General features: G+C 42.5%; 4 protein-coding genes across 4 annotated transcripts; 2 read left to right on the top strand and 2 right to left on the bottom strand.

Moving 5' to 3' along the window:
- The first annotated feature begins 18,684 nt into the window (after positions 1–18,684).
- On the top strand, positions 18,685–21,612 carry LOC137095046 (chemerin-like receptor 1). Its single transcript, XM_067461226.1, has one exon. It carries the CDS (start codon positions 18,713–18,715, stop codon positions 19,775–19,777), a length of 1,065 nt encoding a protein of 354 aa, XP_067317327.1. The 5' UTR covers positions 18,685–18,712; the 3' UTR covers positions 19,778–21,612.
- Positions 21,613–30,453: 8,841 nt separating this feature from the next.
- LOC137095530 (chemerin-like receptor 1) lies at positions 30,454–38,394 on the top strand. The gene is made up of 2 exons (XM_067462301.1): positions 30,454–30,534; positions 37,214–38,394. Exon 2 carries the CDS (start codon positions 37,254–37,256, stop codon positions 38,286–38,288), a length of 1,035 nt encoding a protein of 344 aa, XP_067318402.1. The 5' UTR covers positions 30,454–30,534; positions 37,214–37,253; the 3' UTR covers positions 38,289–38,394.
- A 4,036-nt stretch (positions 38,395–42,430) lies between these two features.
- LOC132781716 (chemerin-like receptor 1) lies at positions 42,431–44,417 on the bottom strand. The gene is made up of 2 exons (XM_060786125.2): positions 44,357–44,417; positions 42,431–43,564 (listed from the first exon to the last, which is right to left on the bottom strand). The coding sequence occupies exon 2, from the start codon at positions 43,517–43,519 to the stop codon at positions 42,431–42,433; it is 1,089 nt and encodes a 362-aa protein (XP_060642108.2). The 5' UTR covers positions 43,520–43,564; positions 44,357–44,417.
- Positions 44,418–61,392: 16,975 nt separating this feature from the next.
- On the bottom strand, positions 61,393–65,672 carry LOC132780649 (hyaluronan synthase 1-like). The gene is made up of 4 exons (XM_060784380.2): positions 65,034–65,672; positions 63,943–64,168; positions 62,451–62,574; positions 61,393–62,149 (listed from the first exon to the last, which is right to left on the bottom strand). Exons 1-4 carry the CDS (start codon positions 65,670–65,672, stop codon positions 61,393–61,395), a joined length of 1,746 nt encoding a protein of 581 aa, XP_060640363.2.
- Positions 65,673–72,089: the final 6,417 nt, after the last annotated feature.

Genomic DNA, 72,089 nt, shown 5'->3' with positions numbered 1-72,089 from the left:
AAACTGACATTCTGCTTCTCTAGAGACCAGGGCATAAGGGAGCAATGGGTTCCAATGGCAGGGAAAGAGATTCAACTGAAAAGATTAGGAAGAACTTCCTGAGAGTAAGAGCTGTTGGAGAGTGGCATAGGCTGCCTCAGTGTGTGGTGGAGTCTCCTTCACTGGAGGCTTTTCCGCAGAGACTGTCTATTGGGAGTGCTTTGATTGTGTCTTCTTGCATTGCAGGGGTTTGGACTAGATGGCCCTTGGGGGTCTCTTCCATCTCTAGGATTCCATATCAGGAGTAGGCGATATGGAGTCTAATGGATACCCTTTTTCTCTCCTGTCCACCATCTCATCCTGACCAAGGCCAACCCTTTTGGGACCCAAATGTTTCCCGTCTTTCCTTTACTTCGAAAGAGAAGAGGAAGGGGAGGAAAGGGAAGAGAGGGGACTTGGGGAGAACCTCCTTCCTTCCCCCTGGCCCACCCACCCCGCTCCAGCCCACCATGTGGCCTCCAAGTTAGAAAGTTTGCCCATGCCTGGTCTAGCCACTGGATTTATCTTAATGCATCCTAAATGTTTTCCCATCTCCAAAATATATTATTACGGAAATACAGATGTTCCGAAATCTGAAATCCTAAACACTTCTGCTCCCAAGCATTTGGATAAGTGATGCTCAACTTGTGGTACTACAAGGGTTGAATGAAAAGTAATGCCCCCACCTTCGTTACTTGGGTTTGGATGGGAATATTTGAAAAAATCAAATGCAGAAATAATCCTTAGAATGTGCACTTTAACTACCACTATTCATTCTAATCACCAGACAATTGGATACATTTCTGCCAATGATGAACAAGTTTTCTGAAGCTGTCACAGAGAAGTTGACACTCTGTTTCCGCAACCAGTGTCCCACAGTTCTCTCAACGTCTTCAACAGAAGCATAATGATGTCCCCGCAGATCTTCTTTCACTATTGGGAACAGATGGAAGTCAGATGGTACTAAATCTGGAGGATGTCGTACGGTGGTGAGATCCAGTCTCTGAAGTTTCAAGTTTGTGCACTTTCATTTCAGGCATCAGCATCCTGGGTACCCATCATGCACAGATCTTCCGATAGCCAAGCAAAGCAATAATGTGACCGACATGTTCTTGTGAATGCTGATTATCCTTGGAATTTCTCTCTGAGTGATACGACGATCGTCCTGAATCAATCTGTCAACTTTTTGCTTGTGAAACTCGGTGGTTGCTGTCACAGGACATCCAATTCTTTGTTTGTCATGCAAGTCAGATGTTCCCACCCATCTTTTAAACTTACTCGCCCAACAATGCACAATACTCACATCAATGCAATCACTATAAACAGCTTGCATTCTCTGATGAATCTCCTTTGGGGTGACACCTTCTGCTGTCAAGAATTCAATGACTGCACATTGTTTAAATCGCATTGAGTGACCGTTTGCGCAGGGTTCCATACTTTGCACTTTAACAACACAACTGTTCAATGCTGGCTTCCTGCCAAAATGGAACTGTAGAGGAGAGTCTACTGAACAAGCCAGTACCTGCTGCATACCAGTACTACCATCTCTTGAGGAGTTACGAAGGTGGAGGCATTACTTTTCATTCAACCCTCGTAATAATACCAATAATAACACTGATCATATTCCTATATGCAAGTTGTTCAGCCCAATAATAATGGTGGACTTCTCCAATCATATTTTAAAAGTTTAAAAATAGATGCTATCCTCCTCTCAGTTGTTAATCTTCTCCTCTTCATATCCGGCCCCTTCCTTTCTTCTGGTCACCAAGTATTTTCAATGTGCCGGGTTAGAACAATATTGGTTTGGGGTGACGCTTCTATTACCCATCTGCTGCCTCTTGATATTTGAGTGAAAAATGTATCTGTTACTCCGAACCCTGGGAATGTTAGCTCTGTGGCCAGTGGTTTGCTGTTTATCTTACAACTCAGGGATGATGCTGAATATTTGGGAACTTTCCTGGGTCAGCAAAATGCTAAAAGGTTGATTTGTCTGGAGGTTTTTTTGAATATTTATTTTCTTAATGATTTATTTTCCCTACTTTAAAAAAACAACAACACTGTAGCTTTTGAGCCATTCTGGTTAGAGAGCTTCAAGGGGCGGCACTTCCCCCTTGCTTCTTGGTTTTGTTGTTGTGACTGTGGCTTGAGGTCACAAACACTCAGGAGTTTGTGGCTTCTTTAATTGCTTTGTTTGCTTGGGAGGCTTAGTGAAAGAACCAAGGTTTCCTGGCAGGCTGCCCTTACTCTAACTGCTAGGCATCACAGTCTTCAAAAGGGTTGTGTATAAGATTCAAGGGAACCCTGGATGCCATCCAGACAAGTGCATTGATGCCTAATTTCATCTGTTTATTTTCCACATGTGTAAAGCTAGATAAAAGGGGGAAATGGAGCAAGATGCACATCTGTCATAAGAAAAGCATCTCTTGTGGTTTGTCTAATCACAGAAGTAGCTTGCGGCAATTATCCATGTGCTCCTCCTTAGACCATTCACTTTGGTTGACCACTAATGTAAGCAATTCACTTAACAATGGCCAGCTGGATGGAAATAGAATTCAAGATTCTGGAAGGTTCTGCTTTCTGCCGCTGTGTTACACCACGGGCGAAATGTCGGAGGTGAGTTCAAATCCCATTTTTTCCACTAATAGATTCAGAAGTTCTGGCTTTCTATTACAGAAAGCCAGAACTTGGAGAAGTCACTTTTGAATTTAAAGCATTTATCTGCCACCCCTTCAAACTACAAGAAAGGAGATTCCATCTGAACATTAGGAAGAACTTCCTGACTGTGAGAGCTGTTCAGCAGTGGAACTCTCTGCCCAGGAGTGTGGTGGAGGCTCCTTCTTTAGAGGCTTTTAAACAGAGGCTGGATGGCCATCTGTCGGGGGTGCTTTGAATGTAATTTTCCTGCTTCTTGGAAGGGGATTGGACTGTATAGCCCATGAGGTCTCTTCCAACTCTATGATTCTATGATTCTAAGGCAATGGCAGAGCACCTCTGACTATTCTTTTGCCTTTAAAAATGTATGAAATTCAAGACATTGACATAAGTTGATAGGCAACTTGAAGGTATGGAGCTCCTTGTGGTGCAAGGGGTTAAACCCTTGTGGCGTAGGACTGAAGACCGACAGGTCGCAGGTTCAAATCCGGGGAGACCCCGGATGAGCTCCCTCTGTAAGCTCCAGCTCCCCATGCGGGGACATGTGAGAAGCCTCCCACAAGGATGGTAAAGCATGAAAACATCCGGGCATCCCCTGGGCAACATCCTTGCAGACGGACAATTCCCTCATACCAGAAGCGACTTGCAGTTTCTCAAGTCGCTCCTGACATGAAAAAACAAAACAAAACAACCCCAAAACTTAAAGGTATGTACATACATTATTCTCAACCCATCAGGGTATCTGCGATGAAATACAATGGGTAGTCTCTTTGAACTGTAAATCCCAGAATCCCCAGTGGTCATGCTGGCTGGTGTTGCTTGAGGAGCTGTTACCCTATGATGTAACGTATCTGAGCTTTACTAAGAGCCTCCACTTTTTTACTCTTTTACACTTTTTTACTCTTTGACTCCTATTGTCTGGGGCTAATCCGACGCAAACTTCAGTTCTGTATTTTTCTCAGTCTCACCTTGAGATAAAATGCAATTACACTGTAAAACTGGGAACATGGATCACCTTAGGGTCATCATATGTTAAACAAATTTTGAAGGCACAGAACAATACAGAATACTGGGTTGCTGTGTGTTTTCCGGACATATTCCAGAAGCATTCTCTCCAGGTATTTCACCCACATCTATGGCAGGCATCCTCAGAGGTTGAGAGGTCTGTTGGAAACTAGGCAAGTTGGGTTTATATATCTGTGGAATGTCCAGGGTGGGAGAAAGAACTCTTGTGTGATTGAGGCAAGTGTGAATATTGCAACTGGCAACACTGATTAGCATTGAATGTCCCTGCAGTTTCAAAGCCTGGCTGTTTACTGCCTGGGGGAATCCTTTGTTGGGAGGAGATTGGCTAACTGTGATTGATTCTTGTTTGGAATTCCCCTGCTGCTTGAGGCAGGTGTGAATGTTGCAATTGGCCACCTTGATTAGCATTTAATGGCTTTGCAGCATCAAGGCCTTGCTGGTTGCTGCCAGGGGGGAATCCTTTGTTGGGAGGTGTTAGCTGGCCCTGACAGAATATTTATTCATGATTAACAAATATTAGAATCTGAATTAATGAATGGCGTTTTGAAATGTGTGTTTTTTTTTATAGTCCTGAAGCTCATCTGGTGGGGCAAGATAATATTAGCAATATGAATTTCATCCCTATCTCTGACTCATAAGGGAACCAATAACAACAGGATCGGCTTTAAGGATGCAGTTGGACCCAAAAGATGGAACTGGACAAAAATATATGTAGCTGGGAAGCTAGTAGATGTGCATAAATAGGAGGAAATAAGATTAGTGTTTTTATACATATTGCCCATGTAAATGGCAACCAATGGTCTAGTTCTGTTAGTCCTCATCAGAATGAACTAATGAATTGAATAAGACTGGTTAGCTACAAGTAACAGGAATTCTGTTGATTTTTATCTATTTTCTCAACTGGGTACCACTACTGGATTTAACTCAGTGTCTCCAGTGTGAGCAAGAACTATAGTATAGTTTGACTGAGATCCTGCATCGTACAACATTCTGTAAAGGGAGAGAGGCATGTGACTCTCTCCATTACAGTTAGTAGCAGTAGTAGCAATATGCTTTCAAGTTGCTTCCGACTGATGGTGACCAAATCTATCATGGGGCTTTCTGGGGCAGAGAGTGTGCGGCCTGCCCAAGGACACCCAGTAGTTTCTAATGCACAGGAAATTGGACCACAGTCCAATCCTCAAACAAATATATTTTGCTCTATTATTTATTTATTTATTTATTTTATTTACTGTATTTGTATACCGCCCTTCTCAGCCCTCAGGCGACTCAGAGCGGTTTACAGAGGCAACGATTCGATGCCCAATGCACCATAAAAAAATTAAAAGCATGAACACGTAATATAAAACCATAACAATAGTATTAAAAACATACATCAGTTATGTCTCCTAATAAAAACGTTATCCAATCTCGTCGCCCAGTCATTCCAATTCCTGTGTCATTTACCTGCATTTTCAAATGCTTGTTCAAACAACCAAGTCTTGACTCTTTTCTGAAATGTTAAGAGGGAGGGGGCCGATCTAATGTCCCCAGGAAGGGCGTTCCATAGCCAAGGGGCCATCACTGAGAAGGCCCTGTCTCTCGTCCCTACCAAACATGTTTGTGACGCAGGTGGGATCGAGAGCAGAGCCTCCCTGGATGATATTAAATTCATCTTAAAGCTCTACTGTTGATCTGCTTCCCTCTACCTGCGGCTTGACAGCTAACATGAGATAGTTTGGGACGGAGCACAAGGTGTGAAGGAATAGCTTCTTGTATTGCATTCAAGACACATACATGATTACTAACTGGGGCTAGATACAGGGAACAGTCAACCCCCCTGTTTAAGGAGCTCCACTGGCTGCCATTTATTTTCAGGGTGCAATTCAAGGTGCAGGTTATCACCTATAAAGCCCTAAACGGTTTGGGACCCGCCTACCTTCGTGACCGTATCTCCCTCTATGAACCAGCTCGGGCCCTCCGATCTTCAGAGGAGACCTTCATTTCGCCCCTGCCAGTTTCACAAGCTTCTCCTCTATGGCCCCCCAACTCTAGAACTCATTACCTGGATAGATTAGGAAAGCCCCTACCCTAGAAACCTTTAAAAAGAACCTTAACACCTGGCTCTTCTGCTGCGCCTTTGGTGAGTAGGTACACAACTTCACACTACTGAGTAGTAACTCAGTCTCAATGTTTCTGTCATTGGAGTACATGCCCCCCCCCCCCCGGGTGGGAAAGCTTGGTTCCACAACTCCGTTTTTAATGAGCTCCCCTTTGCAAATAACCTGCTTCTCCTTTTATCTCACCTGAGTTTTTAATCATTTTATTCTGCACATGTGGTTCGCCCATTGTCACTGTGATTGTGGTTATTGTAATTTCATATTGCTAATGTATTTAAATGTTTCTATGTAATTATGATGTCGTTGCTTGTTGCTTGTGTTTTTGGTTTTATTTTGCTGTAATTTGTTGTTTGGGCCTGGCATCATGTAAGCCGCTCTGAGTCCCCATTGGGGGAGATGGTGACGGGGTATAAATAAAGATGATAATGATGATGATGATGATGATGATGATGATGATGATTACCTCAAGTATGTCACCAGCGGGATGCAAGCCTTTGTGTTCAGCTGTCCTTTTTAGTATTGGATATGTGGTGGGGCTTGTGCGCAGTGGGACAATAGAAATAAAAATATTAGGCATTCACTAGGCAAATGGTTCTGGTGGCAGGTATGATCCTTGACTCACGCTTCCCTGGAAACAGTTAGCTGGATTGGAGGAAAACCTTGCACAAGCTGCTGTTCCAAAGCCTTTCAACTTCCAGTGTGGTGTGTTTGAAGTGGCTTCTGAGAAAGATCAGTGGAGCAATCCTCTTGCTTTTTGGGTCAATCGAGAAAGGGTTAAGCCTGCCCCAGCAGTGGTCCCTGTGCCAGTGCTCCACAGGCAGCCAAATAAAACCAAATTGGGCAATGGTTTGTGGGCAATGGACTCTGCCTTCCAGCCGCACGTCTGGACTCTCTATTTTCCTAAGAATGCACACGCCCAACCTGTGAGTGTCCCTGTCCCATAGCAGGAACAACAGTCTATAGAGAGTTTTTTTGGAGGCAGATTGATGTTCCCAAAACAGCTCCAGGCGTGAAGGTGGAGAGGCTGGGACTGGAGCAGTTAGGTCAGGAAAGCGAGAGGAGGGAGGTCTAAAAGGTGAAGCTCTATCAGATTCTCTACCTTGGGACGGTAAGTAGGATTTGATAGCCATTCCAGAAATGCTGTACATGATTATGACATCTTTCTCTTTTCTTCCCTTCTAAGGAGCTCAGAAATTCACAGAAAGTTCCTTTCCTTATTATCTTCACAAAAATCCTGTGAGGTAGATTAGGCTGAGAGACTGCTCCAAGATCATCCAGCAGCTTCATGGTCTAGGAGATATCTGAATTCAGGTCTTCCTTAGTAGTAATTTATTTATTTATTTATGTACCATATTTATATATGGGTTATATATAATGTAATGGGGTAGATAACCTGCTAATCACCATATGATTTGGATTATACCTCCCTTAAATCCAAGTCAGCAAGGATAATGGTCAGGGATTATGGGAAAATGTAGTCATACACACACAAACTAGAGGGATCCAGTTTTCATTTTCCAGCTGTAATCAGTTACTTTCTGCCACTAAACCACATCAATGTTTTTATTTATGCTTTATATTAGAAGCTCTTACTGTAATAAGATACAGAATCTCCCTTTTGGGGGGGGGGGATAGATCTCTCAATCTCTCAGCCAGATGAGCCAGTGGTTAAAAATCCCCACTGACCAGGCTATCTGGGGATTATGGGTCTTCTAGTTCCCAAAAGGAATTTTCCTGAGCGGTGCAAAATGCCTATGATAATAGATGCTTACTGCCTGCAATCTGGGAGTGTGCAAGGGCAAAATAAATGCCAGTCTGTTTTGAAGAAACTCAATGTCGGGTGGTTATTTTAAACTTCAGAAAAGGAAAATGTATGTGCTGGAAAATAAGCAGTTAGAAGAGTTTCAAGGCAGAAGCGGACCGTTTTCTAACTTTGCATAGAACTGTAAAAATTACTGGGACTAGATGGCTAGAATTATGTTGAGTCCTCAGTGTGCTTTGTAAATACTCCTTATCCAGTAAAATTCATGGGTGAATATTGAACCAAAGCAGAATATAGCTGGACATACTGGAATGGCTTACTAAGAACTGTGTGACAGTGGAACAAACTGCTTTGAGAGTGGAAGGGCTCTCCTTTGCTGGAGGGATTTAAGAGAAGGTGGGATAGTCATCTATCAGGGATGCTGGAGCACTGTGGTTCTCAACCTTCTTAATATTAGTCACCTGTACACAGTTGGACTTCAAATTCTGCCTTAACTCAAAACCATGCAGATTTTTATCCTTTTTGAATCTCTCCAACTATACCAGTGGTTCTCAAACTTCCAAATGTTATGACCCCTTAATACAGTTCCTCATGTTGTGGTGACCCCCAACCATAACATTATTTTTGTTGCTACTTCACAACTGTAATTTTGCTACTGTTATGAATCGTAATGTAAATATCTGATATGCAGGATGTATTTTCATTCACTGACCAAATCTGGCACAAATACCAATTTATGCCCAAATTTAAATACTGGCAAGGTTGGGAGGGGAATTGATTTTGTCATTTGCGATTTGTAGTTGCCGGGATTTATAGTTCACCTAAAATCAAAGAGCATTCTGAAGTCCACCAACAATGGAATTGGATCAAACTTGGCACACAGAAATTCCAATGACCAACAGAAAATACTGGAAGGGTTTGGTGGGCATTGACCTTGAGTTTTGGAGTTGTAGTTCACCTACCTCCAGAGAGCACTGTGGACTCAAACAATGATGGATCTGGACCAAACTTGGCATGAACACTCAGTATCCCCAAATGTGAACACTGATGGAGTTTGAGGGAAATAGATCTTGACATTTGGAAGTTGTAGTTGCTGAGATTTATAGTTCGCCTACAATCAAAGAGAATTCTGAACTCCACCAATGATAGAATTGGGCCAAACTTCTCACACAGAACTCTCATGAGCAACAGAAAATGCTGTGTTTTCTGATGATCTTTGGCTACCCCTCTGACACCTCCCTCGTGACCCCCCGGGGTCCCGATCCCCAGGTGGAGAAACGTTGCTGTAGCAACAATTTGCATTGTCAGTTGATGCTAGGCTGGGGTTGAGACTAGATGGCCTCCAAGGCTAACAAAATGAATTTCAACAGGCATAAATGTAAGATAGTACATTTAGGTAGGAAAAAAATTGAATGCACAAATATAGGGTGGGTGACACCTGCCTTGAAAGCAGTTGAATGGATATCGTTCAGCAGTGGCAAGGAGTTGGACCAGGCAGCCCTTGTGGCCCCTTCCTACTCTATGATTCCATAATCCTAAAACTTTATAACACTATACAACATGAATTTTGCTCCTAGATTATAAATATCATTTCCTAATTCATTCTATCATAAAAATGTGGAAAAGGGTTATTAAACTACAAAACCTTTGTTTTTTGGGACATCCTGCAACATATTTTGCTATAGTTTTACAATGAATATCTAACCGAGTCTCAACCAAGTCAACATAGTTTGTGGCAGCCACAGAAAACGAAAATTCTGGAGTATAACAACTACTTTCAAAGTAAGTTCACAGTTAAACAGGATATAACACTTTCAAACCAAGACCTCTGAGGAAGCCTGCCATAGATGCAGGCGAAACGTCAGGAGAAATGCCTCTAGAACATGGCCATATAGCCCGAAAAAACCCACAAGAACCAAGAACAGAACATTTTTCAAATTTTGTTACATAGCTATACCAGGGCTGGGCAAAACGCAACCTTCTTGGACTGCAGGTCTTATTAGCCTTAACCACAAATGTTTTGGAATGGTTGTACTTGCAGTCTTGCAAATTCTGAATAGTGATGCTTTGTCTACACATAGCAAAGAGGAAGAGTTCAGGATCTATATCAGGGAATATTTTATTATAGTATGTAAAAAGTTTTCCCCTGACTAAGTCCAGTCGTATCCAACTCTGAGGGTTGGTACTCATCTCCATTTAGAAAGAGCCGGCATTATCCGTAGACACCTCCAAGATCATGTGGCCGGCATGACTGCCTGGAGCACCTTACCTTCCCACTGGAACAGTACCTATTGATCTACTCACATTTTCATGTTTTTGAACTGCTACGTTGGCAGAAGCTGTGGCTAACAGCAGGAGCTCACACCGCTCCCCAGATTCAAACCTCTGACCTTTCAGTCAGCAAGTTCAGCAGCTCAGTGGTTTGACCCACTGCACCACCGGAGGGCTCCTTTTTTATTACGGTATATCATGTATAAATGAAGTCTGGTGGATCAGCAATCCTCACTGTAGGCGAAGCTGGCTGTGGCTTTTGGGAGCTGCAATCCAATTAAGAGGAGTGCAGTTTTTCCAGCCTTGCTTTAGGCAAAAAGCAAATCTGGCTTATCCATTTCTGCCTATTTCCAAAGTGCTTGATTCCCACACATTTGTAACTGCCAAAGCTTTGGAGTGAAGAATTCTAATTTCTAATTCTCGGGGTATCATTGTCTTGAAAGTGAAACTGTCTCCTCTCTGCCAGCAGCACCACACCCAGCTTTGTTTGTGGCATAAGACAGATGCTGGATGAATGTGCAGTGCAGCACTTTAAGATTATGTATGCAGCCTAGAAACACCAAAAGGACTGCATTAAGTCTGCATTGCTCTACTACCATCTTGTGGCAAAATACTGCATAGTTCAATCTAGCATCGTAAGGCTGACTTCCCTGAGATCTGTATAAAGGCTGTGCCAAATCTCCAAGCTTTGGGTTAAATCACGCATGGGAAGACTTCGGCCCTCCAGGTGTTTCAGGCTCCCACAATTTGTAACAGCTGAAGTTTGCCCATGCCTGGGTTAAATCCTACAGGAATGTAGATTCGGTTTGAGCCAAAATGAGAGTGTTGCCTTCCCAGTATGAATGCTGCTTCCCAAATGAAATTTCCATTTCCATAGACCAGAAATCCTCTCTTTGCTGTGCTTGCATTCCCTTGATAATTTGACCTGTTTGCTTTATTTAGATGCTTAAGGTATATTGCGTAATATCTGCATTTTAAGTTTCCCAATACTTTCTGATGTTACTCCTGCTTCTCACATTCTTTTCTGCTGCATCCTCTAACCAGTGGTTCTTAACCTGTGGGCTGTGGACCACCAGTGGGTCGCTAGGACAAAATTTTGATCTGCGAGCCTCCTTCCTCTTTGTTTTATTTTATTTCTGCTCCTTTCATACCACCTGCCACTCCTTCCCTGTCTCTGACCATGGCATATTTTCTGTATCAGAAACTAGAGCTGATGTGGTCTATCCAATGCAAATTTCTGAATCAGCACCCCAAATAACCGAACCGAATTTAAAGTTGACCAAAAACTGACTCATAACCCTTTTGGTACTAATGCTGGAGAGTGGTCCCTGGTCAAAGTGGTAAAAAAAAAAAAGGTTGGGAACCACTGCTCTAAGCAAACCTACAGTGGCAGAAGAAAAGTGAAGGAACAGTCACCACTTCTTGCTGTGTTCTTTTTTCCCTTAAGGACTAGGACCAAAAGGCAAAGCAAGTTGACACCAAATCCTACAACTACTCCAATTTGGGAGGAACAGTCCCTCTTAATTCCCACTTTTAAATTTTCTTTAAAAATGTCCCAGTTCCTCTCTGCTCCTTCCACTTTCCCCCTTTGTACTCAGCTTGCTTCGGTTGCTGCAAACTGAATTCCAAGTTCAAAAGTACTTTGTGATCAGCAAGGGAGATAGAAAGAGGCAGAATATTGACGTTTCCTGCAGACCAGTGGTTCCCAACCTTTTTTTGACCAGAGACCACTTTGACCAGGGACCACCTTGACCAGAGACTACTCTCCATCATTAGTACCAAAAAGGCTATGAATAAGTTTTTGGTTAACTTTAGTTTCAGTTTGGTTATTTAGGCTGCTGATTCAGAAAATTGCATTGGATAGACCACATCAGCTCTAGTTTCTGATGCAGTACATTTGCCATCCAGTAGTCACCATCTGCTCGCCCACAGAAAACCATATTTAATAATCAAGAGCTGATGTGGTCTGTCCAATGCAATTTTCTGAATCAGCACCCCAAATAATCCTAGGAAGAGGCCTAAAAACGAAGACACCAAGGCACCCCCACTTCCAGGCGCCACATGAAACAGCTTTGCTCAGGGGGAGGAAGGAGGAGGAGAAGCAGCAGCCAGGAGACTTGTTGTCACACCTTACGTGGGTAGTCAGCCTTTCCCCTCCTGACATCCCCATTACCTTGGCACTATAAGAGGGTTTTGAGAAGCCAGTCGGTCTTGTTGCAATGGTGTGGTAATGGTGACGCCAAAGACCATATTTTACTTCTGGGGGACCACAGTTTGGGAACCACTGCTGTAGACAATGGTAAAAGCAAAGGTGGTAGCCTCTCCTAACTTATATGTCCTTCATCATGAATAACTTTTGCCATATTGACCAAACTGAGGTTGCTTGGTCATGTATGACCCAGCTTTCATCTGTGAATTGTTGGAAGGTATGTGATCGGTATCAGTCTATCTGAGGAAGATGTACCTGCTCAGGAAGGGTTATGGTAAGGTGAGTAACTTGGAGGGCTCTGGAAACTGGGCCTGCATTTAAGGTTGATTTTAGGGGGAAAAATTAAGATACGCATATATGTCTGAGTGCCATGTGTAATTTTACTATTTATTTTGAAGATCAGGAAATAAAAAGCACTGTGCTCAAAATACAATGCTGGGGAAACTAGAAATATAATCTAGTTATATTTCTAGAAATATAATCTAGAAATATAATCTAGTCTCAGGCTGCTGCTGCTCCTGCCACAGGGGTCCTGAATCCTTCCATCCAGCTTGGCTGCCCTGGACTACTTGTGAGTAGGAGAAGCCCCAGGCCCTTTCCAACTGGGTGCGACTCAGCAATCCTCCAAGGAGGGAGGGACTATAAAGCTGTGTTGCACCTGCCTTGGCCTAGTCTCAGACTGCTGCTGCTCCTGCCACAGGGGTCCTGAATCCTTCCATCCAGCTTGGCTGCCCTGGACTACTTGCGAGTAGGAGAAGCCCCAGGCCCTTTCCAACTGGGTGCGACTCAGCAATCCTCCAAGGAGGGAGGGACTATAAAGCTGTGTTGCACCTGCCTTGGCCTAGTCTCAGGCTGCTGCTGCTCCTGCCACAGGGGTCCTGAATCCTTCCATCCAGCTTGGCTGCCCTGGACTACTTGGGTCCTGAATCCTTCCATCCAGCTTGGCTGCCCTGGACTACTTTCCATCGGGCCTTCTTACCAACGCGCCAGCTTTTCCATCTGCTGAGCTATTCATAGCTAAAGCCCTTGTTGTCCCAGTTGCCGGCGAGGATTCCTCCAGGGGCCGGAGCAAGCTGCTGGGCCGCGGGCCAACTGGCCAAATTGAGCCGAAGAGAGACGGTCCCTTGCCGGGTGGCTTCGGCCTGCGGCCTAACCATCTGGACTTGTTTGTCTCCTTCGGCCGCTGGGCCAACTAGGCTTTCCACCTTTGCCTATTCTGCCCGGGCCCTACTGCCTTTCCACCTGGCCCTCACCACCGGCCAAGCGGCGCCCCCCCCCCATCTGAGCTGACCGCCACCGTGTCGACCACCTCCGGAGGTCCATCCGCCAATTTACATCAAACGTCAGCTATTTACATCTGAATCATAGCACTTTACTAACTGCCAGTCTCCTGACCACTGTGTACATTTTGCGAACATTGCACGGTATAATCCGTCCTACCTCTGCTGCTAATGTGGTAATAAGACCATAATATAGCGCTTAGTGGCGCCTGTTCCGTAGCCAACTGTTTGCACTTTACCAACTGTGGCACTTTACCCCTCCCAACTCCTCCTGCCGCACTTTAGTAGTATAGAGGGCCAAATATTTTCTGTTGAGGCTGTTGCACTTTAATATCTTGTTGCACTTTAAAAACCTTGCACCTTAAGAATTACTCGGTAGCCGCGGAATTTACCTTGCACTTTGCACTTTAAGACTCTAGTATTCAAGGACCATCCTATTTCGCGGCTAACGCTTGGCTCTGGTACCCTTCATCTACCGAAGTGTCCATTTCGATCCATGTGGTCCCCCACCCTCCTATGCTTACTGTCTCTGTCACTATTATCTGGTGGAAGGGGCAGGGGAGGTAGTGGGCTGGAACCTGTGGGAAACAATGAGGGGAGGAGGGGGGATGAAGAAGGCCAGCACAATTGGCAAGATAAAACGCCAACATCCCAAACAGCTGGTGAAAGTGTGATTAAGACCCTAGCCAGAAATAGCGGCATGGAGGAGGGGAGGTGTTCCACTAGCCGAGGGGCCCCCATAGAGGTCGTGGTGGGAAGGAGGAGATGCGGGAAAAGGAGACCTCAAATTCGGCCAAATTCGGACCACTTATCTATAATCAAAATTCCAAATCGGTCTCCTAAGGTAAATTGGTGTAACCAGGTGAGCGGACCCTCCGGTCTGAAGGTGGTGCTGTTGAACGCCAGATCTGTCAACGGAAAAACGACCTGGATCCAGGACTTAATCGTGGACGAACGGGCAGATCTGGCGTGCATCACGGAGACCTGGTTGGATGAAGCTGGAGGAGTAAATCTGACCCAGCTTTGTCCTCCGGGTTTCTCCGGGCAGCACCAACCTAGATCCGGAGGGCGTGGAGGCGGGGTCGCAGTGGTCTATAGGGACTCCATCCATCTGACCAGGTGCCCCATCCCGCAGGCCGCAAATTTCGAAAGCGTCTACCTGAGGGTGGGTGACCGGGACAGTATAGGGATTCTAGTAGTGTACCGTCCACCTCGCTGCACTACAGTCTCCCTACCTGAGCTAGCGGGGGTGGTCTCGAGCCTGGCATTGAAGTCTCAACGGCTTCTTGTGCTGGGAGACTTCAACGTCCATGCCGAGACGACCCTCACAGGCGCGGCTCAGGACTTCATGTCTGCCATGGCAACCATGGGGCTGTCCCAACAAATATCTGGCCCCACCCACTGTGCTGGACACACATTGGATTTGGTTTTCTGTCAGGGATGGGAACAGGGTGGCGGTGTGGAGGAGTTGTCCATCTCTCCGTTGCCATGGACCGACCACTTCCTGATCAGATTTAGGCTCACTGCGCCCCCTAACCTCTGCAAAGGTGGAGGACCCATTAAGATGGTCCGCCCCAGGAGACTGATGGATCCGAATGGCTTCCTGACGGCTCTTGGGGATTTTCCCACCACCTCGGTAGGTGACCATGTCGAAGCCTTGGTGGCTCTCTGGAATGGGGAGATGACCAGGGCTATTGACATGATTGCTCCGGAACGTCCCCTCTCAAGTAGCCGAGCTAAACCAGCCCCTTGGTTTACTGAGGAGCTGGCAGCTATGAAGCGAAGGAAGAGGGAACTAGAGAGCGTGTGGCGTTCGGAACCGAGCGAGTCAAACCGAGCACGGTTTGTGTCCTTTCTTAGGGCATATGCCGCGGCAATAAAGACCGCAAAGAAAACTTTCTTTGCGGCCACTATTGAGTCTGCAAAGAACCGTCCGGCGGAGCTGTTTCGGATTGTCAGAGGTCTTTTAACTCCCGCCTCTGCAGGTGGGAGCCCTGACAATTCGGTCGCGCGCTGTGAAGCATTTGCTCGGTTCTTCGCAGACAAAGTCGCCTTGATCCGTTCTGGGCTGGACGCCGCATTAGATGCAGACTCTGTGGATGTAACCAGAGCACCTGCTTGTCCTATTTTGTTGGATTCTTTTCAGTTTGTGAAACCCGAGGATGTGGACAAGATACTTGGAGGAATGAGGCCCACCACGTCCATCCTAGACCCCTGCCCATCCTGGCTTCTGAGAGAGGCCAGAGGGGGATTGGCCGAGTGGGTAACAGTGGTGGTGAATGCCTCCCTTCGGGAAGGCAAGATTCCAGCGAGCCTAAAACAGGCTATTATAAAGCCGCTGTTGAAGAAGCCATCACTGGACCCCACTAAATTGGACAACTTTCGGCCTGTTTCCAATCTCCCCTTTTTGGGCAAAGTCATGGAAAGCGTGGTGGCCTCACAACTCCAGGTATTCTTGAGAGACACGGATTATCTGGATCCGGCACAGTCTGGTTTCAGACCGGGGCATGGTACCGAGACGGTCTTAGTCGCCTTAGTGGATGATCTGCGCCGGGAGCTAGACAGGGGGAGTGTGTCCCTGTTGGTGCTCCTGGACCTCTCAGCGGCCTTCGATACCGTCGACCACGGTATCCTTCTGGGGCGCCTTGCGGAAATGGGTCTTGGAGGCATTGCTTTGCGGTGGCTCCGGTCATTTCTGGAGGGTCGCACCCAGAAGGTGTCATTGGGGGACTCCTGTTCCGCACCACAACCTTTGACTTGTGGGGTGCCACAGGGTTCCATACTGTCCCCCATGCTGTTTAACATCTACATGAAGCCGCTGGGTGAGATCATCCGGAGTTTCGGGGTGCGGTGTCATCTGTACGCAGATGATGTCCAACTCTGTCACTCCTTCCCACCTGCTACTAAGGAGGCTGTCGAGGTCCTGAACCGGTGCCTGGCCGCTGTAACGGTCTGGATGAGGGCGAACAAACTGAAACTAAATCCAGACAAGACAGAGGTACTCCTGGTCAGTCGCAAGGCCGAACGGGATATAGGGTTACAGCCTGTGCTGGACGGGGTCGCACTCCCCTTGAAGGCGCAGGTTCGCAGCTTGGGTGTGACCCTGGACTCATCGTTGAGCCTGGATCCCCAGGTTTCAGCGGTGACCAGGGGAGCATTTGCACAGCTTAGGCTCGTGCGCCAGCTGCGCCCGTATCTCGGGAAGTCTGACTTGGCCACGGTGGTACACGCTCTTGTCACATCCCGCCTGGATTACTGCAACGCTCTCTACGTGGGGCTGCCCTTGAAGACGGCCCGGAAGCTTCAGCTGGTCCAGCGTGCGGCAGCCATGTTACTAACTGGAGCGGGTAGCAGGGAGCACACAACGCCCTTGTTGTCCCAGCTTCACTGGCTGCCGATTTGCTACTGGACCCAATTCAAGGTGCTGGTCTTGGCCTACAAAGCCCTAAACGGTTCCGGCCCAAAATACCTTTCGGACCGCATCTTGGCCTACGAGCCCACGAGGACCTTGAGATCGTCTGGGGAGGCCCTTCTCTCGATCCCGCCTGCATCACAGGCACGGCTGGCGGGGACGAGGGAGAGGGCCTTCTCGGTGGTGGCCCCCCGGCTGTGGAACACTCTCCCGGCACACATCAGACAGGCGCCCTCCCTCATGTCCTTTCGAAAAAGCCTTAAGACCTGGCTGTTCGAGAGGGCATTTAATTAAGTGCTAAGCAACAACATTACGGTAATGAGAACTGGAATGGTATAAGGAAAATGAGACTGGCTATGATTCTACTAAGAGACGAAGCGGATTTTTATGTAGTTTGTATTTGTTGTATAGTCATATGTTGTTGATACTGGCCTCTGTAACTGTCTTTTTATGTGTACTGTACACCGCCATGAGTCGCCCGTAAGGGCTGAGAATGGCGGTCAATAAGTGCATCTAATAAATAAATAAATAAATAATAAATAGTTCGAATGCAGTTTCCTAAGAACTTTTGAAAAAAACCCAAAAAACTAGACTGTTAGTCCTCGTTGTTGGGGGATATATCCTATAAAGTGATGAAATAGCTAGAACACACCAGTATTTGGAATTGTTGTTTATTCGTTCAGTCGCTTCTGACTCTTCATGACCTCATGGACCAGCCCATATTTTTGGAATTTATGCCTAGAAAATACATGTATGTGGAGGAAGGGTGGGTTTTCTTCCTGACCACTCGGAGTCCATTATTGTTTCCCATGAGCAACTTGTCAAAAGTTATATAATAGAGTCTTGCTTATCCAACTTTTGCTCATCCAACGTTCTGTATTATCCAACGCTGTCTGCCTCCTGCCTGGATCGACAGCCATTTCAATACATTGCGATGTTTTGATACTAAATTCGTAAATACAGTAATTACTACATAACGTTATCATGTATTGAACTGCTTTTTCTGTCGATTTGTTGCAAAACCTGATGTTTTTGTGCTTAATTTGTAAAATCATAAGGTAATTTGACATTTAATAGGCGTTTCCCTAATCCCTCCTTATTATCCAACATTTTTGTTTATCCAACGTTCTGCCGGCCCATTTGTGTTGGATAAGCGAGTCTCCAAGTCCAGGTCTGCATGTGAAATATTTAGGTCCTTAAAACCATCTTGGAAGAATTGTTACTGGAAATGCTGGTATTTGTAGCTGCACTTCTGTTTTTGCTTTTTTGAAAAAAAGTCATTGGGACACATCTGCATTTCTTGTGATTCATGCTGGGTTTTTCGCCCATTCCCGTAATAGTGTGTATTATGAAGTCAGCTCAAGTATCTATCTACATACTGTAGAGTTTCATGGTAAGAAAGGCAAAGGCAATTATTTTATGTTCCTCTCTTCAATTTTCTCTGTTATTTTTCAAAAGTGTTATAGCATTATGATTGTACATGTGAAATAGCATATGGACATGCTGTTTCATTATGTTGCTGGTACACTATGACTCTAAAGCAACATGACAACCAATAATACTTTTAAAATATAGGAACCTCAGAAAATCACAACCTCATTTTTATATACATATACATATACATACATACATACATAAATATACATATATATATATATATATATATATATATATATATATATATATATATGAGAATGAGGATTTAAAGCATTGCTATGTCCAGCTGCAACCCCCCCCCCCATAACAGAAAAGAGCCTACTGACAAAGAATAAGTGGATGATCAATGGTAATAAACATCAAAAATTATATAGCCAGAGCTCTTACATCTTTAGACCAGAGCCCTTAACTTCATAGCTTGTTCTTAGCCAGTCTGCGTGTCTTGAGCATTTGACAGACAATGTATGGGTTGTTTTCCCCCATCTTGTTCAAGCAATGTTTTGTGTCTTCACAGGTCACCTTCACAACACGTTTTCCTCCTCCAAAATGGACACCAATGCCACCTCTGAAGAAAGCCTGTATGGAGACAATGAAGACTATCCTGATAACGATGACCATGCAGGTCTCCGGGACTCAGTGCATCTACTCGCCGTGGTGATCTACAGCATTGCCTTCCTTTTGGGAGTGATTGGAAATGGCCTTGTTATCTTTGTCACTGGCTTCCGTATGAAGAGGACCGTCAATACTGTCTGGTTCCTCAACCTGGCCATAGCTGACTTTGTCTTCACTTTCTTCCTCCCACTGAGTGCAACCTATTTGGCTCTGGGCTTCCATTGGCCCTTTGGGAAGGTCCTCTGCAAGCTCAGCAGCACTGTTGCCTTCCTCAACATGTTTGCCAGTGTCTTCCTCCTCACCATAATCAGCATGGATCGCTGTGTCTCTGTAGTGTGCCCCGTCTGGGGTCAGAACTACCGCACACCTCAACTGGCATCTCTGGTGGCTGTGGGCATTTGGGCAGCCGCTCTGGTTCTCAGCTCTCCGTACCTTGTTTTTCGAGATACACGGCCCTCTCCTTCTGAAGAGAACATCACTCACTGTTACAACAACTTTGCCTTGTCTGATGACTTTCAGTCTGAGGAAGCTGATGAGTTGAGTGAGCATCGCCACCAGGCCATGGTGCTGACCCGTTTTGTGGTTGGCTTCTTGGTGCCATTCACCATCATCCTGATTTGTTATGGTATTATTATGGCCAGGCTGAAGGGGAATCGCCTCACCCGCTCAAGCAGGCCCTTCAAGATCATGGTGGCGGTAGTGTTGGCCTTCTTCATTTGCTGGTTCCCATATCACTTTTTCTCATTCCTGGAAATGTCGGTCTCTACAGTAACGCCCTGGCTAGAGATGGTCCTCATGGTGGGGACGTCCTTGGCTTCAGGCCTGGCATACTTCAATAGTTGCCTGAATCCCTTTTTGTATGTCTTCGTGGGTCAAGACTTCAGGGAGAAGCTACGGATGTCAGTCTTAGCGGCTTTTGAGAATGCTTTCAGTGAGACCTCAGCACAGGCATTGACAAAGAGCAAATCGAGCCTAGAGGTAGACTGTCACCTTGTCTAAAGTACCTTGGGCCTTTAGTTTCTGCTAAGGCCGGGGCTCACTTCAAGGACCCCAAATAGATATCAAAATCCATGGATACCCAAGTCCAACTATATGTAATTTCATGTGAATATGGTGTCAATAGTAATCAGGCCCTGGATGGTTGCTTCTGCCAATTGCATGAAGTTGGTGGAATGTCATCCAATATAGATCTCAAGCAGGCGGGCATCATACCATACTCCCCAACTGTCCTGATTTAGCAAAAACTGTCATGATCTTGAGTCTCATCAACCAAAGCTAGATACAAAATAGTCACTTGTAAGAATAATGCTAAGGGGGAAAAACACAACAAGAAAGGCTAGAAAAAGTGCTGAGGTTGCAATTGTTCAAAGAACTTGTATGCATCTAGGAACTCAGAAAATTTTGAATTACAACTCCTGGAAATCTCCGGTCAACAGTGGCTGCCGTTGATTTCATTTCAGTGGGGCTCACCTCCTATAGCAGATTCCCCCCCTCCTAGAACAAGTATCAGGGTTGGCCCGAGGTAATTTTATTGCTTGAGGGTAAAGTCAAGGTCCCAATCCACACAGTTATGTTCACAAAAGCCGATTGAGCTTATAATTGAATTTTGCTTCAACACTGACAATGAGACAACGTTCTTCACCTGAGTTGTTGGGAGATACAAGGAACACAAAAAGGCAGAGGAGGAAAACATTCATTTGAAAGCATTGGTTACAAAGCAAGAAAAATAGCCTTATAATTTTTGGTTTTGAAAACTAGCAAGGTTATCAGAAGAAGTGTACAATGTTGTTTTTGGAGAGGGAAGTGTGATTCTACCATCTGTAAGCACAACTATCAAAAAGGAAATTGGAAGGCACATTTCTTTTTTGTATTTTTATCTATATACCGTATGTATTCATTCTATAGTCTAGTTATTTTTTATTATTTCTTAATTTTATTGTATGGCATATACATAAGCAGATTGAGGAAATGAGCAATCCTTAAACGGTCAGCGGTAGACTGTGACGAGAAATTCACTCCTTGAGACATTTTAAGTGCTGACATTAGCTATATGATAGTGTCAGCCATGGGATTGGTCACCCCCACCCCTTAGTTACAGCCTCAACAGAGAGGTTGTTGCTGTTGTTGTTGCTGGGGAGGCCTATATGGACAGAAGACAAAAAGTCCTGATGAATTAGATCAGTAATCTTGTTTGTCCAGCTTGCTTTTCCTTGGTCAGCCATCTCTCCGAGAAATGCACAGACAAGGTGCAAAGATAACAGTCTATGACTCCTGTAACCAAATATTTAAGGAAAACTGATTCTCCGCTTGGACTGTTCTATTTAACCACCAAGAGATGACTTCTCCTCCATGGATTTGTTTCATCCTCTTCTAGAGCCACAACTGGCAGCACCATCATATTCAGCAAAAGACATGCCAGGGCCCCAAACATCAAAACAAAGAGCCCATGCACCCCAAAACTGACCTATTTTGAAGGGAAGGGAAGTGATGAACATTTTTGCAATCTAAACAGGACCACCCCAAAGTATCATCAAGTCCAAAGGAGATCTTTCGTAGAATAATAAGGTTGTCTGTATTGACCTAAGTATGTCATATTGTGATTTGTGTACAAAAGTTACTGTCTTTGTGTTGTCGAAGGCTTTCATGGCCAGAATCACTGTGTTGCTGTGAGTTTTTTGGGCTGTCTGCCTATGTTCCAGAAGCATTCTCTCCTGACATTTCTCCCACATCTATGGCAGGCATCCTCAGAGGTTGTGAGATCTGTTGGAAACTAGGCAAGTGAGGTTTATATTAGGGCTGGGCGGTTTCGTTCGTTAATTTCATAATTTGTTATTAATTCGTTATTTTTTTTTATAACGAAGCGATATTGAACCATTCAGGAGCAACTAAAAAACGAAACGAATTTTTTCAATTCGTTTCGTAATTGTTTCGTATTTGTTTTGAAATCGATTCGTAATTGATTCGAAATCGTTTCGTTATTATTTCCGCATGTCTGGTGCAAGTTTTATAGTCGTTGTTTGTTTTCTCAGTGAAAAAAAAAATAAATTATCACACCAACAGTCAACAACAGAGGGAGAGGGAAGCTTCCTGTCCCATTTGGAGGTTTTTTTAGCGTATTGCGCAATCGCGCCCGCCATTAACGAATCTATTCGTAATTGTTTCGAAATAGATTCGTAATTGATTCGTAATTTATGAAATTTCGTAAATATCGAAATTTTTTAAAGGAAAATTTCGGAATTAATTTAAAAATCGAAACGCAAAAACCCCCTAAAAACGAATCGAGTTTAGAAACAATTTTTTCCGTGGTTGCCCAGCCCTAGTTTATATATCTGTGGAATGTCCAGGGTGGGAGAAATAACTCTTGTCTGTTTGAATCAATGGAACTTGTGTAAGAACTGATTTGATGTATTCTCATAGATTCAGAGGACCTACTCTATTTGGGGATAACAGTTGGATTTTTCCAGGGGACAGTATTGCAAGACAAGAATTCTTTCTCTTACCTTGGACATTCCACAGATCTATAAACCTCATTTGCCTGGCTTCCAACTGACCTCACAATCACTGAAAAACCCTGCCATAGATGTGGGTGAAATGTCAGGAGATAATGCTTCTGGAACATGGCCATACAGCCCAGAAAACTCACAGCAACCTAGTTAGTGTCTTGTTTTGCATGTTCAGGATGACTGAAGGTGCACCTAGACTATACAATCAATGTAGTTTGTCATTACTTTAACTACAATAGCTCAATAGTAAAGTTTCATGGAAGTTGGGAGTTTTAGAAAGTCTTTATGTGTTGAGTTTTGGTGCCTCACCAAACTACAAATCCTAGGATTGCATAGCATTCAGCCATGGCAGTTAAAATAGTTGCGGACTTCATTCGTTCTACTGTATAAATGTAACCTGGATCATGCCCCCCCCCCTTTGCTGTTCAACAAACCTCTTCCTTATTGCTAAGTTTGAGTTTGGTTTTTGCACTCAGGAAATGTCATTCTCCTCTTTGGATATCTTCATCTGACCTAAATATCTTGCAATACTGTCCCTTGGCCAAATTCCAACTGTTATTCCCAAATAGAGTAGGTAATCTATGGGAATACACAAAATCAGTGCTTACCTGAATTCCATTGATTCAATGTGTCTACTTTAGTTGGAACTATCATTGGTTTTAGGCTCAATGAATACATTTGTATTAAATAGCAAAGACTTATGCTTTGTGTGTTAGCATCGTTACATATAGCTACAACGTTTGTCTTGTTCCACCAACAGTTTTGTTAAACACCAGTATTAATACTGTAATTGTACTTTCTGTATTTTATTCCTCTCTGACTATAAGGTCCTCAGTCAACTGCATGATGGGAAGAGGAAGAATTTGCACCCCAAATAAAGATTTTTATGCCCTGAAATTTTCCCTAGAGTTATAGTGTTTATAGAATTTCAGAAAGTAAAACACTGAAAATAATTAACACCCAAATTCTTCTACTTTCTGCTCTACTTGCCTTCCAATGGAAACTTTGACTGCTGCCTTTGTTTGGATGCATAAACTATATTTCTAAATGCTTAGTTGATATTTTAAAATGCTTATAACTTTGAGACGGAAGGAATTGGGGATAAAATTCATATGGGGGCAACAATACCCTAATTTCCTCTCCCCTACAGATACACCAATTTATATGTATATTAGACTTGAGCCCAGATCTGTTTATAGCTGTTCCCTTTGGCCAATCTATCTTCTTCAGTTTGATTTGATATCCATAACGGCAAGGGCCCAGCTGTTACGGATTCCCATCTGAAAAGGGCTACGTGGCAGCCGATCATGGTTCCTCCTCTCCTATTTGGCATCACAAATTAATCTTTTTGATTTTCCTTTATTTTACTGATTTGTTTTATTTAGTGGGACTGACTGGGAGTTGAGAACCTGAGGGAAGGTGGGTGGGGTGCATGTGCACGTATTTGGGGGCTTGAAGAGTCACACTTTTAGCTTCTTTTTCTCCTCCTCTTCCTCTCTTGCAGAAAAGACTTCTAAAAGATTAATAATTTATTAATAATGAACTGTACCTGGCCACACATTTCTGTGGCACTGTTTGGTAAAAGGAAAAGGAAGAATACACACACATACACATGCATTATCCCTATACAAAAATAGAAGTCTAGTATCTAGATCCAGGAAAGTCATGCTACTCTTCTATTCTGCCTTGGTCAGACCACATCCAGAATATTGTGTCCAATTCTGGGCATCACAGTTGAAGGGAGATGTTGAAAAGCTGGAAGATATCCAGAGGAGGGTGACTAAAATGATCAAGAGTCTGGAGAACAAGCCCTGTGAGGAGCAACTTAAAGAGCTGGGCATGTTTAACCTGCATAAGATAAGGCTGAGTGTAGACATGATGACCATGTATGAATATGTGAGGGGAAGTAATAGGGAAGAAGGAACAAACATGTTTTCTGCTGCCTCAGAGACTAGGACACAGAACAATGGCTTCAAATTGCAGGAAAAGAGATTCCACTTAAACATAGGAAGAATTTCCTAACTGTGGGAGCTGTTCAGCAGTGGAACTCTCTGCCCTGGAGTGTGCTGGAGGGTCCTTCTTTGGAGGCTTTTAAGCAGAGTCTGTATGGCCATCTGTCAGGGGTGTTTTGAATGTGATTTTTCTGCTTCTTGGCAGGGGGCTGGACTGGATGGCCCAAGAGGTCTATTTCATCTCTATGATTCTATGAAAATCACATATGGGAATTTTGTATAGAATACGTCCCTAGTCATGAAAAGAGTCAAACACTATGGCTTTCAAAGATTGTCTTGCAGTGGGAAGAAGACTGCTAAAATTAAATTTCTGAAAAATGATGAACAGGATGCTGCCCAACGTATGTTCTCCAATCTACCCAAAAGGATCATTTATCTGTAAGATTGTGGTTGAAAATTTAACTGATTTTTTTTTTTACAGAAACTGCTATAAGGTGGCCATGTAGACATTGTGAAAAAGAAGAAAATATTTCACGCATCACCATACAAGAACACAGAAGAGAAAAGATTTGTATTGAATATATTTAAATACGGTCAGCCACATTCACTGGGGTTAAGGGCATAGGACCACAATGAAAGCGAAAAACTGCAAATACAGAAATTATTTTTACCTGAATACATATCTAGGAATTTCTAGTTCGTCCAGCATAACTCTATGATCAGCTTTCACTGGAAGCTGACCATACACTGCACTGGAGGACATGCAGATTCCTAGAATGATGTTCTCATTGTTATTGTTATTATTATTATTATTATTATTATTATTATTTTACTTTTCTCCCATGGTTGGGACTCAAAGCCAGCCACCAGAATTAATCCAGTCTCTGCCTGATTTCGTTGGGGAAGTTCTGGTTCCGTCTGCCACAGTTAAAAGCCTTGGGGTTGTGTGGGACTCATCGCTGATGATGGAGGCCCAGATCACTGCCATAAGTAAGCAGGCCTTTTTTCATCTTCGCCAGGCAAGGAAATTGGCATCCTACCTTTCGGTAGAAGCATTGACAATGGTAATCCACGCAACAGTCACCACTAGGTTGGACTATTGCAACGCCTTATATGCCGGCCTTCTGAAGTCAACAACCCAGAAGATTCGGATGGTCCAAAATGCGGCAGCCAGGCTGCTAGCGGGGTCATCTATAAGATCCCATATTACACCGATTCTACAACAACTACATTGGCTACCAATAGAACATCGGATCTCTTACAAGATACTGATCCTGACATTTAGAGCTCAAAATGGCCAAGGACCTTTATATCTTAGGGACCGCCTCATTCCTTTTTCCCATCAGTGGCTACCTTGATCCACCCAAGAAAATCTCCTATACATCCCAGGCCCTAGAGAGGTACACTTGGAAGCTACACGGCATAGAGCTTTTTCGATCTATGCTCCAATTCTGTGGAACTCATTGCCTCCATATATTAGAGCAATGTCGGAGTTGCAACCTTTTGTAAAGGCGCTTAAGACTTGGCTGTTTGGTTGTGCATTTAAGTAAAGTGATCAGATCTAATTTGCCAAATAGTCACTGTTGTATGCTTTTATGTTGAATGTTTTTATATTGTGTAAATGCTATTTTAAATTGTAAGTCGCTCGGAGCACCTTGGTGGAGAGCGACTAATTAAGAAATAAAGTGAAGTGAAGCGAAGAAAAAGCAAAACTACATAATACATAATACAGATAACCATCATTCCCCCAACCCAACATTAAAACAATAACTCAACACATTGCATAAAACACAAATTACAAAAATATAAATAAGCATAAAAATAACTGCATATATCATTATCATTAATCTTTAGATTAAAATCCCTATGCTTCAGGACACTGAGGTTATCCTAAAACATTAAAACATTAAGCTAAATGTCTTGAAGCTCCAAGTTTTTGGCTATATGAGCCTTGTCTGACTGAGATTACCTGCTATTGTGTGTTTCACCTTGGAGCGGAAGGCCAATAATGAGGGAGTTGAGTGTGCCTCTTTGAGGAGGGAATTCCAGAGGGACAGGGCCAGCACCGAAAAGGCCCTCTCTCTCATTCCCACCAACTGTACTTGTGATGACGGTGGGACCGAGAGGAGGGCCTCTCCTGATGATCTCAGGGCTCGTAAAGGCTGATAGGAGGAGATGCTGTCCCTGAAGTTGGCTGGTCTGAACCATTTTGGACTTTATAGACTAAAGCCAGCACCTTGAATTGCTCCCAGAAGCAAACTAGAGATTTCTCTAGAAATCTCTAGGTTCTCCAGCAAGACTGGAGTAAGTTGACTGGAGAGTCACACTGGAGAACCTAGGGATTTATTGGAATAACATTTTCAATCAACTCTAGAAATAAACAAAAGTCAAAGCTGCAAATGTGGAGGAATGACTGGGAATGAAGACTTAAAATATTATAATAATTTAAATGGAAACACAACACATCTTATTTCTGTGTGAAAATCCATGTCCAGTGTTCACCTTCAAAGCTTCTGATCTCTCTTCTTATAATTCTTTTTTTGTCCAAAATAGTTTTAGTAATTATTATGGTTCTTTATCCTTAAAACAGGAATGAATTAAATGGGCTTTCAGAAGAAGGTGCCTATGAACAGAGGGGTGGCATAGAAAGCCTTTCAAAAAGTCTTGTCTGTAATGACATAGAATGTATGGCCGTTCTATGACTTTTTCAATAAGCCAAAAGGAATGCTCATTTGTGTACAAATCTTACGAAGCTTATTCCTTCTTTCTTTCCTTCCCTCTCAGGCAAAAGCAAACTGTTGTAGCCTCTCTTTTGTGTGTCGTTTCTTCCTTAATTATTGTTTTTGCCAGTTTAAGCATACATGTTCAATGTGAGCTTACATCTGTCAAATGTTGCAGTGTATATCAGGCTTCTTTGTACCAGGCCTGCTTGCTCAATACAAACAGAAATACACTGTTCTACTGCAGCGGTCAGATGGTGAAGTGGGTTGAGCAATCTATGAAAAGGCCAGGCAGAAAGTGGTAACAGCAATAGTTGCTGTAACTTCTGGAGAACTAAAGGTGAAAAGGGTTTTGCAGTAAGGTTATAGGGCATGATCAATGAATGGATAGATCCGTGGCAGGGAAAGCTTGTCTTGACTGAATGCTTAGGAAATACTAGGCTTATTTGTGGTCAGAAAATTGGGAATGTGACACCTCTGTATTTGGAAACAGAACATTTCTCACTTTTATTAAAAGGGTTGAATATTCCTTATCCAAAATGCTTAGGACTAGAAGTCTTTGGGATTTTGGATTTTTCCTGGTTTTTGGAATACTCATACTGCACACACACACACACACACACACAATCTTTGGGAATGGGCCCCAAATCTAGACACAAAATTCACTGATGGTTCATTTGTATACAACCAATATCCAAAGCCTGGAGCTGATTCTACACAGACTTTTTAATAAGTTTGTGCATGAAATAAAGTTGGGTAGACTACAGTACATGTCTTCTCAGCAATAACATCAGCAGTAAGTTCTCAGAGAATTTATTATTTTATTATTAATGTTATTATTACATTTTCATTATTTTACTCAATTATTACACTTATCACATTTATTATTTCACTCTCTTTATTATTATTATTGGAAGGACACAAATACAATAAGAACAAAAGCAACAGAAAGACTAATCTACAAACCTCTCACCCATTACATCAGTGGTTCCCAACCCTTTTTTTGAGCAGGGACCACTTGACCAGGAACCACTTGACTGGGCCCACTTGACCAGGGACCACTTTGATAAGTGACTACTTGACCAGGGCCCACTTGACCAGACACCACTTTGACCAGGGCCCACTTGATCAGGGATCACGTTGACCAGGGACCACTTGACCAGATCAAGGTGAAAGTTAGTAATTACTCTTCTCTCTTAGGGAGATGAGGACCATTGGTTCTAGTCTCTTTGATTCTAGATCAGTGGTTCCCAACCTTTTGTTGACCAGGGACCACTCTCCAACATTAGTATCAAAAGGGTTACAAATCAGTTTTTGGTCAACTTTAGATTCAGTTTGGGGTGCTGATTCAGAAAATTGCATTAGATAGATTGCATCAGCTCTAGTTTCTGATACAGAAACAGGGAAGAAGTGGCAGGTGGTGTGAAAGGAGCAATAATAAAATTAATAAAAACAACTTCCCACACATAATAAAAATAATAAAAATAATAAAAATATCAACAACAACAATAATTTTATTTCTTATCTACTTTACTTCATGGTGGGTTACAACATAGCCAAAATACACCATCATTACATAAAATACATACATTAAAATGTATTTCTACCAATTTCATATTAAAATACACAGAACAAAGATTAAAACACAAGACAGGAGTTTAAAATTTATGATTTAAACTGACTAGTACGCCTGTTGGAATAGATAGGTCCTCAGGTGTGTTTTAAATTCCAACAGCTCATTTAGCTGTCAGATCTCTTCAGGCGGGTCATTCCAGTCTTGGGATGTCTAATGATAGGGTCCTCTGGGTGACAGTCTCAAGGGATGGATTGTATTGGAGAAGGAGATCCTGTAGGTAACCTGGACCCAAACCATGTAGGGCTTTAAAGGTAAAAACCAACACTTTGTACTTTGTCCAGAAACTAATTGGTAGCCTACAGAATGACTTTAGTGATATGCTCACTTCTGGATGTTGCTGTAACCCATTTTGATGCTGTATTTTGAACCAACTGGAGTTTCCCAACTTCAGACAAACCTAGCCCAATGTAAACTGCATTGTAGAAGCCCAACCTTGAGGTTACCAGTGTGTGCACTACCTTCTTTAGGTTTTCCAAATCTAGGAAGGGACACAGTTGGCATATCAGCTGAAGCTGGTAGTAAGAACTCCTGCCTGTCACATTTACCTGGGCTGACATTTGGAGAGACAGATCCAAGAGTCCTTGTCCCAAGGTGTGATCACAATCTTTCAGGGTCTACTGCTGGTCTGCCATTGCCATACTGTTGCCATCTGACCTACACATTCTATCCATCAGCCCTAAACTCACAATTGTTTTTGCACCAGTCTGCCCACCCGTGCCAGGAAACTGATCATTATTGCAGAGCTCATTGGTAACTGGTTACTGTTTGCTTTTTAAATATTTTGTTATAATGTTGTTGTTTTATTCTGCTTTATTCTGTTGCGTATATATTTTAATGTGCTATTTTTTAACCATGTTGATCGGGCCCATCCCCATGTAAGGTGCCCTGAGTTCCTTTGGGGAAATGAAGGTGGGGTACAAAAATAAACTATTATTATTCCGGACCAGCTTACCTATCCGAACGTATTTCTCCTTATGAACCATCTAGGACACTAAGATCTTCTAGGGAGGACCTGCTCTCGGTCCGCCTTCCTTACAGATGCGTTTGGCGGGGATGAGAAACAGGGCCTTCTCAGTGGTGGCCCCTCGACTGTGGTACGCCCTTCCCAGGGATATAAGAGTGGCCCCCTCCCTCCTGACTTTTCGAAGAAAGGTTAAAACCTGGCTTTTTGAGCAGGCTTTTGCTAATCCAGTATAACTATGGAATGACCTGACGATGCAATTGAATAACGATTTTAACAAGGAGACGCTCACGATAATGTTTTTATGGTTTTGTACAGTTTTTATATTTGTATAAAATGTTTTTAACAGTATTTTATGATTGTTTTATTTGTTGAGGCATCAAATGTTACCAACTGTGAACCGGCCTGAATCGCAGTAGTATACACATACTATACAAAGGGCAGTATACAAATATAGTAAATAAATAAATAAATACAATTATTATTATTATTATTATTATTATTATTGGGGGAATGTAACTCCATCCAGAACAGGTTGACACACCTTCACCCCCAGATGGCAAGCATATGTTGGAACAGTTACTTTTGAGAAGAACCTATGGACCATGCTGAACAACAACAACAACAAAATCTGGATCATTTTGTCCAGAAGAGAGATTTTGTCAACTTTTCCTTCCACAGCATGAGTTTCAAATGTTATATACGTTGGTGGAACCCCATTTGGCTTCATTGACAGAGTTCCCTCCTGGAATGGGAAGAATACAACAAATAAAAAGTTAGTAGGTCTGTTAGCTGGAGATGACGATGAAGCAAATGCCACAGAAGCTGAAATTTTGCTTGCTTTGCAATTGTAAAAGGCGTATGGACAAACCCTTTATATACCTCCAGCACACAATAGCAACCACTTCTGCTTTGCTGTTCTCATCAAGAACATCCTGACCAAGTTAGAAGCAGCAAGACAATAGCAATCTACTTTGTTGTAAGGTAAGGATCCTCACATAGACACATTTCCTTTTCTTTTTTCTTCTATACAAGACTGGTCAGAGAACAAAATGTTCTCCTGCCTTGTTTGTAGTTCTCAGATGGCAAAACTGCCATTCCCTAGGATAGTTGTCTTTCTCCTTCTTCCTTGACTGATTGTACTGTGACCCACCTCAAGCCACAAGGAGGGACGAGCAAGAAATTATTATTATTATCATCATCATCATCATCATCATCATCATTAGCCTTCAAGCATTTACCAACTTATAGTAGATCTACCACAGGTTTTCCTGGGGCTGAGAGAACATGATTCACTCACAGTGGGTTTTCAAGTCTGAACAGAGAGTTTGAACCCCAGTCCACAGAGTCGTTTTCTAACACTCAAATCCCTACTCCATGGAGGCTTTCTCTCCTTTTACTGGCACAGAATTTAGACATTTCTCATGATGGTCAGTGTTGAAAAACTTTTTCAATATTGTAATCATTTTGAATATATTATTAGTGCCAAATCTGAAAAATGCAATAAGAATGTCACACCACACACAGTTCTTTTACAAATTCGATATTTTTTTTAATCAATTGTGTTGTTTGCCAGTTTTAAGTGCAGATGCTAGATCAGTCATGAGCAAACCTGGCTCTCCGGGTGTTTTGAACTTCAACTCCCACAATTCCTAATAGCCTACTGACTGTTAGGAAGTGTGGGAGTTGAAGTCCAAAACATCTGGAGGGCCAATTTTTTTTCCCCCAGGCCTGTGCTAGATGTTTCAATACCAGTTGTTTTAGTGCTTTTGAATTGAGGTATGTGTTTCATATCAATAAATTAACCATTTTAAAAATTCACTTAGAAGACTGTAAACCCCTTTTATCATTTACTTTTACTTGCAAAGAGATCTTACTCCAAAGAGGAAGAAGTTGCCATAGCTTTGCATGTAGTTTATTTATTTATTTATTTGAAGCATTTACATTCTGCCCTTCTCACTCCATAGGGGACTCAGGGCGGAACACAACATATATACGGCAAGCATTCCATGCCGAAACATAAAATAACTCTAAATATACACAAACATTAAAATCAGTTATATCCACTTTAAAGAACAGATGTATGTTGATATAGAATATATGTACGTTGAAACTTGTGGCTGGACCAAGTTTATCAATCATTTTTTGGATTTTTTGAGTTGTTATTGATGTTAAATCACTGGGTTGTTGTAGATGTTGTAGGATGTTAAGTCAGCTTCAGCTTACAACAGAGATCTCAGTGAGCCTTGTTCATCAGCAGTGGCTCGCGTCTTGCAAACTCAAGGCCTTTTCTTCCCTTACTGGATCAATCCATCTGAAAATTTTGGTCTTCCTTTAGTGTTAATACTTTGTCTCCTGTGCAGAAAATGTTATCATATTCTGTGCAAAATCCCCACATATTTCTGTGAACAAAATGCATTATTCCTACACAAAACATCCACATGTGAATTTTGCACAGGATAAGGTTCCAATTGCAAATAGGAATCAAAAACTGTGGTTTTCAAAAATTGCCTTGCAGTGGGAAGAAGATAGTGGGAAGCACATTCCGGATAAATTACAAACAGGATGCTGGCCGACATATGTCCTCCAGTCTGTCCAGAAAGTTCACTTACCTGCAAGATTGTGGTTGAAAAATCAGCTATCTAAAAATCTGCTATAAGATGGTCCTTTATGCATTGCCAAAAAGAAGAATTGAAGAAATACATCACCAGAGAGGAGGAAATATTTGAATTGGCTATGTCAGCCCTTCACATTCAATGGCGTTAGGGTCAAAAATTGCAAGGCAAACTTTGAAAACAGTTTGGGACCTGCCTATCTTCATGACCGCACATTCCTTTACGAACCTGCATGATCTCTACGATTTTCTGGGGAGGATCTCCTCCTGCTCTCACCCTCATCAGAAGCATGGTTGATGGGGACAAGGGAGAGGGTCTTCTTGGTGGTGGTCCTCTGGCTCTGGAATTCCCTCCCCAGGGAGATTAGGCTAGTACCCTACCCACCATCTCCATCTTCCGCAAAGATCTAAAGACATGAATGTTCCACTGTGCTTTTGATTAGATAATTCCCCAGACAATGTTGGCCCCAGCTATGACCCAAATCTCATCCTTGCACTTTGCTACCGTTCTCTACCTAGAGATATAATGCTCTATCTATATTGCCCTCTATCCCCAATTTTGCCATTCAACTTAGGCACTTTTTCTATCAGCCCATCCCTCATAATTGATTGCACTAGTTTGCCAAAAACTGGTTACTACTTCAAGTCCATTGAGTTGTTGGTTCAATGGTTGTTTTATATTTTGTTATAATGTTGTTGTTTTATTCCTTTTTATGCTGTTGTTACGTTTCATGTATTACATTTTAACTATGTTGACTGGGCTTAATCCCCATGTAAGCCGTCCGAGTCCCTTCGGGGAGATGGAGGCGAGGTCCAAAAATAAAGTTATTACAGTAGAGTCTCGCTTATCGAATGTAAACGGGCGACCAGTACATTGGATAAGCAAAAATGTTGGATAATAAGGAGGGATTAAGGAAAAGCCTATTAAATGTCAAATTATGTCATGTTTTTACAAATTAAGCATCATGTTTTACAACAAATCGACAGAAAAAGCACCTCAATACACGGTAACGTTATGTAGTAACTACTGTATTTATGAATTTAGCACCAAAACATTGCAATGTATTGAAATGGGTGTGGATTTGGAGGCAGATTGCTTTGGATAATACAGAATGTTGGATGAGCGAAGGTTGGATAAGCAAGACTCTACTGCATTATTATTATTATTATTATTATTATTATTATTATTATTCCCAAATAAAACTGAACAACCGCAAATAAATATTTTTTTTATATGAAAGCATAGTTCTCTAGAAATTTCTAGGTCTACCGTCATGGCTCTATTGTCAACTTTCATTGGAAGCTGACCATAGATGCATTGGAGGACCTAACAATTTCTAAAGGAATGCACTCTCTACCTCCTCAAGCATAACCGGAGGAAGCTGAGCCAAGAGTCACACTGGAGAACCTAGAAATTCCTTGGGATAACATTTTAATTCAAATCTGTAAATAAACAAATCCACAAAAGGCAAAATTGCAAAAACAGAGGGACAACTGAATATGCAAACTTCAAAACAATTACTATAATTTAAACAGAAACACAAATTATTCCACCATAGCGTGAAATAGCATGTCTTCCTGTGGGTCTGTCTACTCTGCTGTCCAGTGACCACTTTCAAAACCTCTGATCTCTCTTCTTATGGCTCTTTATCCTAAAACTAGGCATGAACCAGGCAGGCTTTCGAAAAAAGATGGCTATGAATAGAGGAGTGGCTTTGATAGTCTTAAAAAAAACGCATTTCCACTTATTTCCAGCTGTTTTTAGCTTATTCTTGTAAGCCAAAACTTTTGTTCCTTACTGCTTCATACTATGAGGTTAGGGTTGCCCTTTTATTTTGCACCATGTCATACAACATGTGCTGCTTTGAGAATAACTCTTATGAGGCCCTTTAAATAAACTAAGAGAGTCAGGATGAATGAAAGAATCAATCAATCCGTCAATCAACATATGTGTGTATATGTGAGTATATATGTCTGTCTGTCTGTCGGTCGGTCTGTCTGTCTATCTGTCTATCTATCTATCTATCTATCTATCTGGCTTCTGGCTATCTATCTATATGGCTTCTGGTCCTCTGTCTGTCTATCCATCTGTCCATCTGTCCATCTGTCCATCTGTCCATCTGTCTATCTATCTATCTATCTATCTATCTATCTATCTATCTATCTGGCTTCTAGCTATCTATCTATATGGCTTCTGGTCCTCTGTCTGTCTATCCATCTGTCCATCTGTCTATCTATCTGTCTATCTATCTATCTATCTATCTATCTATCTATCTATCTATCTATCTGGCTTCTGGCCTTCTATCTATCTATATGGCTTCTGGCTATCTATCTATCTATCTATCTGGCTTCTGGCCCTCTGTCTGTCTGTCTGTCCGTCCCACCCTTCCTCCCTTCCTCCCTCTAGCTATCTATGGCTTCTGGCCCTTTAGCAATTTCTTAACAAGCAGGCATTCAATAGTTGAGATATTTCTCCTAATGGGCAAAATGTCTCACTTTTTGAATATTTCCTACTTTGTAAAAAGGCACAACAACTATCTATAGTGGAGAATATGATGCCACATTTGGAAGGTTTCTTAAGTCTGCCAGTGTTTTTCCTCTTCCTGTACTGAGGGTGACACAAGTGTCAACACCTCTTCCTGTCTTGGCTAATAACACATATCACATCCTCTTGGCACTCACCCTACTCAAGTCCCATGCCATTCCTCTTTCAATGACAAGGCTGCAGAACTCAGGAACCAAAGGAACAAGAAGAAGATGGAGATCAGAATGTGGGATAGTATCTTGAGAATTTGCTTTGATTAGTTGCTGAAATTGTGACTTCCACCAGGACATTTCCTGCAATGGTCTCAATTTGGCACCCCCAATTAATCTTGTGTTGTCCCACTTTTTCAGCTCCTTTTAGAATGCCCCGGAATGCATTTACATTGTAGTATTAATGCAATTTGGCACCACTTTAACTGCCGTGGCTCAATGCTATGGAATCATGATTGCTGTAGTTTTACAAGCTCTTTAGCATTCATTATCAAAGGGTGATTGATGATGTCTCAGCAAAGGACAAATCCCAGGATTCCATAGCATTGAGCCATGGCAGTTAAAGTGTCAAACTGTATTGATCCCACTGTATAGATGAACCCTTAGTCTTCCTTCCACCTTTTCCCATTACTTCTGTAATCTGAGTGCAAAATGTTGAAGTACAGGCAGTCCCCAAGTTATAAACATCCGACTTACAAATGACTCATAGTTAAGAACGAGGCTGAGACAACAGGAAGTGAGAGAAATCTACACCTCGGCGGGGAAATTAACTCCGGAAAGAGTTACCATGGGGGAAAAGTGTTCCTATTCATTCCTTTTGCCAAGTTAACCACATTAGGTAAAGGTAAGGGTAAGGTTTTTCCCCTGACATTAAGTCCGGTCGTGTCTGATTCTGGGGATTGGTGCTCATCTCCATTTCTAAGCTGAAGAGCCAGTGTTGTCCGTAGAAACCTCAGGTCATGTGGCTGGCATGATTGCATGGAGTGCCGTTACCTTCCCGCCAGAGTGGTACCTATTGATCTACTCTGATTTACATGTTTTTGAACTGCTAGGTTGGCAGAAGCTGGGGCTAATAGTGGGAGCTCATGCTGCTCCCCGGATTAACCTGCGACCTTTTGGTCAGCAAGTTCAGCAGGTCAGCGCTTTAACCCACTGCGCCACCAGGGGCTCCTAACCACATTACTTGGCCACATATGTCCCATTGGAGTTTCCATCTCTGAAATGTTGGAGTGTATGTCAGTTTTCTTTGTGCTGAGCCTTTCTTGCTTAATACAAACTGAAATACTACAATGTTCCACTGCAGTGGTTGAATGGTGAGGTGTGTTGAGCAATCTATTAAGAAACCAGGCAGAAGGTGATATCAGTTTCCATCACTTATGGAGAACTAAAGGTGAAAAAGTTTTCCAACAACATTATAGAGCATGATCAGTGAATGGATGGCTCCGTAGAAGGGAAAGCTTATCTTGACTGAACTTGCTACTGAATGCTTTGGACATACTAAGTATGTTTGCTCAAAGGGGAGGGGTGGGGGGTGTGACTCCTGTATATTTGGATGAAGGGCATCTCTCTTTTATTAAATGGCTTGAGTATCCCTTACCGAAAAAACCTACAACAACCTCAGGTCAACCTCTGAGGATGCTTGCAATGCTTGCCAACTTACAACAACCCAGTTTTTTCACACACACACACACACACACACACACACACACACACTAGCTGTACCCACCACACGTTGCTGTGGCCAACCTTCTCTCCCTCTTTCTTTCCTCCTTTCTTTCTCTCCTTCTTTCCTTCCTTTTTTTCTTTCCTTCTCTCCTTCCTTCCTTCTCTTGCTCTTCCCTTCCTTCCCCCTTTTCTTTCCCTTCTTCCTCCCCTTTCTTCCTTCTCTACCTATTCTTGGACTGCAACTCCCAGCAGTCCTCCTTATCTATCTATCTATCTATCTCTCTATCTCTCTATCTCTCTATCTCTATGTAATATATCTATCTGGAGGATTGCTGGGAGTTGAAATCCAGGAATAGGAAATTGGAAATATGCAGGAGTTGGGATGCTCTCAAAGAGATCCAAGGGGAAGAAAGCTTGCATCTTGGAAGCAGTGCATTTGGATCGTCCTCCTCTCCTAAAGGGCCTGGTCTAGGGGATGCTGGGAGCTGTAGTCTGAAAGAGAGTGTGGATATGCTACTGTGTGTTTTTTTTGCCCAGGAGAGTTGTTTCTGCACCTGCGCTGCAGTGTCTTTTTGCTTTTTTGGCCTTTTAAGTACCTTTTGCGGTGTTTTTCAGTGTTTTTATGTGTGATGGTAACTCATTGGCCTGATAGATGTATTGTGTCCAAATTTGGTGTCAATTCGTCCAGTGGTTTTTGAGTTATGTTAATCTCACAAACTAACATTACATTACATATATATCTTTTTTTTTTTAAAAAAAAGAATGCATACATTGTTCCCATCCTGATTTTAACTGCTTTATGAATTGTTTTCAGTAACACATTTAAATTTTGTTTTTGTCTTGCTTCAGCCAGGAAGACGCAACTGAAGGAGAGTCTCCCTTGAAGGAAATGGAAAACACAACATCTGATGATTATGACTATGATTATTCTGAGATAGCTGTCTTGCACAAAACGATGAATATTTTCACTATAGTAATCTACAGCCTTGCCTTTGTGTTGGGAGTCATTGGTAATGGGCTGGTCATTTTCATCACTGGCTTCCGCATGAAGAAGACAGTGAACACTGTCTGGTTCCTTAACCTGTCCATTGCTGACTTCACCTTGACACTTTTTCTGCCCTTTAGCATTGCCTACATAGCCCTGGGATTTCACTGGCCATTTGGCCAGGCTATGTGCAAATTCAACACTGCACTAGCTGTCCTCAATCTCTATGCTAGCGTCTACCTTCTCATGGTCATCAGCATCGACCGTTGCATTTCTGTCAGGTATCCGGTGTGGGCTCAGAACCATCGGTCTCCCCGTCTGGCTTCCTTTGTGACTGTGGGCATTTGGATCGTGGCCTTGGTGTTGACTTCTCCAAACTTCCATTTCAAAGTCACTGGTCCAGATCCATATGATGAGAGCACGATCCTCTGCTTTACCAATTATAGCCACAACATGGAGCAAACTAAAATGATACATTATGCTATGATCACCAGTCGGTTCATCTTTGCCTTCGTCATTCCCTTTACTGTCATTGTGGTTTGCTATGGGGCGATTGTTCTGAAGCTTCGGAGAAACCGGTTGACCCAGTCCACCAAACCTTTCAAGGTCATCACAGCGGTGATTGTGGCCTTTTTTCTCTGCTGGCTTCCTTATCATATTTTTTCTTTCATTGAGACCAAAGTTAATGAGACGCCTGGGCTGCACCTGGTAATCCTTATTGGTATTCCCTTGACGTCTAGTTTGGCTTTCATCAACAGCTGTCTCAACCCAATCCTTTATGTCTTTATGGGACATGATTTCAAGGAGAGGCTGAAACGTTCCCTATTCTCTGCTTTTGAGAATGCCTTTGCTGAGGAGGCCAGCGAGAGCACAGCACAAACCAAAATGAAGTCCTCCATTCAGCTGGATTCTCGGGACCTCGTAAATATGGCACCCTGAGTGGCCTTCGGGCTGATATGGGCGGGATAGAAATAGTGTAAATAAATAAATAATTGACAAGTGTATAGCTGAGAATGGCCTAGGTTCTGCTTGACGTCTTTCAGACCACCCATCTTGCTAGATAATTGCTTCCATTATTGAACTACGCTTTCCATCAATATACTTCTCCAATTGTTCAACTAAAATATAACCCCCTGTAATGGAAAGTTTGCAAGATATGTCATTATGAGACCTACAGTGCAAGCAAGCCTCTTTGTCCATGTGCTTTTAAGATAATGTGCTTCAGAATTGCCTTGTGCCCCCAAACATAGGCCTAGATTTAGGCAGCAATTTCTTGGAGTCACATTCTGAACATTACATCTTCCAACTTTATGATTTGCCTGGTTCATAGTAGGTCGCACTGAAGTTATCCAACATGAAAAATTGGCTGTCCTCTAGGATTGTTTACCTGGGGCAACACTTGGGAGAGTACCTTTTGAGCTGCAGTTCCTGGAGTTATCCAGTCAGCACGCTTTCTAGTGGAATTTGGGAGCTGTAGCTCATGCCCATACCTGGCATTTAACAGAGATCTTTTTCATGTTCCACAATTATAGCACTTTTTGCCACTTTAAATGTGAGGGCTTCATCCTACAAAATTCTGAGATTTACAACTGCAGGATGTGTTTATATATTTCTACCAGACAGCTGTAATGCCTTATTAAACTACAAATCTCAGGATACTGTAGGTTTTTAAAGTGGTTTCATGGTACTATAACTGTGCTATCCCCATCCACCTAGCAGATGGAAAACCGCAATGCGAATAGATGAATAGCAACTGCATTAAGCAGGGAGGTATTTTAGGCTTGGCACAGTTTACAAAGAAAGCACTTCGGTAAGGAAATGGAGCAACAGCACCCTCCAGTGACCGGAACTGAGCACAGCCTCCAAAAGATGTCGAATGAGATAAAACCTAAATATACCTCTATCTGTTGTCTTTCTTATCATTGTATACTCGACATTGAATGGTTGCCGTATATGTGTTCTGTGATCTGCCCTGAGTCTCCTTCGGGGTGAGAAGAGTGGAATATAAGTACTGTAAATGAATAAAGAAATGTGTGAAAGCAACCAAATACCATTTTGTGGCCTGTGGTCTAATGCCATGTTATAGATACTTTTCTAAAGAACATAGGGACAATCAGCTTTAACTCATTGTTTGACTTTTAACTTTTCTGTACTGGAATAAACCTATTTGTTCTTATTCAGTCATTTGTGTATAGCCTTTTTTGGGCGCTTACTTGGGTTGCAGAAAGATGGGGTGCTGGGAGAGCAGGAATTTTAGGGGCAGTCATCCAGGGTTTCCTTCAATAGAAGGAAATCACTGCAAATGAAGACGTTTGGCAGTTCAAGCCACAGGTTGGGATGAGTTCCCACCATTAGCCTTCCTGGCAGTTCGAAAACAATAATGTGAGTAGATCAACAGGTACTGCTTTGGCGGGGAGGTAAAACACACCCATTCAGACATGCAATACGATCAGGAAGGAATCCACAGACAAGGCTCCTCAGCATGGAAAATAGAACCACAGCACCTCCCCATGGCCAGAGTCAAGAGCAGCTTCCAGATGCTGGAGATGGAAAGAGGGAAGCCTTTGCCTCTGTCTGTGTATTGTCTGTCTGCTGTTAATTGCATAATGGCATTGAATGTTTGAAATATATGTATTCTATAATCTGCTCAGGGAGATAGAGCAGAATATAAATAAAGTATATTACATTATTATTAATCCCAATTAATCCGCTGCCCCCTACCTTTTCAGATGATTTTTAAACACCCCAGTTTCCCCCTCTTCCTCCCTTTGTCCTCAACTTATTGCAATTGCTTTCAGCTGGCTTTGCCCTTCTTGATAGGCTCAGGCAGATGCAAATTTTGTCAGCATTTCTGAGTTTGCATTAATAACTTTTGCTATTTTAACTGCACTGTAATGTTGCCTGGCCCCTCTTGTTTCAGTTTTTACCTGTGAAATGTCAGAGGGTATGACTTTGCTCTGCCAGATCTCAAGGAGAACAATCTCATTTCTCTTCCCTTGCCACTTCAGTGTCCTGTGCACTTCCCTCTCAAGGATTTGACAGTTGCCTGCCTGTACTGGGAGCATGAGCTACATACAGCAAAGCATAATTTTGGTCAATATCATCTAATAATCAAGTGTGAGTAAGAGCAATAGAAATAAGTGGGGCTGGTTGTTATTAATGAGTTGAGAGAAGAGGACACAAGCCTCTTATACATATAATTCAGATTATCAAAGCAGATAATCTGCATGATCTGCTTTGAACTGGATTATCTGAGTCTACACTGCCATATAATCCAGTTCAAAGAAGATAATCTGGGTTTTACATGGCAGTGTAGAAGGGGCCTCACTGTTATAATAGCAGCCACCTGGGAGGTGGCAGACTGTAGCAGTAGTATGTGTAGAAGGGGCAAGTTTGCTATATGCATGCTGTTGGATGAATGTGATCAGTGTGTGAATGCATTGTTATGACTTCATTTGAAGTAGCAAAACAAAACTTTTTTCAGACAAAATCCATGCGCTAGCACACTTTTGTGGGTCTTCAATTTTATTTATTCACACACTACACATGTTTTTTTTTTACCCCAAGACCAGTGACTACCTATACAAAGCTTTGAAATTCAATATTTTTGTATAACTAGATAACACTGGATAATTTTATTCCTTTTGACAAAAAATATTCATGCACCTTAGAATTGGGGTTTTAATTCCCCCTCCACCATGTTTTTTTTTACAGACTGGTAAAATGACTTGGCTTCTAGATTGCCAACTGGTAAGTAGACAGTTAATAGTCTGGTAAGTATGAAAAGGTGCAGCTCAGGGAAAAGCTCCAAGTTCAGTCATCTGATATTTCCAGCTTGGATAACAAGTGATGGGGAATTTTTTTAAAAAAAAAATGAAAGAAACAATAATACTGTGCCCCCCCCCCCCTCCCTAGATATCCCTTGGGGCTCATTTCCAGGACTTCTGTGGATACCAAAATTGGTGGAAGCTCGGGTGGCAAATTGAAATGGCAACCTTTATATAAAATGTCAAAGTCAGGGTTTACTATATGGATTTTTTCCTAGATATTTTTGATTCATGGTTGGTAGGCAGTACTAATTGCAGTGACTGTACTAATTCTAAACAATTTAACAACATTCAAAACACAAAACGAAGGGCCAAAGTGGCACAGCAGGTTAAACCGTAAACTGCAGAACTTGCTGATGGGAAGGTTGGTCGTTCGAATCCAGGGTTCAGGGTGAGCTCTTATTATTAGCCCCAGTTTCTGCCAACCTAGCAGTTTGAAAACATGCAAATGTGAGTAGATCAATAGGTACCACTTCAGTGGGAAGGTAACAGTGCTCCATGCAGCAATGCTGGCCATATGGCCTTGGAGGCGTCTACAGACAACGGTGGCTCTTCAGCTTAGAAAGGGAGATGAGCACCACCTCCCAGAGTTGGACATGACTAGGCTTAATGTCAAGAGGAAACCTTTACCTTAAAACATAATAGCCAGAATAAATGCACAATATTTTCTTAATAAAACACTCTTTACAAACATCTAAAAACATGTCTGAATAAATAACTTTTTGCCTACAAAGGAAACAAAGCAGAAGAGGGCTGAACTGACTTCTTGTGGGAGCTCCAAAACCTGGAGAGGACACCAAGAAAGACTTCTCGTTTTTCTTTACCGAATGTACTTGTTAGATATAGACTTCCCTAAAAAATTCAAAAACTTGGCCAAGCTCATATTTATGCCCATAGACATTGAGCAATACCCACTCCCTTCCCTCAAAACCTGGAAGTGGTTGGAGGTGGCCATGCAATTATTCCCCTTGATTTGAATTATCATAAACTCTCTCTCTCTCTCTCTCTCTCCCCACACACACACACACAAACACACAGAGTCTTTCATGCAAAACAATGCCCCCCCCCCCCCCGACCTCTGCTTTGCTTTTAAAAACACATTGCATAAGTGACCATACTCAGTGAAAACAAATCCTTCCTTGCATCTTCCGGAGATCTCCACCAAGTTGCACAAGGGTTTCAATTTGCAAATTGAGCTTGCACTTCTTTGATGGTACTCAGTGTTGACTGCATCTAAGCCTGGGAAAAGATAATTCAAACCATACTAGATTCCACGCCTGATGTGGAACTGGAGTTTCTGTTGCTGGAGAAAGAGGACACCACCCAGTTTTCACTGAAAGCTCCTTTAAAGGTGGACAGGAATGATCGGCAGTCAGTTTGTCTGCAATTGGGCCCAATGAAGGCATACAAGAGGGGGTTCAGGCAGCTGTTGAGGCAGACCAGACCATGAGCCAATGGCATTCCTATGTCAAGGATGGGCTTCATTTCAAAGTTATCACCCTCCAGCACATCAAGAATGGCAAAGAGGTGGTAGGGGAACCAGCAACAGAAGAAGGCCACAACTACCGCTACTATGATTTTGAAGGATCGGCTAAATCGACCAAAGATCTTCCCTCTTAGCTTGATGACGATGGCACAGTAGCAGCTCAAAATGATATGGAAGGGAATAAGAAAACCTATCACAAATTCAGTAATCACTAAAGAACGGTGTGTCCATAGACTGTTGGTATCATCCGAACCAAAGTTGTAGTTGCATTGTATAGTGCCATCCCATATGTGTTCTGTGTCACGGAAGATGAAGTAAGGCAAGCTGAGGGTCAAGGCAGTCACCCAGATGACTGCAGATACAATGGAAGCCAGTCGGAGAGTACGGTTATTCAAGGCCCAGACTGGATGCACCACTGAAACACAGCGGTCAGCACTGATGGCTGTCAAGAAGAAGACACTGGCAAACATGTTGAGGAAGGGCACCACCATGTCAAGTTTACACAAAGCCCTCCCCAATGGCCAGTGATCCAGGACAGCATAAAGAATCTCTGAAGAGAGACAGATAGCAAAAACAAAGTCGGCCACAGCAAGGTTGAGATACCAAATGGTGGTCACTGTCTTCTTGAGATGGAAACCTGTGAGGAAAATAACAAGGCCGTTGCCTGTGGCCCCCAGAAACAAGGTTACACTGTAAATTGCTATGGAAATAGATTTCATCACCCAAGAGATGTGCAGTTCATTGTAGTTAGGTCCCGAAAGCCAGTCTCCATCCCAGCTAAAGTTGTAGAAATCATAGTAGGTAGATGATGGAAATTCAATGCTTCTGTTGAATGGAAAGGAGGTGAAAGCATCCATCTCTTCTCACAATCACTCGTGTTTCTTTCTCTATTACGATTTCTTCTGTTTAAACAGAAATGAATAAGGAAGTCTATGTCAGAAAATGAGAGATCCAGGTCCAGAAATCAGAAATACAGTTGGCATTTTTAGCAATCATTTTTAGTAATTATTCGTAGAATCATAGAGTTGGAAGAGACCTCATGGGCCATCCAGTCCAACCCCCTGCCAAGAAGCAGGAAAATCACATTCAAAGCACCCCTGACAGATGGCCATCCAGCCTCTGCTTAAAAGCTTCCAAAGAAGGAGTCTCCACCACACTCCGGGCAGAGAGTTCCACTGCTGAACAGCTGTCACAGTCAGGAAGTTATTCCTAATGTTCAGGTGGAACCTCCTTTCCTGTAGTTTGAAGCCATTGTTCCGTGTCCAGGGCAGCAGAAAACAAGCTTGCACCCTCCTCCCTATAACTTCCCCTTACATATTTAGACATGTCCCTCATCATGTCTCCTCTCAGCCTTCTCTTCTGCAGGCTAAACATGCCCAGCTTTTTAGGCTGCTCCTCATAAGGCTTGTTCTCCAGATCCTTGATCATTTTAGTCACTCTCCTCTGGACACATTCTAACTTGTCAACATCCCCCTTCAATTGTGGTGCCCAGAATTGGACACAGTATTCCAGGTGTGGTCTAACCAAGGCAGAATAGAGGGTAGCATGACTTTCCCGGCTCTTGACACTATACTCTTATTTATGAAGGCCAAAATCCCATGATTCCATAGCACTGAGCCATTGCAGTTTGGTGTCAAACTGCATTAATTTGATGTAGATGTATCCTCGGTTGTAAGGAAAGACATTCTACTTACCTGAGTATTAATTAGTTGTTCTCTCCAGCTTGATGATGGCTTGGATGACTCTTCTCTTGTTGCTTTGCTGGACAGTTGCACCAGGTCTCCATTAAGTTCCTTCCGGCCTTTCTTATCACGTTCATTGCCAGCTATCTCTTGCTGCCTTTCTAAAAGATGTGCCCCCACAATCTGAGCAGTTATTGCTTAGGGAGATCACATCTGCATCCACAGACTCTTCAGGGGCACATTGTCAGTTCCCTTGGGCAGAATTTAATATAGCACAGATTCTATAAGAAGTACCTTTTCTGGACAATAGCCCTGCATCTGCCAACCAGCTGGATGATTCTAAAAGCTTCAGCCCAAAATAATAACTTTCCTAAGCCCTGACAGAAAACTAAGAAATACCTCTGAACTGGAACTGAGATTGTGATAGGCAGGGGCAGCCAGTGGATATGGAGCTATAGTGAATTCCAAAAATACTTTTCTTTTTAAACCTGAGGACATATCTCGGGGAATCTCTAGGTTCTCCAGCATGGTCAACTTTCAGCAGAAAAGAGAATATATTATATTAGTCAGTTCTGCAAATAATAAGATCTGTGAAAGCTACCCTATATACTCAAGTATAACCCGACCTGAATATAAGCCAAGTCACCTAATTTTACCACAAAAACTGGGAAAACGTATCGACTCAAGTATAAGCTGAAGGTGGGAAATGCAGCAGCTACTGGTAAATTTCAAAATAAAAATAGAAAATTACATTAACTGAGGCATCAGTTGATTAAATGTTTTTGAATATTTACATAACACTGTGATTTAAGATAAGATTGTCCAACTCTGATCAAACCATTATTCTAACCTTCTTGGATGTAAATGTGTTTATGTATCCTTTCAAATAATAATAGAGTAAAATAATACATATAATAATAATAATAATAATAATAATAATAATAGAATAATTTTTTTCATGTTAGGAGCAACTTGAGAAACTGCAAGTCGCTTCTGGTGTTAGAGAATTGGCCATCTGCAAGAACGTTGCCCAGGGAACACTCGGATGTTTTGATGTTTTACCATCCTTGTGGAAGGCTTCTCTCATGTCACCACATGGGGATCTGGAGTTGACAGAGAGAGCTCATCCATGCTCTCCCAGGTGGTGCAGTGGGTTAAACCCTTGTGCCGGCAGGACTAAAAACCAACAGGTCACAGGTTCAAATCTGGGGAGAGAGCGGATGAGCTCCCTTTTGGTCAGCTCCAGCTTCCCATGCGGGGACATGACAGAAGCCTCCCACAAGGATGGTAAAACATCAAAACATCTGGGTGTCCCCTGGGCAATGTCCTTGCATATGGCTAATTCTCTTACACAAAAAGCGACTTGCAGTTTCTCAAGTCACTCCTGACTTAGAAAAAATTGAGTAAAATAATAAAAATAAAGTAAAATAATAAATGTAATAATAATAATAATAATAATGAATAGATAGGTAAAATAATACATGTAATAAAATAATAATCAACTAAAATAATGTAAATGTATCAATAATAATACATAAAGTAAAATAATGTAATAATAATAATAATAATAATAATAGAATAAAATAATAAACAACTTTGACTCAAGTATAAGCTGAGTGGGGGCTTTTTCAACCTAAAAAAAGGGCTGAAAAACTCAGCTAATATTCGAATATATATGGTAAACTCACAAAATTAGCAAGCTGGTTGTAGTTGGGGATGTAGATAGCATCACTTAAATCTCCAAAATACAATCACTTTGCGCAAAACCTGAGGCTATCTGGAAAGCTTTTTGTAACCGTACATTTCTCTCAGATTTGTCAAGGGGACATACACAGCTGTCCTCCTCATTTTATCCTCACTGGGAGGTTAGAATGGCTGAGAATGTGAGTGACTGATGATTACCCAGAGAGTTTCAGAACCCAGTGGGAACTAGATCTCCCAGCAGGCCCTCTGGACACTATTGACTTGATACACTTGATACAAGATGGACTCCTTTGTTTGTTTGTTTGTTTGTTTACGACATTTATATCCTGCCCTTCTCACCCCCAAAGGGGACTCAGAGCGGCTTACAAGATATATATACATATAATATATTATATTATTAGCATAGCATAATATCAGTATTATATTGAGTCACCTGAGAGCCAAGAAAAGCGGTATAGAAATAAAGTAAATAAATAAATATTGTACTATACCATTATATTGTAACATTATATTACATGTAATATGAAATATATAATTATAACTAGCTGTCCCCTGCCACATGTTGCTGTGGCCTAGTCTGTGTATATGTGTTTTGTGTGTCTATGTATTGTTTATATATGTGTGTATATATGTGTGTTTGCATATATATATGTGTGTAGTTTTGCGTATGCATTGTAATGTATTTTTATTTTTGGCTTTTTAAGTCTCTTCCACTGTGTTTTTCAGTGTTTTTACAAGTGATGGTCACTTGTTGGCCTGACAGGTGTATTGTGTCCAAATTTGGTGTCAATTCGTCCAGTGGCTTTTGAGTTATATTAATCCCACAAACGAACATTACATTGTATTGTCGGAGGCTTTCATGGCTGGAATCACTAGGTTCTTGTGGGTTTTTTCGGGCTATATGGCCATGTTCTAGAGGTATTTTCTCCTGACGTTTCACCTGCATCTATGGCAAGCATCCTCAGAGGTAGTGAGGTCTGTTGGAATTAGGAAAATGGGTTTATATATCTGTGGAATGACTGGGGTGGGGCAAAGAGCTCTTCTCTGCTGGAGCTAGGTGTGAATGTTTCAGCTGACCACCTTCATTAGCATTTGAAGGCCTGGCTGAGCCTGGAGGAATCTTTTGTTGAGAGGTGTTAAGATGTGCCTGGTTGTTTCCTCTCTGCTGTTTTGCTGTTGTAATTTTAGAGTTTTTTTTAATACTGGTAGCTTGATTTTGTTCATTTTCATGGTTTCCTCCTTTCTGTTGAAATTGTCCACATGCTTGTGGATTTCAATGGCTTCTCTGTGTAGTCTGACATGGTGGTTGTTGGAGTGGTCCAGCATTTTTGTGTTCTCAAATAATATGCTGTGTCCAGGCTGGTTCATCAGGTGCTCTGCTATGGCTGACTTCTCTGGCTGAAGTAGTCTGCAGTGCCTTTCATGTTCCTTGATTCGTGTTTGGGTGCTGCGTTTGGTGGTCCCTATGTAGACTTGTCCACAGCTGCATGGTATACGATAGACTCCTGCAGAGGTGAGAGGATTCTTCTTGTCCTTTGCTGAACGTAGCATTTGTTGGATTTTCTTAGTGGGTCTGTAGATTGTTTGTATGTTGTGTTTCTTCATCAGCTTCCCTATGCGGACAGTGGTTCCCTTGATGTATGGCAGGAACACTTTTCCTCTGGGTGGATCTTCATCTTGACTCTCGTGGCTTGTTCTTGGTCTTGCACCTCTCTGATGTCTGAGGTGGAGTATCCATTGGCCTGGAGAGCCCAGTTTAGGTGGTTCAGTTCATCTTGGAGGAGGTGGGGTTTGCAGATTCTTTTTGCATGGTCTGCCAAATATATAATTATAATATATATATATATATATTGTTCCAGTTTTCTTGAAGGATCACAGAGAACAAAAATGAGAGAATGAAAGAGAGAGTGAAGGACGAGGAAATCATGTGCATTCCTGGTCATCTATTCACTGTCTCAGGAATGTGAAAGCATGTGAACAGAAGTTGGGATATGAGATGCACTGATGCTGGGCTTTGGTGGCCCCTTGGAGCTCTGAATGATGATTTTGTAACACCCCTGCTCTCTACCCCTGTGGATCATGAAAGTGGCATGGCTCCCTCCTACCAGTGAGTCTTTTTCGGCACAGAGCTTAATATCGCTCCATCTGCCCATCTCATCAGGGCTGCCAGGGTCTCCAGCTGTTGAAAGAGCACATGAGAGAAGGCCGTTGACGTTTATCTTGGTTTCCTGTGGCTCATATCCCTCCCCCCTCCAACGTTTTGCAAATGAAACAAGGGAAAAAAATTGGCAGCAAGTCCTTCATAGATTTACAAACTAAATATGGGCCAAATATTCTTTCCCTAGATTAACTGGGTCTTGCATACCACACAAATGAAAAGTGAAAGGTAGCATGTAACACTATACTGAAGACTATTGATCTTTAGGTAAAACAGCGTTTCTCAATCTGGGTGTTGGGACTCTTTGGGGGGGGGGGGGGTCAACAGGGTGTGTCAGAGGGGTCACCAAAGACTATCAGAAAACACAGTATTTTCTGTTGGTCATGGGGGTTCTGTGTGGGAAGTTTGCTCAATTCTATTGTTGGTGGGGTTCAGAATGCTCTTTGGTTGTAGGTGAACTATAAATCCCAGCAACTACAGCTCCCAAATGTCTATTTTCCCCAAACTCCACCAGTGTTCACATTTGGTCAAATTGAGTATTTGTACCAAGTTTGGTCCAGATCTACCATTTACTTGTGGTTGTGGGGGTCACCACAACATGAGGAATTGTATGAAGGGGTCGCGGCATTAGGAAGGTTGAGAACCACTAAGGTAAAAGGTAGCATGTAATAGTGTATTTGACAGCTGTCCGTCTTTATCCAAAAACTGGCAAAATAAGGCTCTCCATGGACAGTTCCTGGGAAAAATTGAGAGCCAAATTGAAAAAGAAAAAACATGGCTGTGGCTCACAAATTGAACTTTGAAAAAGGAGACGGAGGGCCTGATTCTGGCAGCCCAAAACAAGCCATTCGAATCAATGCCATCAAAGCCAGAATTGAAAAGTCAATGACAGATCCCAGATGTAGACTCTGCAAGGAAGCAGATGAAACAGTAGATCACATCCTCAGCTGCTGCAAGAAGACCGCGCAGACAGACTACAAGCAGAGGCATAACACTGTTCCTCAGATTATTCATTGGAACTTGTGCCACAAATACCATCTACCTGCGACAAAGAACTGGTGGGATTAGAAGCCAGAAAAAGTTACAGAGAATGAACACGCCAAACTCCTCTGGGACTTCCGGATTCAGACAGACAGAGTTTTGGAGCACAACACTCCTGACCTCATAATCATGTTAAAAAACAAAGTATGGATCGTCAATGTCGCAATTCCAGGTGACAGCAGGAATGAAGAGAAACAACAGGAAAAACTGACACGATATGAGGATTTAAAGATCGAACTGCAAAGGCTCTGGCACAAGCCAGTGAAGGTGGTCTCAGTCAAGGTGGTCCTACACTAGGTGCAGTGTCTAAAGACCTTGGCCTGCACTTAAACACAATGGGCGCTGACAAAATTACCATCTGCCAGCTGCAGAAGGCCACCTTACTGGGATCTGCACAAATTATTCACCGATACATCACATAACCCTAGACACTTGGGAAGTGCCCGACGCGTGATCCAATTCAACAGCCAGCAGAGTGTCTGCTGTGGACTCATCTTGTTGTGTTTCACATAATAATAATTATTATTATATACCGCTCTATCTCCCCGAGGGGGACTGAGAGTGGTTTCCAAGTAACATCACTGAAACAGAAGAAGTAAACAGAATAATATAAAATTAACAGAACAACATAAGCATAAAATTATCACAATAACACATGTATATTAAAAAAATCCCGACTATTCAGAGCAATTAAAAAGCTGTGCCAAGGCTAGTGCAAATTCAAAATATGAGGGGGCCGGGAATTAAGTACAGTGCTATAACAGGCTAACGACAATAGCAGTTATGGGTCTGTGGCTGCGCATTTCCAGGGCCTATTAGAGGGATGACCGGCGTAATAGGTAAGGGTGCAAGGCCATATTCAACAATGTTTGGACTGGACTAGAACTGGTCATTCTCAAAGGCCAGTTGAAACCACCAGGTCTTCAAGGTCTTCAAGTACTTATGAAAGGAGGGGAAGGATGGGGTCTGTCTTATTTCCCTTGAAGGGGCGTTCCAGAGGCGGGGGGTCACCACTGAGAATGGCGCTCTCTTTTGTCCCCACCAACCGTACTTGAAGATTGATCATTTTTAAGGCATGAGGCATATCTAAATATTATTTAAAAGGACTATTTTATTTCCCTCTGTTCTCTGTGTCATTTCAAAAAGACTGCTGTATATATTGTTACTATCTTTGAACTCTTGAACTGAAGTAAAAATACTGTTATTTGTTTCACAAGCTTGTGCAATTCGATCTTTAAATCCTCATATTGTGTCAGTTGTTTACTAGTTGTTTCTCGTTGTTGTTGTTGTTGTTGTTGTTCTTCTTCTTCTTCTTCTTCTTCTTCTTCTTCTTCTTATCATTATCATTATTACCCACCAAAAAGTGGGGACAACAGAGCATTAATTGGAATTCTTCTTGCCAAATTGGGCAAGTTGGAGGGTATATGCTTCTCCAGATCTCAGATCCTTACTGATAAATTCCTGGTCTATAGTTTGCTGAAAGGCCAAGCAAGTCAGCATGGGCCAGGCATGTAGCCGGGGAGGGGGCTCGGGGGGCTTCAGCCCCACCCCCCGAAATTCTCATGGTGGTTCGCGAAAAGGCCTTACTGGTGCATTATTTAAACTGTTATGTTTATTCATATCATGATCTGATCACCATACTCAATATATCCCATATGCATGGGGGTATTGGGGTAATGATACAAAAGGTTTGCTAGGCTAGACCCTCTTTCACTCAGACTCAGCCCCCCCAAAAAACTCAGCCCCCCCGAAACCCCCCCTGAAAAAAATTCAGCCCCCCCCCCCCCCCCGAAACGAAATCCTGGCTACGGGCCTGGCATGGGCAAAGCTGATTTTCTCTTGGCTGTATTCATCAGCTAAATCAGAAGGTGGTTTTGGCATCAGAGGAGTCCTGTGTCCCAGTGGGTAAAGAAAACAACAGCTACTCCCCCCCCCCCCCCCCCCCCCGTGCTTGAGACTTCGGGCTTTTATTTTATTTTATTTTTTTTTTGCTCCAGATTCATCTGGAAAGGGGAAGGGGAAAAATTACTATGAGTATTGCATGCACCATTTGCATTAACCCTCCAAATTGGCTAAAAGCAGCAGGTGATTATTGCAAATGTAAGCATAATGATCTCTGTGATTGAGAAATGGAGGAAGAGTAAGCACTGTCGTGGCATTGTTCCCAGAAAATGATGCAGACAAAGGAAGTAATGTAAGCTCTGAGTGGTTCTTTGTGGGTTGATAAAAAGGATATGGATGCTGGTAAGCTGAAGAGATGTGTGAGCTCATTGCTTGACCACTGAAAGCGAGGAAGTGCGATTGCTGCCACAGTTGACACGAAGGGACCCACACGCACTGTGATTAGCAGTAGGAGCACATCGTTCCTTCTATCCTTATATTGTTGGATTCCAAATCGAGCAGATTAACAGCCAATCTCAGTGGCCTGAGATGACGACAGTGGACAGCTATGGTTTTATGTGAAAGCTTTCAGCTCTTCTCTTGCACACAATGATTCTCTGTGCTAAATGGTCCCTGCATCATTTGCCATAGTGACCTTGTTTCCCTGCTGCAGTGGTACCTCCTCCCAATTGGAAATTGATTTGTCCTGCTTGGTGTGCCAGCTGATGACTTGCACTGCAAAAGCAAGCAACCTGAAAAGCATCTTCTCACTGCTCCATGGCTTAGGAGGAATTATGCAAACCTGAGGTGCATGATCAAATAGCTAAAAAAAACAAAACAAAAAAAAACCAGTTAGGGATATAACAGGTGGGAAGGAAATATCTCCAGCTATTACTGCTGGTGGCTTTGTCTTATATCCTTTTCAAACAAAACATTGGCTGGGATCCTGCATCAGGACATGTATCAAGAGTCTACATGTCCTGATGCTATTTGTCCCAAAACACACCTTATTAGAAGCATAGTCTCCCAAAACAGCCACTTCCATGTTGTTGGAGAGTAGGTGGGGAGTGAATTATGACCTCTGCAACTACCAAATATGCATAAGTCTTCCAGATGAGGCTGCCAAAGTCTCTAGTTTGTGCAAGAGCTGTTCTACACAACCATATAACCCAGAATAGTAAAAAGGTAGGTAAAGGTTTTCCCCTGACTTTAAGTTCAGTGGTGTCTGACACTAGGGGTTGGTGCTCATCTCCATTTCTAAGCCGAAGAGCTGGTGTTGTCCATAGACTCCTCCAAGGTCATGTGGCCAGCATGACTGCATGGAGTGCCGTTACTTTCCCACTGGAGTGCTACCTATTGATCTACTCACATTTGGATGTTTTCAAACTGCTTAGTTGGCAGAAGCTACTGCTGACTGCAGAAGCTCACATCGCTCCCCAGATTGAAACCTGTGACCTTTCGGTCAACAAGTTTACCAGCTCAGTGGTTTAACTCACTGTGCCACCCTTTGTATAACTGGAATATATGGCAGTGTGGGCTCAGATAACCCAGTTCAAAGTGGACATTGTGGGGTTTTCTGCCTTGATATTCTGGTTGTCTGGAAGGGCCCTGAGTTAGAGGCAGGTGGGCTTTTCAATTTGACAGTTTTTATGGGAGCAACTTCCCAGGCAAAATTCAAGGCTCCATGCAAACCTTTGGTCAGATAGGGATTCGACTTGTCCAGCTACTTGCAGTTTGTAAGATTTATTAAATTTATTTATTTATTTCATATCAAAAGCATTGCATAAATTAGTATAAAACTGATAAAAATAGAAGGAGCACACAAGGCTAAATATCTTTTGACCAAAAATGGGCAACATCAATGGCATTGTCTGTAGCCTCCAACAATTCTTCCTCTGTACATGAGGCAGGGCATAGTGGACAAGCATACAGACACAGAGTTGTCTGTTCTGCTCCACAGTCACACATTGTGTGGGATTCTTTTAGGTAGTGCCATTTTGCCAGGTTGTCATTATTAAATGTGTGTGGGTTTGGAATTACAATTTCCCAGCAAAGTGATTGCTTCATTCATATTGTGTAATGACATCATCAGGCTCTGCTTCATGACATCACTAGGATTGTATTTGCATCTGAGCTCAATGCTTTGCTTGGGGACAAGATAGCTGAAAAATTGGTTTTACCCATGAGACCCTGTCTGAAATTTAAGATCCTCAACATCCTTATGTTCCATTAATACTCAAAGGCTTTCTTTGTATAGAATCATAGAATCTATACAAGTTGGAAGAGACCCCATAGGACATCAAATCCAACTCCCTGTCATGGAGGAAACACACAAAGTACCCCTGAGAGATGGCCATCCAACCTTTGTTTAAAAGCCTCCACTACACTCTAAGGCAGAGAGTTCCACTGCTGAACAATTCTTACAGCCAGGAAGATCTTCTTAATATTCAGGTGGAATCTCCTTTATCTCCTTTCCTGCCATTTGAACCCATTGCGCTGAGTCTTCGTTTCCAGGGCAGCAGAAACGAAGCCTGTGCTCTGTTTCTTATGACAGCTTTTCAAATATTTAAACATAGCTATCTTGCCTTCTGCAGGCTAAACCCAACTCTTTAAGTTGCTGCTTATAGGGATTTATGGTCTCTGGACCTTCGATTATTTTAGTCGTCTTTCCCTGGACACAGGCCCGTAGCCAGGATTTCGATTTGGGGGGGGGGGGCTGAGTCCGAGTGAAAGAGGGTCTACCCTAGTAAACCTTTTGTATCGTTACCCCAATACCCCCATGCATATGGGATATATTGAGTAGGGTGATCAGATCATGATATGAATAAATATAGCAGTTTAAATAATGCACCAGTAAGGCCTTTTCACTAACCACCATGAGAATTTTGGGGGGTGGGGGGCTGAAGCCCCCCGAGGCCCCCCCCCCCCGGCTACATGCCTGCCTGGACATGTTCCATCTTTTCAACATCTCTCTTAAATTGTAGTGCCTAGAATTGGATATGGTATTCCTGATGAGGTCTAACCAGAGCGGAATAAAGGGGCAACATGATTTCCCTTGATCTAGACACAATACTTCATTTGATGTAGTCACATCAGATTGTTTGTTTGTTTGTTTGTTTACGGCATTTGTAGCCTGCCTTTCTCAGCCTTACGGCAACTCAAGGTGGCTTATAGAAATTGGCAGAATTTTATGCCATACATTCATAAAGTACAATTAAAAACATTCAACTTAATATTATAAAAACCATATAACCATTAAAACCATTAAAAACATATAATCACCAGTGTTGTCTTGTTAAAATTATTGTCCAGCAGCATTGTCTAGTCATCCGGAGTTTCGGAGTGCGATGTCATCTGTACGCGGATGATGTCCAACTCTGTCACTCCTTCCCACCTGCTACTAAGGAGGCTGTCGAGGTCCTGAACCGGTGCTTGGCCGCTGTGACGGTCTGGATGAGGGCGAACAAATTGAAATTGAATCCAGACAAGACAGAGGTACTCCTGGTTAGTCGTAAGGCCGAACAGGGTATAGGGTTACAGCCTGTGTTGGATGGGGTCGCACTCCCCCTGAAGACACAGGTTCGCAGTTCGGGTGTGATCCTGGACTCATCGCTGAGCCTGGAACCTCAGGTTTCGGCGGTGACCAGGGGAGCATTTGCACAGTTAAAACTTGTGCGCCAACTGCGCCCGTACCTTGGGAAGTCTGACTTGGCCACGGTAGTCCACGCTCTGGTTACATCCCATCTAGACTACTGCAACGCTCTCTACGTGGGGTTGCCTTTGAAGACGCCTCAGAAGCTCCAGCTAGTCCAACACTCGGCAGCCATGATACTAACAGGAGCGGAGCGCAGGGAGCATACAACTCCTCTGCTGCACCAGCTCCACTGGCTGCCGATTTGCTACCGGACTCAATTCAAAGTGCTGGCGTTGGCCTATAAAGCCCTAAACGGTTCTGGCCCAAGTTACCTATCCGAACGTATCTCTGCCTATCAGCCCGCCAGGACCCTAAGATCTTCTGGGGAGGCCCTGCTCTCTATCCCGCCTGCTTCACAGGTGTGGCTGGCGGGGACGAGAGACACGGCCTTTTCTGTGGTGGCCCCCTGGCTGTGGAACGCCCTTCCTATGGAGGTAAGATCAGCCCCCTCGCTAATGGTGTTCCGAAGAAGATTAAAAACTTGGATGTTTGAACGGACATTCGGTTAAACAGTGCAATGAATGTGATGATTACAGGAATGGAAATTGGACGACGGATTGGATCACGACTCTAGTTATGAGATGCATTGTGTTGTCTATTGTTGTGTCAATATTGTATATTATGCTTTTATGGTTTTAAATTGTATATCGTTGATTGATTCTTATCCTTGTTGTAAACCGCGTTGAGTCGCCTGTTGGGCTGAGAAACTGCGGTATACAAGTAAATAAATAAATAAATAAATAAATTCTGTGTTCATTCTTCCTATTTCATAATTATTTATTCCGCTGCATTTCCAAAAGTTTGTTCAAAGAGCCAAGTTTTTACTCTCTTTCTGAAGGTCAGGATGGAGGGGGCCGATCTAATATCCCTAGGGAGGAAGTTCCACAGCCGAGGGGCCACCCTTGAGAAGGTCCCATCAGACACACTTGTGAGGAAGGCAGGATTGAGATCAAGGCCTTCCCAGACGATCTTGAATTCCTAGATTGCTGGCTCACGTATAGCTAATTGTTCACTGTAGTTGTCCTTTTGCTAGGAAATATCTTCTCAAGTGAAGTTAGAAAGTTCCATTTCTAATGACCTTCTACCAGGTGGTCAAAATTGTACTGTTGTGCATTATATTTGCTCCTTAAAACACTTTTAGGTTGGCATGCTATTTTGTTTTCATGTCATCATGAACTGAAGTAGGGCCATGGAAACGGGGATTGTGATGGTACACAACTTTCATATTCTCAGGAAGGGAGCAGAAATGTGCTTTGAATGCAGTTTTCCTGATTCTTGGCAATGGATTGGACTGGATGGACCAAGAAGTCACTTCCAACTCTATGATTCTATAATTCTGTGTAGAACTGTTGTTCAAATGGAATCAGCACCATGGACATCGTACCATTGGGCCCATAGAATAAAATGGGCATCGGAGTGCTATGGTCCTGTGGTGCAAAGACTGCCAAACTGCTACCGGATTTGTAGCACAATGGGAACTATTTTATAACTGGACTCCCATGTAGGATGCCAAGAAAAAATGACAGTCAATTACACTAGAAATATTGTGTGTGCTGTCAGCGGCTCAATCTTGTAAATTCACAAATTGTAACTTCAAATGCAAGATCATAGCCTTAGTGTTGGTTCTTGGGATTGTTTTTGCTGCTCGGGTTTTTAAAGCTGTTTTTTTCTTATTCAACAAAAAAGGGAAAGAAAAGTGGTTATAATCTTTTTTAAAGAATGTTTTTGTCTGTTTGCATCCTCTCAGGAATGCTGAGAGGCAATAAATAATACTAATATGCTCATTTCAGAAAATAAACATCTGAATGCAGCAGCATGAGGCACAGCAAGAGCTGGTACTTGAACCACATAACATTTCCCCTCAACTGTGAAGTGAAGTCATACACCCCATAAGTACCTGTGTGGTAGAATAACTGCTTTAATATGTTTTTTTTTAAAAAAATGGCCAGTAATAGGGCTGTCAGAGTAAAACTGAAGATAGCTTGTGGTCTTGTTGAAAAGGGAATTTCAGCAGGTTTGCTCACCAGACAGCAAAGTAACAAAACAACATTTGCTAAAATTCTGTCACACAGCCATGAAAGGTTCAGAAGCCATCTCCGGTTACAATCTGGAAACACTAGCAAGTATATGTACTTTCATTTTTCTAAGGCTTGGAGTCCAACTCCTTAGCTGCAGCAAGTAGTTTAAATCTAGCTGTGTATCTATAGGAAAGAAGGGAGGAAGAATGTTGCTTGCTTACTCTCTTTTCCAATGGAAGCCAGAAATACTGAGATTTGTCATTTACTGAAATCCATTGCACCTGCAGACCTTTAATATGTACAGCTTGGTTATCTCCCCACAAGACAGGTACTTTTGGAGATCAGAGCATAACTTGTGATGCAATTTACAACTGTCAGTTGTGCTATGATAGCCATTGGAGAGACTGATGTGCATTGCAAGAGTGCCCAGTGCCTAAATGTATCTGCTGTCCTGTTGCACTCCAGGCCAGGAAACACCTCTGTATTTAACCACCACACTCCAGTCCAAGTTAAATCAGCAAAGCAGTTTATTGAAGATTATATAAAAAAGCAATTCAGCAAAAACAGTACAAGCTTTAAAGTTTATAAATATAAAATAGTCCACAAGGTTAAAGGGACAAGAGTAATCCAAAATCGCAAGGCAACATGACATCCAGTACAGGAATACAAGAAAATCAGGAAGGCAAGGCATTATAGCATCCAATTTAAAAATCCAGAAACAATCCTTCAAACTTGGAAGGAATAAAGACATGGAACTAGAATTCCCTCAGAAAGCTTTACTAGGACTTGGCAAGAGCTTTTGTCTCAATTATCAGTGTTGACCAGACTGGGTGGAAAATGTTTGTGGCCTCTCTAATATAGACATGAAGTCATGCCTTCTCGCATGAGTTTCTGATATGAGTTTCTTCTGTAACAGGTGCTGTGACCTTCGGGAATTCTTCTGAGCAGCCCAAAATTTACAAAAACAAAGTCTCCTATCAATCAGCTCATGATTCTCTGCACCTAGGATTTCAGTCTCTGAACTCTTCCCTAGAGACTGGCTCTTCTGCATCATCTCAGCAACTCTCTGGAATGTGACCTCTGCTGGTGACACAGACTGATCATTTTCAGGACTTAAAATTTCATGTTGACTCTCAGGCCTAGAGTTTCCATGATCCATGTCCACATTGACATTGGTATCAGCCACAATCATGGGCTGAACTACATGTCCTGATGAACTCTCTGATGTGTATCAGGACCCCAAATAGGAAATGCCAGAATTAGAAGTAGCCAATGTCCAATGAAACACATTGTCCAGATGTGTATCTTTGCTATCCACTAGCAAGGATTTCTTGTGTTTCTGCAATGTAGCCACAGAACCATAATGTTATGATCTCTGCATTTATTTAAACCTTTAACAAGATTTTCTTTTATGTTGTTATCCCCTTGGAGGACATAGTCTCAACAAGTGGCTAACTAAGGAAACAAATCCAGACACTTTCAACCCATCTCACAAGATTAGAAGTAGTTAAATGGAAAGGTAGAGGATCCCTAGCAAATACCTGCAGCCATCTGTATTGGAGGCACTTAGAGCAAGATTGCATTAGCTGTGTTTGTAAATCAAATGCAACCGTTAACCTCCATTGGGCTAAAACGTTAATTGGATTTCAGACAGACTCTCTAGTACAATTCTCGGATCCTGCATTAACAATTTCTCCAAGTGATGCATTTTAGTGAAGAAGGTTTTCTGGTTTGCACCACCAGTAGTGAAGTTTAGTTCTGCTTTTCCAGGCCACCTGCATGTGGTTACAGAAGATGTGGCTGGTTTTTCAGTTTGTGCTCTAACTCCCGGAGTTTCTCTTTTCATAAAAGATGTTATCTCTTTTTCTTTGGAGTTGCCAAGACCAAGCTTGAAGCCTAGACTTGATAATGAGGAAGTATGGAGTTGACTAGAAATGAGAGCTAAGGGATGGACATCTTTTGGCAAAGGAAGGAAGGCAACATATGGCATTGGGAGAAGAGGAATGATCAAATTAATGAAATTCTGCATTTTGCATTATTCATTTCCTAATTTGATATGGGTGGTGTTGGCACTGTAAGGGTCCCAAGGTATCAGGCAAGTTGTAAGATAAATATGTTTCACTGATTTAACTTCTATCAGTGCAAGCCTTTGGGTTACAAAGATTTCTTTATTGTTGACAGAACAGAAAGCAAACAAACACAAGAGAGCTGATGGGTCAGCTTCTTACATATCAATGTTTGCTAATGAAACTTGTTAATTGCAAACTATTTTTTAAAAAAAATGCATTGAAGCCTTCAGGTATCCAAAAAAAGTGTTTTACTTTGAAACTGGAGTATTGAATGTTCTGTGTCCCACTAGTAAGGTTAAGACACTGTGGAAAGATGGACAAATTCTTTTTAGCAGCGATACCTCAAACAGGACCAGGATCAAGGTGTGGCCAAAAAGCAGAGCATCAGAGTCTAGCCAAATTATTTTGAGAGATAAATTTTCTCCTTCTTTTCTCTTTGATAAAGAGACTACTTGGCCATTTTAAGTACCAACTTCATGACACTTCAATATCAGTTTCACAAGGCAGCCACCTCTCTTTGACTGATGATAGAGCCAGTCTCCTCCACAGGATCTATAAATGCATTCTGTGTTGTATTGGTTTTGGGTTATAATAACATACCTCCAAGTAGCCAAATTATAAACAAATTATCTGCTTACTATTTTGTGATGGACTGGATGAGGGCTAATAAGTTGAAGGTACATCCAGAAAAAAACAGAGGTACTCCTGATGTCGGAAGGTGGATCGAGGTGTGGGATTACAACCTGAGCTGGATGGGGTCACACTCCCCCTGAAGGCACAGGTCCACGGTCTGGGGGTGATTCTGGATTCATTGCTGACCCTAGAACCTCAGGTGTCAGTTGTGGCCAGAAATGCCTTTGCACAACTAAAATTTGTGCTCCAGCTGTACCCATACCTTGAGACAGTAGTCCACACCTTGGCTACTTCTCATTTGGACTACTGCAATGCTCTCAACGTGGGGCGGCCTTTGAAGATAGTTCAGAAGCTTCAATTACTTCAGAGATTGGCAGCCATGTTACTAACTGGAACACCGTATCATGAGAGGATGATTCCCATGTTGCGGCAGCTCCACTGGCTGCTGATTTGCTTCAGGGCTAAATACTAAGTGCTAGTTATTACCTAAATGTCCTAAATGGTTCAGGCCCAGACTATTTGAAACAACGCCTCTCTGTGTATAAACCAACATGAGCACTGCAGTACGTGGAGGAGGCCCTGCTCTCGGTCCCACCTCCATCTCAAGCACGGCTGGTGGAAACAAGAGAGGGGGTCCTTTCTGTGATCACTCTCTACCTCTGGAACACCCTCCCAAAATAAATGAAAACTGCCCCCTTACTCCTCTCCTTCAAGAAACTGTTAAAAACCTACCTATGTACTCAAGTGTATGGGGAGGAAGAAGATTAGCACTTTATTAACTCTGACTCAGTGAATGGAGACATGCTTCAGCCTGGGCGGCTTGCCGCAAATTGTATTATACATTTCAAAAATTTTAATTGCTTATTATTATTAGAGTCATTAGATAAATGTGTCCCAATTGTTCTATTTGCATATTTAAATTTTTCATTTGTTATTTCTGAGTTGTTTTATAAGTTGTTTATTTGATTGTCCATGATTTGATGTGTTTTGTTTTGTTTTTCACTGGCATTAAATGTTTGCCAATTTTTGTCGTAAACCACCCTGAGTCCCTTTTGAGAGATAGGGTGGGATAGAAATAAATTGTTGTTGTTGTTCTTGTTGTTGTTGTTGTTGTTGTTATTATTATTATTATTTGAAACACAACAAGATGAGTCCACAGCAAACAAGTGTCACATGTCGGAAACTTCCCAAGTGTCTAGGACTGTGCGATGTATCGGCGAATAATGCATGCAGATCCCAGTAAGGTGGCCTTCTGCAGCTGGCAAATGGTAATTTTGTCAGTGCCAATTGTGTTTAAGTGCAGGCCAAGATCTTTAGGCATTATTATTATTATTATTATTATTATTATTATTATTATCATCTCCTTAAAAGCATTTCTGCTGGTTGTGGTGTTGGCATGAAGGACTCTTTACCTGTAAAATGTCTATGAATGCGAGTGTGTGCTTATGTGTATTTGGTATGTCAAGGGTCACGATGTCAGCAAATGTTATCTGCTATGTTTGCCTTGAGCCAAGATGGCCCAAAAAAGTTCTCCACTTTGCATATTTTATTGAACTGACATAGTGTGATGAGATGCAAATATCGAAGATTTCCTTAAATTAAACTTGTCAGAATTCAGGGCGGGAGTGAAGAACCCCCTTCCCTCAATATTTATAAGGTTTCCAAATAACCGCATGGCAAAATCTTTAATATATTTATTATACATACATATTTTATTGTATTAAAATACAATAGTAATAACAGTAGTATTAGAGTAATAAAATATAAAAATATACAACTATACAGGGCATTAATATAATTATAAAATGTAATTCAAGCTCACACATAGGGGTTCCATCTACCCTAACCCCTTAAACATACTGATATTGAAGTTTCTCCAACTTAATTCCCATTACTGTAATTGGTTTGAAGGTCCCAGGTATTCCCAAATCAGCATTGTCCCAGCCTCTTGTGATGCCATTCAATTTGTAAACTCTTCTGCGGGAGCGGAGAATACGCTTGACTAAGTAGAAAACAAACAGGATGAGCCAGTGAGCACTGCAAGCAGAGAATCCAAAGATCAGGAAATTGAGATCTTGCCAATTTCCTGCTGCCTCTTTATAAATAGTGAAGGCCATACAGTCCCCAATGATACACCACCAGACCAATAGAGGCCAGAGGGGCGAATAATTGGTTTGGAGGTAGCGCCATCCGGAGGTGTCCCAGCTTCGTGTCCAGGGCAAAGTGATCAAAGCAAAGAGCTGGGTGGGCAGCAGCACAGCAATGTAGAGGGCAGATGAGAGGGAAGCCAGGAGCATGGTGAACTTCTGGCGTAGGATGGTTGCTGAAATGGCTTTCATCAGGCCACTCAACTGGATGCAGATGAGTAGCCACAGCCACACTAACATGCTGCAATTGTAGACAAGGTACAAAGCTGGACCAGCTACCAGGACTAGGAAATGCACCGAAACAATGATTTCATAGGCGATCCAAAAAGAATAGCGGGGCCACCACACAACTCTTATGATCCACTCCCGGATGTAGGAACGGGAGCATCGGGTCCACTGAGGAAGCCAACGCAGGAAGTGGGAAGGTATATTGATGCGACAGATGGAACGTGAAGCATACCTGGGAAGGCAAACGAAAGGAAGAGGGGTGGATAAAACTAAGGTCTAGGCAGAAAGTCTAAGACAAAGAAAGGAAATGTCATCATCTGTTCTAGTTCTCTGGAGATATATAGACCTTTTCAAAAAATGTGCATTTTCTCATTCTTAATATGTAAGTGTTGATTTATTTTTCACTGTTATAAATCAATATTTTAAAGTGGAGTGTTGTTTTATGATGTTTAAATGTTTGCATTACAGATGACATACAATGTAAAAGGCTTTGGATTGTATATGGGAGTAAAACGGGATTATAGCCCTCTTACTTAGTGCCATAACCAAGGCTCAGGATGCAATTGGTGAGATGCCCGTCATCTACAAAAGTGGCAAGAAAGGTCTGATGGTACCAGGGTTCCAGTATCTGCTGCAAAAGGTCATCACGGTACATGCCTGGAAAGATAGAGTAAAGGATGAGAATATGATAGTAATATATCCATTTAGGTTGAAAAAAAAGATAGATATAAAGGATACAATCTTATTGGTATCTCATGCCTACATGTTCTCCTATAGGAGGGATTGGGTGTTTTTGTGCAATGTAGAATGTCCATACTTTGTTTATGATTGTAGATTTCATGCAGGTTGTGTAGTTGAACATCCATCTGGTTGTGCAACATTGTCATTTAATGTTAACATTGCTTAACACAATTTACGTGTAACTCTGAATGCAGTGATTCACAATGTGCAGCCCCAATATAGTCTCTTGGCTCTTGTTAACGATTGAAACTAGATCTACCTCATGCTTCAATTAGTTAGAGGGCATAATTGGGGATCTTGTAAGTACATTCATAAGCTATGTTCCCTAAGACTTCCCAATTTCAGCAAAACCATACCCTGTATTGATTTCCAAAAATGGTAGCTTTAAGGGTGATCAGAAAAGCTGAGCAACACAGCCCTCTTTTGTATTAACCATGCTTTCCAATATTTTGAGCACTATATTGCAGTAAAGTTGAGATAATGGGTTGTTGTAGGTTTTTTGGGCTATATGGCCATGTTCTAGAAGCATTCTCTCCTGACGTTTCGCCTGCAATTATGGCAAGCATCCTCAGAGATTGTGAGGTCACAACCTTTGAGGATACTTGCTATAGATACAGACAAAACGTCAGGAGAGAATGCTTCTAGAACATGGCCATATAGCCTGAAAAACCCTCAACAACCCAGTGATTCCAGCCATGAAAGCCTTTGACAATACAACGTTGAGTTATCTTGGATGCAAATGTATGCATATACAACTTGTAACTTACCCTGTCTTGAATTCTATGGGCTCTTATATCTTCTGAACATTCTTGTTTCTTGTATTGTCGAAGGCCTTCATGGCTGGAATCACTGGGTTGTTGTAGGTTTTTTTGGGCTACACCTCACTACCTCTGAGGATGCTTACCATAGATGCAGGCGAAACGTCAGGAGGGAATGCCTCTAGAACATGGCCATTTAGCCTGAAAAAAACCTACAACAACCCATTCTTGTTTCTATCTAAGTGATACTGTTTGAAAAAATAATTTATAAAAAATGTTCAGGTTTTTTTTTGCAGAAATCAGATTGGTTGTCCCTAAATTATATTAAATATCCATAGTTGTCTGAGTACTTTGTAGATCTCTGAGATCATTAGACATCTCAGGATATTCCTTTTGATGTGATTTTTCTGAGGCTTTGAAAAGTAACATGACTATAGTGTGCAAGAGTAATGGTCCCAGTCCTCTGAGAACCTCCTTCCTTTACCCCAGATCATAAATTAGATGTTATTTCCAAGCTAAGGCTCACCAAGGGGACCACTGATACAGGAGACGCAGTTGAAGAAAGACTGGCAGGCACGTTCAATGTTGAAGTCCATCCAGGAGGACAGTCCGCTCATGAAGTTGAAGTAGGAGTTTGTGGAGTTGATGATCTTTACCTGCCCTCCAACTGCCCCACAGTTTGAGTTCGATGTCAGTACTTTCACCAGCTCCATTGTTGCACTTGAGTCCAGTATGATATTTGAATCACAAACCTAAGTGAACATTAATGTTGTTGTTCATTCATTCAGTTGTCTCCGACTCTTCATGACCTCATGGACCAGCCCACGCCAGAGCTCCCTGTCGGCCATCACCACCGCCAGCTCCTTCAAGGTCAGTCCAGTCACTTCAAGGATGCCATCCATCTTGCCCTTGGTCGGCCCCTCTTCCTTTTACCTTCCACTTTCCCCAGCATAATTGTACATTAATGTAGTGGGTCAGTAATGGAAAATCTCTGTTTATGACTCTTTCTGCAAGACCCCCTTTCTCACAGCACATTTTTGTCCATGTCCCTCCAGATCAGAGTTGCCAGAAACCCAGATTTTAAGGGACAGTCCCATATTTGAATGAAATGTCCTGTGTCTCATTACATTCTTTTCCAAGACATCAATTGTCCAGCCTCTCCTCATTCCCTCCTTCTCTCCCTCCTTAACTTCCCAGAGTGTAAATATGCAGCAGCTTATTTTAAGTCCCTTTAAGGGACCATTGCAATTCCTTGCAACTGTCATCTGACTGTAAAGATAAAACCTTTCATATTCATTCCCAAAGTTTTTCTGTGCTGGAGAAAATAACACATTTTCTAATGGCTTGGAGAAGCTATTAGTCAACTATGTCTATTTAGAAAAAAATACTTTTCAATAACCAGTAAACAATAGGAAACATTAAGAAGAGATGAGGAACATTGGCCACCTCTTTGTGTTGAAATACATTTCCTATTGGCTCTTGGCAATACAGCAAATGCCAAATGCTAGAAGTTATAGTTCAACATAACATCACCCAGGCTGAACAGAACATATGCTGTTACTGCACAGGAAAATATTCAATGTTATTTATTAAGATAAGGATGAAGAAAAGGCATACCTGGACGTAGTGCACTTTGTCCTGCAGGGCTTTGAATGCTGTGTACATCACTTCCCGCTTTCCACCCTGTTTCTGCATGATACAGACACACCTCCTGGTCCGGATCAATGTCTCCACTTCTTTTTTCTCAAGATCTTCTGCTATGCCACCTGCTGTTGGGCAACTATGATAGTTGTTCTTCCAGGCATATGTTCCCAGGTCTTCCCCACAGAATACCTCCTCAAATATTTTCATCATATACTGATCTTCTGGATTGTTGCCATCAATGATCATCACAACAGAGAGCAGGTGCTTTGGGTAGTCTATATTTCTGATTGAGGTAAGGCACTGGCGGAGGTAGGAGGGATCTTCCTGATAGGCAGAAATGGTGATGGCCACCTTTTTGGCGAAGCTTCTGGGTGTAGCAGATCGGCGTTGCCTGCGCAGTTCCCGATAGGCAAAAGAACCTTGCAGGAGGTTGTGCAGGATCAGGTGGACAGTATAGATTCTCAGAGGAATGAACTTGAGTGACTTGTCCATCATCTCCAAAGCCATAATGTAGGAATCAAAGATGATAACAAAGAGGATAAAAGGAAAAAGACGAGTCTGCAAACAGCAGGAGAGAAAGGGCTGAACCTCGGTTAGGCCAGAGACTGCCATGACTGTCAATTGAAGGATGCGTTGAAAGAGACTGTAAAGAGACTGGAACATGAAACCAAGAGAAAAAAAGTTGTACATATATTAAAACACAAGTTTTAGGTTTCTCGGCTATTATGTTCTGCTAGGGTTACTTTGGTTTTCAGTGTGTGCTCACATGGAGAACCTTGTAAATTATCTTGACTGAAATTGTCTTTCACATGTATCTACACATTTATATTTATTAAATTGATCTCCTCCTCCCAGAACTTGTCTACTAATATTTTTGGTGTGTAGTATCTTTCCAGACTTGTTCATGGAAAGATTAGTCCCTGAATTACAAATTTCTGATTTATAAATGACACAGAGTTAAGAACAGGGGTGAGATAACAGGAGGTTGGAGGAATCTACCGCTTGGAAGGGAAATTCACTCCTGTAAGAGTTATCACAGGGAAAAGGTGTCTCTGCTGAAGATTTCTTACCAATCCTTTCCACAACAAGCCAAACTTTTCAAAATCCCATGATTACAGGGACAGAAAGTGAGGTGAAATCTTCTGAACAGGGGTACAGGAAGAAAAATAAACACCACATAGGTGTTAACCTTTCCCTATGCTATCCAAATACAAATACACACTAGCCGCCCCTGCCATGCATTGCTGTGGCCCAGTCTGGTGATCTGGAAAATAAAGTAATGAGAAAGTGGTGGTTTTTAATATATGTAATGTCTTTATGCTTGTGAGTAAACAGTATTTCTTGTTGTTTCTTTCTCAGTGTTGATGTAGAGATTGTCTGGTTTGCCTACTCTGGAACATGCAACATATAATTGTCCTTCTTTAGGGGTCCTTTTCAAATCTATGATACTCTATTCTCTTTGATTGTAGGTTAACTATAAATACCAGCAACTACAACTCCCAAATGAAAAAAAATCAATTTTTTTGAGTGATGGTCTCTCCTTGGGTTAGTAGGTATCTTGTAGCCAGATTTGGCGGCAATTTGTCCAGCGAATTTTGAGTTAAGATGTCACTCAAAACAAACAGGGCATACAAACATACATATACATACACACACACTAGCAGTCCCCTGCCATACGTTTCTGTGGCCCAGTCTATTGATCTAGAAAATAAAGTAATGAGAAAGTGTTGGTTTCTAATATATGTAATGTCTTTATGCTGGTGGGTAAACAGTATTTCTTGCTGTTTGTTTGCCAGTATTGATGTGGAGATTGTCTGGTTTGTCTACTCTGGAACATGCAACATATAATTTATGATACTATATCTGTCATATACTGTACATATATGTGTGTATGTAAATGGCTGGATGGCCCTTTGTCAGGAGGGCTTTGATTATGTTTTCTTGCCCTGGTGAAGGGAGTTGGACTGGATGGCCTTAAGGCAGCATTTCTCAACCTGGGGTTTGGGACCCCTTGGGACGGGGGGGGGGGGGGGGGGGGTTGAGGGGGTGTCAGAAGGGTCACCAAAGACTTCCAGAAAACACAGTATTTTCTGTTGGTAATGAGGGCTATGTGTGGGAAGTTTGCCCCAGTTCTGTCATTGGTGGGGTTCAGAATGCTCCTTGATTGTAGGTGAACTATACATCCCAGTAACTACAACTCCCAAGTGTCAAGGTCTATTTCCCCCAAACTCCATCTGTATTTATATTTGGACATATTGAGTATTCGTGCCAAGTTTGGTCCAGATCCATCATTGTTTAGGTCCACAGATGTAGGTGAACTACAACTCCAAAACCCAAGGTTAATGCCCACCAAACCCTTCTAGTGTTTTCTGTTGGTCAGGGGAGTCCTGTGTGCCAAGTTTGGTTCAATTCCATTGTTGGTGGAGTTCAGAATGCTCTTTGATTATAGGTGAACTATAAATCCCAATAACTACAATTCCCAAATGACAAAATCATAATTTTTAAGTGATGGTCACTCCTTGTGTAGTGCCAAATTTGGTGTGATTTCTTCATTGGTTCTTTTGTTTTTAAGGTACTCATTATGCACAGAGCATTTATATATATATAGATACACACACACGCATGCACCTGTTACAACTTGCATACAAACCTACAGAAACTATCTTGTTTGTAACTTCGGGACTGCCTATACAGTTCCCCACAGGCAGCATAAAAATTGTGATAATTGTGACGAAATAGTGATGGTAATACAGAACAGTTACTATCCATCTAGTGGAGCATGGCTGAATGGGATTTTGGCCAAGGGTGTTGGGATGGAGAGTGGTCAATCTAGGAGTGGTTACTGAGCCCATCATTTTTGGACTTGGAATACCAAGTTTCCTGCAGTGTTAGAAAGGCAGGGTATAAATGAAGTAAATTAAGTAAACAATAAACATTTATTCCAGCTCGCATCTTGAAATGTTACTTCCTTCCCTCTCAACATAGTCTATCTCCACAAACCCTATCTCAAAGGCGGCCCTAGGTAATTTTCAACGGTAAGCAAACAGTATTTTGGCCACCACGCCCCCCCCCCCAACCAATCATTGATATATATTTTCTGTTTGTCATGGGAGTTCTGTGTGCCATATTTGGTTCAATTCCATCCTTGGTGGAGTTCAGAATGCTCTTTGATTGTAGGTGAACTATACATCACACTTGCCGCACTTGCTCCCTTGCCTGGCCCGCTTTGGGTCCAAAGACCCTGGCGTGCGCACCAAAAGTCACCTCTTCTCCTGACTTTCTCCTCAGCCATTGGGACCGAGAGAGAGAGAGAGAGACAGAGGTGGAGATGCCCACCTTTCCTGAAGGTATGAGCAAAAACAAAGGAGGGAGCAGAGGTGGGAGATACCTCCAGCTGGAGGGGCTCTCTCTCTCTCTTGGTCCCAATGGCTGAAGAGAAAGTCAGGAGAAGGATTGTGGTTTGGACGATGAGACGATGCTGAATGGTTTTCGTAGTAATGATGATGTTTTTGTATAATTGTTGGATTGTGAATTGTTTTTATACTGTGTCTTGAATTTTGTTGCTCCTATGTTGCCCCCGGGCTGAGAACAGCAGTATATAAGCAAAGTAAATAAATAAATAAATAAATAAGGAGAAGAGGCAACTTTTGGTGCACACGCTGGGGTCTTCAGACACTCCTCTGGACCCAAAGCGGGCCAGGCGCCGCGGCTCCGCCCCTTGGCCCACCCGCGGATTGGGGAGAGGAGAGGAGAGGAGGCGGGTGGAGCGCTGGGGGAATCAGGAAAGGGAGCCAGTCATGGGGAAGGGATCGAACGCGAAGAACGATTGAGCGCCGGCTCTGCTCGTGCACCCGGTGGCCGGGTGGAGCAGGAAAAAGAGGGGCGAGGCGAGGCTCAAGGGCCCGGCCCCTTTGGGAAGAGGATCGCCCGGCAGCAAGGCAAGAAAGCCGAGGCTCCCCCAGGACTGCTAGGGCTGTTGTGAGCTGAGGGGGCGTTCCTCAAGTGGCGGTCAAGGGGCATTTACAGAGGCGCCTCTGCACCCCTGGCCAAAAAAAAGTGTTCTGCGACCGCTTACTTCGCGTAATGGTCGAACCGCCCCTGCCCTATCTTTAAGGCTCACCCTACTTTTTACTTTTCTCCCAATCTGACCCCTCTGGCACATTCTCCAGGAGCCACCTCTCAGCTAATGCAACAACATCTCCTCATATCAGCTCAAAACAAATAGCCCTCCTAAACAACATATCTTATCTTATTACCAAGGTCACCCAAAGAACCATACCTGCTTTGGTTTCCAGTACGATTCTTTGGGATCTGTTATGTATACTGCTGATTTTTTAAATGCAACCATAGAAACAGCCAGTTGCAGTTGGTTGGCTCACCATTCTCTTTGACATCATGCTTAGCAGTTACTGACCAACATTCCAAATCTGGAAGTGTACATCATTTCTGCCATCCTTGCATTAATACTGTTGTCCAATTCACCAAACAAGGGATGGGAAACCTGAATTTGGGGCAATAGATGAGAATAGGCAGGCATAGCCCCACCATGCCTTGGCTTAGAAGCAGATGAAAATCCTAACTCCATCCCAAATGCCATTGCTTTGGCTTCAAGGGGAGATAAGAACAAAGAGGCATGGTGCCATCATGGGTATACCCAAAAGTAAATGAAACAGAGGAACAGAGGATTAACTTGGACTTGTCAAATTGGAACATTCAGGCAGTATATAAATGGACAGTATAGGGAAATGGAAAGAATTTTTTAGCTATAATGATACATTGTCTTATTAAATTTACTTTGATGTATGGTGACCTCCTGAATGAATGACTTCCAAGACTTTATCCACATTAAAGAATTATAGCAGGTTGCACCACATTAACATTTTTATTTTTTGTGTTAGGAGTGACTTGAGAAACTGCAAGTTGCTTCTGGTGTGAGAGAATTGGCCATCTGCAAGAATGTTGCCGAGGAGACACCCAGATGTTTTACTATCCTATGGGAGGCTTCCCTCATGTACCTGCACGAGAAGCTGAAGCTGACAGATGGGAGCTTAACTCATTCCCCGGATTCGAACCACCAACCTTTCAGTCAGCAGTCCTGCCAGCATAAGAGTTTAACCCAGGCATCCTCAATTTGCAGCCCTCCAGCTGTTTGGGCCTTCAACTCCCAGAATTCCTGACAATTGAAAAAGCTCATTAGGGCTTCTGGGAATTGGAAGCCCAAACAGCTGGAGGGCCACAGTTTGAGGATGCCTGGTTTCACTCATTGCACCACCAGGGGCTCCAGACCACATTAACTGCCATGGTTCAATTGTTTAGAAGTTTGGGATTTGTAGGTTTGTGTGATTCACCCTTCTTTTTCAGAGAGCTCTGGTGACCCAAGAAAATTAAATCCCAGGATTCCATAGGATGGATCTATGGCATTTAGTGGTGTCAAACTTCCATTGTTGTGTACAGTGAATGGGAAGTCGGTCACTCTATCTTCATCAGTCTTGCTCAGCTCTTACAGACTTAGGACTGTGGCTAAGTCCATTCATCTGTCTTAACCCCTTGTGCTGACAGGACTGCGGACCAAAAGGTCCACAGTTCAAATCCAGGGAGCAGGGTGAGCTCCTGTTTGTCAGCACCAGCTCATGAGGAGACTTAAGAGAAGCCTCCCACAGTATGGTAAAACATCCGTGTGTCCCCTGGGCAATGTCCTTGCAGATGGCCAATTTTCTCACATCAGAAGCAACTTGCAGTTTATTGTTGAAGGCTTTCATGGCCGGAATCACTGGGTTGTTGTAGGTTTTTTTCGGGCTATATGGCCATGTTCTAGAGGCACTTGCAGTTTCTCAAGTTGCTCCTGACATGAAGAAAAAATCTGTCTTGCAAAATGATGCATGTCTAAAAAGTGTGTAGCCAACGAGAAAAGTTTGGAAACCTCTCTCACAGAATGTGGAAGGGGAAATCTCAAACAATGTGATGTATCTCGATGCTTCCAGCCACTAAGAGGCAGTGAAGCATCAATTTTAGAGAGAGAGAACCTCTCATTTCACACTCTTGGGGTTGTATATTGAGCTCATATGTCTGGATTAGCTTCTTTGCTGAAGTGGCATTTTCAGAGGAAAGTGTGAGGATGTCTCTGACCTTTACAGACAGACCTGGAGGATTGAAGGCTGCATGAGAGAAAAGGACAGTGGGGTGTGCGTTCATGCACACACAGAAACACACTGTCTCACCCCCAAACACAATGCAAGAGAGGTCAAACTAAGTGGCACCTGAATAGCTGAAACATGAGGAGGTGATGAATGTGTCCTATTGTCTTGTGCCAATTCCTTTCATGCATGGATGACAGGAAGAGGTGTTTAGAAAGGAGTACCTCGGACTCCAAAACCCAAAGTCAGAGAGCAAGGTCATACCATACCATGGCATTATCATACCATACCATGGCAAAGGCCAAGGGAATTGGGAGTGAGGGTTTTTAAATAGGCCATCCCATGGAAAACAGCCATAAGTTTACATTTGGTGTACACCTAAGGCACCCCTTTGTGGTGTGGGTCAGGAATGCAAACCTGATGAGCAGTGTTTATGTAACTGAATGAGGGCAAATGGAAATGGCCTTGAAACTGGGAGTCCTGGCTCCGCAAAATCCTTTGGACTTGGGGCAGAATTCTTTGTATCTTTTATGAGTGGTTGCCCTGGAGATGTTAAAATTGACCATATCTGGGGAACCAGCTTAGCTGAGGGGTAGGTCAACAAGGGCCACTACCTCGGCTAAAAACACACACCAGGTTCATGCCCCTTTAGTTATATTTCTAAATTCAGAAAAGTTAATTCAGGTAACATTTCAAATAAAGGTTGCCCATGTTTTAGTCCACATTGTTGTCTGGTCTCTTATTGAGATGGTGGAATGGCAAGTGTTGTGGGTTCAATGTATTGTCAAAGGCTTTCATGGCTGGAATCACTGGGTTGTTTGTAGGTTTTTTGGGCTCTATGGCCATGTTCTAGAAGCATTCTTTCGTGACATTTCACCTGCATTTATGGCAGACA

This window comes from Anolis sagrei, chromosome Y (assembly GCF_037176765.1).
Source record: "Anolis sagrei isolate rAnoSag1 chromosome Y, rAnoSag1.mat, whole genome shotgun sequence".
Taxonomy (NCBI): Eukaryota; Metazoa; Chordata; class Lepidosauria; order Squamata; family Dactyloidae; genus Anolis; species Anolis sagrei.
The sequence above is the reverse complement of the archived record's forward strand: the minus strand, read 5'-3'. Positions and strand labels throughout refer to the sequence as shown.

Excerpts from the sequence above, each read along its gene's own strand:
- LOC137095046 (XM_067461226.1), top strand. The coding sequence starts at position 18,713 with ATGGACACCAATGCCACCTCTGAAGAAAGCCTGTATGGAGACAATGAA.
- LOC137095530 (XM_067462301.1), top strand. The coding sequence starts at position 37,254 with ATGGAAAACACAACATCTGATGATTATGACTATGATTATTCTGAGATA.
- LOC132781716 (XM_060786125.2), bottom strand. The coding sequence starts at position 43,519 with ATGGATGCTTTCACCTCCTTTCCATTCAACAGAAGCATTGAATTTCCA.
- LOC132780649 (XM_060784380.2), bottom strand. The coding sequence starts at position 65,672 with ATGGCAGTCTCTGGCCTAACCGAGGTTCAGCCCTTTCTCTCCTGCTGT. Across the intron at positions 62,575-63,942 it reads CTGTATCAGTGGTCCCCTTG|GCATGTACCGTGATGACCTT; the intron begins GTGAGCCTTAGC and ends CTATCTTTCCAG. Across the intron at positions 62,150-62,450 it reads AGCCTTGGTTATGGCACTAA|GTATGCTTCACGTTCCATCT; the intron begins GTAAGAGGGCTA and ends TTGCCTTCCCAG.